General features: G+C 39.6%; 7 protein-coding genes across 11 annotated transcripts; 2 read left to right on the top strand and 5 right to left on the bottom strand.

The window, feature by feature from the left end:
- Positions 1–19,464: 19,464 nt before the first annotated feature.
- On the bottom strand, positions 19,465–25,259 carry LOC131426669 (protein stoned-B). The gene is made up of 6 exons (XM_058589557.1): positions 23,163–25,259; positions 22,873–23,098; positions 22,050–22,811; positions 21,566–21,986; positions 21,114–21,506; positions 19,465–21,055 (listed from the first exon to the last, which is right to left on the bottom strand). Exons 1-6 carry the CDS (start codon positions 25,257–25,259, stop codon positions 20,914–20,916), a joined length of 4,041 nt encoding a protein of 1,346 aa, XP_058445540.1. The 3' UTR covers positions 19,465–20,913.
- Positions 25,260–25,265: 6 nt separating this feature from the next.
- LOC131426670 (protein stoned-A) lies at positions 25,266–28,611 on the bottom strand. Its single transcript, XM_058589558.1, has 3 exons — positions 28,452–28,611; positions 26,660–27,744; positions 25,266–26,602 (listed from the first exon to the last, which is right to left on the bottom strand). The coding sequence occupies exons 2-3, from the start codon at positions 27,714–27,716 to the stop codon at positions 25,266–25,268; spliced, it is 2,394 nt and encodes a 797-aa protein (XP_058445541.1). The 5' UTR covers positions 27,717–27,744; positions 28,452–28,611.
- Positions 28,612–36,069: 7,458 nt separating this feature from the next.
- On the top strand, positions 36,070–43,521 carry LOC131426667 (alpha-(1,3)-fucosyltransferase C). The gene is made up of 2 exons (XM_058589554.1): positions 36,070–37,204; positions 43,047–43,521. Exons 1-2 carry the CDS (start codon positions 36,438–36,440, stop codon positions 43,483–43,485), a joined length of 1,206 nt encoding a protein of 401 aa, XP_058445537.1. The 5' UTR covers positions 36,070–36,437; the 3' UTR covers positions 43,486–43,521.
- On the bottom strand, positions 43,496–44,915 carry LOC131426668 (glyoxalase domain-containing protein 4). Of its 2 annotated transcripts, XM_058589555.1 has the most exons (3): positions 44,671–44,915; positions 44,447–44,496; positions 43,496–44,242 (listed from the first exon to the last, which is right to left on the bottom strand). In XM_058589555.1, exons 1-3 carry the CDS (start codon positions 44,758–44,760, stop codon positions 43,528–43,530), a joined length of 855 nt encoding a protein of 284 aa, XP_058445538.1. In that variant the 5' UTR covers positions 44,761–44,915; the 3' UTR covers positions 43,496–43,527. The 2 variants fall into 2 exon arrangements, with proteins under 2 accessions (XP_058445538.1, XP_058445539.1); XM_058589556.1 differs by lacking the exon at positions 44,671–44,915 and having other exon boundaries at positions 44,319–44,450.
- A 4,749-nt stretch (positions 44,916–49,664) lies between these two features.
- LOC131426664 (uncharacterized) lies at positions 49,665–52,251 on the top strand. Its single transcript, XM_058589548.1, has 3 exons — positions 49,665–49,905; positions 49,975–50,418; positions 50,485–52,251. Exons 1-3 carry the CDS (start codon positions 49,820–49,822, stop codon positions 52,175–52,177), a joined length of 2,223 nt encoding a protein of 740 aa, XP_058445531.1. The 5' UTR covers positions 49,665–49,819; the 3' UTR covers positions 52,178–52,251.
- Positions 52,185–53,426, bottom strand: LOC131426665 (dynein axonemal assembly factor 4-like). The gene is made up of 2 exons (XM_058589549.1): positions 52,554–53,426; positions 52,185–52,485 (listed from the first exon to the last, which is right to left on the bottom strand). Exons 1-2 carry the CDS (start codon positions 53,424–53,426, stop codon positions 52,249–52,251), a joined length of 1,110 nt encoding a protein of 369 aa, XP_058445532.1. The 3' UTR covers positions 52,185–52,248.
- Positions 53,427–53,568: 142 nt separating this feature from the next.
- Positions 53,569–56,203, bottom strand: LOC131426666 (solute carrier family 25 member 35-like). 4 transcript variants are annotated; one of them, XM_058589551.1, is made up of 4 exons: positions 56,044–56,203; positions 55,287–55,651; positions 54,392–55,145; positions 53,569–53,979 (listed from the first exon to the last, which is right to left on the bottom strand). In XM_058589551.1, exons 3-4 carry the CDS (start codon positions 55,101–55,103, stop codon positions 53,789–53,791), a joined length of 903 nt encoding a protein of 300 aa, XP_058445534.1. In that variant the 5' UTR covers positions 55,104–55,145; positions 55,287–55,651; positions 56,044–56,203; the 3' UTR covers positions 53,569–53,788. The 4 variants fall into 4 exon arrangements, with proteins under 4 accessions (XP_058445534.1, XP_058445536.1, XP_058445535.1 ...); XM_058589553.1 differs by having other exon boundaries at positions 55,321–55,651; XM_058589552.1 differs by having other exon boundaries at positions 55,325–55,651.
- Positions 56,204–70,313: the final 14,110 nt, after the last annotated feature.

Here is a 70,313-nt window from a genome sequence, read left to right as displayed (position 1 = left end):
CGAATACTGGATAGGAAATTTGTCAAGATTTGAGACGCCTAGAGCGCACACATGGATTTTTTTTTTTCATAAATACGTTTATTTCATAGGCAATATACATAAGTTTTTCTTCGCCGTGGCATCCACAATACATAGTAGTTTAAACCTAATACATTTCGAATATCATATTAGTATGTTGGTACTCATTAGTTAATCTAAACACTGTTTTTATCAAGCGAGTTGCTATTTTAATTACATTAAATAAAATACATTTATTTTGTACATGATCTTATAACTATTTCAGGATTGTTTGTATCAGTTCACCACTTATATTCAATATCCTATAGTTGGCTATTGGTTGAACTCATGGAAGAGAAAACAGTTTAACATAAAATAAAATTTAAATTGGAACTCCAATGGATTTAATGAAATGATAAAGAAGTTTCATGTATGGAAGGTCACGACAAGCAAGAATGTCGCGAACTGGGACATTGGATAGTCTACCTTGGGTACGCAAGGAATTTATTAGTTGAGATCTGACATCACGAAACTCCACGCATGTCCAAACAACATGGTCAATATCGCGGTAACCTTCGCCGCAAGCACAATGATTAGTCTCGGAAAGTCCAATTCGAAGGAGATGTGCATCTAACGTGTAGTGATTGGACATGAGTCTGGACATCACACGAATGAAATCTCTACTCACATCCAGTCCCCTGAACCATGCCTTTGTCGATATTTTAGGAATAATTGAGTGCATCCACCGACCCAGATCATCTTTATCCCAAGAAGCTTGCCAGCTGGCAAGTGTTCTTTGGCGAGACGCGCTATAGAATTCGTTGAAAGCAATCGGTCTCTCATAAATTTCACCCTCAATAGCACCACGTTTGGCTAAAATATCGGCTCTTTCATTGCCTGGAATGGAGCAATGAGCCGGAACCCAAACTATTGTGATTAGATAATTATTATTCAATATGTCGTTCAGACACTGTTTTATTTTACCCAAGATAAACGGTTCATTTTTGCCAGCAGCGTTTGAGCGAATGGCTTCAATTGCACTCAGACTATCTGTGAAGAGGAAATAATGGTTTGGAGATAATGTGACGATTACATTCAAGCTATAATGAACTGCTGCTAACTCTGCTATATAAACAGATGCAGGTTCTTGAAGCTTGAATGAGGCCGAAACATTATTGTTGAACATACCAAACCCTGTCGCTTCTTCCATTCGCGATCCGTCCGTGTAAAACATTTTCTCAGAGTTAATATGCCTGAACTTACTTGAAAATATTTTTGGGATTTCCATAGAGCGTAGGTGGTCCGGGATTCCACGCACTTCGCGCTGCATGGATGTGTCGAAAAATAAAGTTGAGTCAGGTACATTTAGGAGGCTGACACGGATAGGAATATATCTTGAAGGGTTGATTTCCTGTGACATATGGTTAAAATATACTGTCATGAATTTTGTTTGAGATCGAAGCTCGACTAGTCGTTCGAAATTATTAATTACCATGGGATTCAGCACATCACATCTTATTAGCAGGCGTGATGAAAGCTCCCAAAATCGATCTTTTAATGGAAGAACTCCCGCCAGAACTTCAAGACTCATTGTATGTGTCGAATGCATGCAGCCTAAAGCAATTCGCAAACAACGGTACTGAATTCGCTCAAGTTTGATAATATGAGAATTTGCAGCGGAACGAAAACAAACGCATCCATATTCCATCACTGAAAGTATCGTTGTCTGATACAATTTTATTAGATCTTGCGGATGAGCACCCCACCAAGACCCTGTTATTGTTCGAAGAAAATTTACTCTTTGTTGGCATTTCGTTATCAGATACCTAATGTGTCCTCCCCACGTGCATTTGGAATCAAACCACACCCCGAGGTATTTGAAAGTCAAAACCTGTTCGATTATTCTTCCCATCATATGAAGCTGAAGTTGCGCGGGATCATGCTTTTTTGAAAAGACGACCAGCTCTGTTTTCTCCGCAGAGAATTCGATACCAAGATGAACAGCCCAAACGGACAATTTATCTAAGGTATCTTGCAATGGTTTTTGCAGATCAATAGCTTTGGATCCAGTAACTGAAACCACGCCATCATCTGCCAATTGTCTTAGTGTACATGGGGTTACTAGACAGCTGTCAATGTCATTCACGTAAAAATTATAGAGGAGCGGACTGAGGCATGAGCCTTGCGGGAGACCCATGTAGCTAATTCTGATTGTTGCCAAATCGCCATGTGAAAAATGCATGCGTTTCTCTGACAAAAGGTTGTGCAAATAATTATTTATAACCGCTGGGAGTCCATGTTGGTGAAGCTTGTCTGAAAGAACATCAATGGAAACTGAATCAAATGCTCCTTTAATGTCTAAAAATACAGATGCCATTTGTTGCTTTTGAGCGAAGGCAATTTGGATGTCAGACGAAAGTAATGCAAGGCAATCATTCGTCCCTTTATTTCTACGGAAGCCAAACTGAGTATCTGACAACAAACCGTTCGTCTCGACCCAAGTGTCGAGACGTCGTAGAATAATTTTTTCGAACAATTTTCTGATGCAGGACAACATCGCAATGGGTCTATATGAGTTGTGATTGGAAGCTGGTTTCCCCGGCTTTTGAATGGCGATAACTTTCACTTGTCTCCAGTCAGGTGGAACAATATTTTGCTCAAGAAACTTGTTGAACAATTCCAACAAACGTCTTTTTGCGAGGTCGGGCAGATTCTTCACCAAGTTGAATTTAATTCTGTCCAATCCAGGAGCGTTATTGTTACAAGACATGAGTGCTATGGAAAATTCCATCATTGAAAAGGGGCTATCAATGGAATCATCATTTGAAGAAGACTCCCTAACAATGCTATGCGTAGGAACGGAATCTGGACAAACTTTCCTCGCAAAATCAAATATCCATCGATTCGAGTACTCCTCACTCTCATTTCCTACGTTACGATTCCTCATTCGTCTGGCCGTATTCCAAAGAGTGCTCATTGAGGTTTCTCTTGACAAACCTTCCACAAAATGTCTCCAATAGCTGCATTTCTTAACCCGAAGTATGTTCTTGTACTTGGTTTCTAAAACCAAGAATTTTTCAAAATTCTGAGGAGTTCCTCCTCCTCGTTTTAAAAACGTCTTGAAAGCATTTTGTTTCGCGTGTTTAGCATCTGAGCACTCTTTGTCCCACCAAGGATTTGGAGGTCTTCTGTTAGACGATGGACCAAGAAATCGTTTGGTTTGGGCTTGTTCTGCGGCCTCCAGAATCGAACAAACGAGGAAGTCATATTCTTCAAGTGGGGGAAGCTCTTCCATTGAAGTTAAGACACTTGAAATATTACTTTGGTATTTAATCCAGTCAATATTTTTTGTCAAATCATATGGAATATTAACTGAATTAGCAATGCCTTTGTTACTGCTAATTGAGATGATGATTGGTAAATGATCGCTACCATGTAAATCAGGAAATACTTTCCAGGTGCAATCTAGTCGAATTGAAGTCGAACAAAGAGATAAATCTAATGCACTTGGACGTGCAGGAGGTCTTGGGATCCGTGTCATGCTACCCATATTTAGTACCGTCATGCTAAAATTGTCGCAAATATTATATATTAGAGATGATCTGCTATCATTGTAAACGGAACCCCACATCATTCCGTGCGAATTGAAATCTCCTAAAATCAAACGTGGAGCAGGAAGGGCTTCGACAATTTCATTAAGCTGTCGTTGTCCAACTTGAGCTCTTGGAGGAATATATACCGAAGCAATGCAAATGTCCTTTCCTTTAATGTTTATTTGACAAGCAACAACTTCTATACTAGAAGTCGAAGGAATGTTTAATCTATAAAAGGAATAACATTTCTTAATTCCTAAAAGCACTCCACCATACGGGGAGTCTCTGTCGAGACGTATAATGTTAAAGTCATTAAAATTTAAGGCTATGTTTGATGTAAGCCATGTTTCGCACAAAGCAAATACATCACATTTTTGACTATGCAACAAAACTTTAAATGAATCAAGTTTTGGCATGATGCTTCGACAATTCCACTGCAGGACAGTGATTGAATCATTTGCGGCGGATGATAAATTATCCATCAAATGATACAAAACCTGAAAGAGCTGGCCATTGAGCTGATAACTGTTTCAAAAAAGTTCTAGCTATTGGAAGGAATGCTGTTATGATGGTCTTTAGAGGTTCAGAAATATTGAATGCAGCGAAAATCCATTCTACAATTTCCGAAAATTTCAGTAATCCTGTTGGTGAATGTGAAATGGAGCCCACTGGATTATTGTCTTTTCTTGAGCTAGTTCCTGGATTGGTTTGTGAATTTGACAAACCAGGAGGCACAGTTTTTGGTTTTAAATTTGGCTTTTTAGCTTTAACACGGGGATCTTTTTTTGAAGGTATAATTTTAGGTGTCTTTTTTGGTATTTTGTGGTTTGTTAATCTCCTCTTAACAGACCCTTGAGGAGTGACAAACGAGGTATCTTCACTATTTCCGTCAGAGTCAGATTCCTCTGGCTCCGCAAGATTTGAAAAACCGTTTTCGGTTTCCAAAGGGGAGACATGTATGACCGTTTTGAGCATTTCTGCATATGTGCGCTTAGACCGTGCTTTTAAAGAAAGCTTCATTTTGTCTTTACGCAGCTTAAATGCAGCGCACACTGAAAGATCATCATGAGGGCTTTCCCCACAATAAACACATTTTTCAACATCTTTATCGCAAAGATTATCCTTATGAGGCCCTTGACATTTGATACATTTGGACTTATTACTACAGTAAGTAGCTGTATGTCCGAATTTTTTACAGTTCGTGCAATTCATAACATGCGGTACGAAAAGCCGAACAGGAAGACGAATTTTATCGATATAGACATGGCTAGGCAATGCAGATCCGGCAAATGTTACGCGAAACGAATCTGAGGGACGATAAGACTTTTTTCCATCGACAATAGATGCTGAGTACAATTGTTTGCACTCGAGTATCTTAACTCCCTCAAGCATGGAGTTTTTAAAACGGCCAACTCCATTTTTAAGTAAATCATCTGCTGTCAGACTTGCTTCAGTCACAACACCGTCAATTTCTACCTCCTTCGATGGAATGTAAACTCGATATTCAATAGCAAATAATTTACAGGTTACAATATCGTTTGCCTGTTTCAAGTCGTTAACTACAACTCGAATTTTATCTCTATTAACCTTACAGATTTCTTTAACTTCAGAGAAATGTGATGTCAAATCCTTTGTAATTTGCATCAAGTTTAAAATCTTTTCTTTTTTTCGAAGATAGACTATCCATGGCCCAGTGGTACCCTGTGGATAATGTTTAGCCCTCGGAGTATTTAAACTTTTACTAGTATCCGGAATCGGATTCGGATGATCTTCCATGAGATCATCCATTACATTAAATTTTTTTTGTAAATTAATAATACCAAAATAAAAACTTATGTTTAGTAAAATTTCAGATATAAGAAATAAAAAATAAATTAAATTAAATCTACCTTGTAGCTGATGTCTCTGTTCCTTTATCGTGAAGAACGACGTGAAGCTCTTCCAACGATTTCCAATTGGCAGTCTTTTGCTGTTTCCAATTGGCAGTCTTCTGTCGTTTACTGCTATCTCAGTTGCTCTGCCGTCGTTGTGAACACCACTGCACTTGCTGTACCTGACCCCAGGTACAGTGCTTTTGCTCTTGGTGGCGATCAAATGCGATGCTTGCAGTGTAGCACCTCGCGATATATGCCGTCTCTTTTGATCCTACGCAGCGTACAAATTCTGGTACCTGGTAGATCAGCACTGGGTTGCTTTAGCACCTCTGTGCCTTTGCACCCCTTCGTCTTCGCACCTTTATGCGATGGCACCTCTGTGACTCGTCACTTCTATGCTCTCGCACCTCTGTGTCTCTACACCTCTGTGCGTATGAACGGGATGGCCTTCGTTGCTAGCTTTCCAGTCGGGAAACGCCCCGAATATTGCGTTTGCTATGGGCAGTTTAACTACCTGAAGCTTAGAATTGTCTCGGTAGCAGCCGTTAACTCACGAGCCAGTACAATCGAAACACAACCTCTTCGCTTGAATGGTTTTTACTGAATGAGCACACATGGATTATAACGATTGGAACGCTATTTAAAGCTGGAGAATCCTTATTGATTTTATTTTCTACGCCACGATTTTCTTTACGATTTATAACCAACCATTTGTTTTCAAACAAACATCATCGATCGAAGTAAGCCCAAAGATAAATAATAAAGACATGTACGTGCTTATAAATATTTTTAAAAAATGTGGTTCGTTCCCGGTACCTTCTGAAATGACCGCACTCACCGCTTGGTGGAGCGCGAGATTAATTGCATTGTTATCATTTCAACCAAAGTGTGCCATAAAATCTCAATATATACAAATGAGCTGCCGAATCGAAAGGGTTCTCACGGTTTGACATTTGCATTATGAATGTATGATGGGAACTCATCAGTGCAACCAATTTATCACCATTGGTGCCAGTTTCACGGAGGACCGTAGATGTGTGCCAAAAAAAGATCGTGACTGTCATGTCTGGAAATTCGTTTGTGGTAAGCCTACGAAAGTCATTCAATATTCAAAGCATTTTTCAATGGAGGCACGTTCTTACCGCGGATAGCAGCCTACTACGAACAAACCCGGAACGAAGCAGTGACGTTTCAAGGTTCACATCAAAAGCGAGAGCGGTAAAGTTTCAACCAATTCCACCGCTTGCTGCGATTCAGCCAATTATGCACGTCACATTTTTCCACAGAGATTCAAAGCCGAACTTTTTTTACAGACAATTGCGACGAAAAGCTGCCGAAAGTTTTATCTCCGGTGTTTCATCTTGATTGATTGTAAACTCTTGCTTCATACTCTTCAAACGACACGATGACAGACAGCTCTGTGGAGGCGGGGGATTCTACGTCAGGCGGGTGGAGAAAAATATTGAATGAATAATTGATGCGTCGTGTGGCACCTGATGGAATTTCCAGTATATGAAAAAGTAAATCTTCGAAATTCACTTCTGATCCTAGGTTTGTTGTAGAGCAAAGGATAAATCGGCCCGGCAGGGATTTCGCTTTGAGAGATATGCTAATTTGTTTATGTTTTTTTTGTGAAGAGTGGGATTTGTTTTTTTTTACACTGAACAACCGATGAACTAATTTATGCATGAATTGGAGAATTACCAATTTGCTAAAAATTTGAGTTTACTGGAAAATTAATTGCATTATTACTCATGCAAGCCCGGTTGGAATCTGCCGATTGAAGTGGTTTTGCGGAGCAAAGAGAGTTGGTAATGTCAATAGGCCTGGAGAAGTAATATTTAAGAATTGGAGATTTAAGATATCATCTCGAATATAAAGTCATTTATGAATACGTGACGAAACCAAGCGATAAAATTAATGCATGTTCAGGAACAAATCAACCAAACTGCCGGCCAGCGAGTAAAAGCCACGACGGAATTTTCTCGTTATACTCGCTGTTATCGCACTCCGATGAACCTTCGTCAATGGCGACCACAAAAGCAACAGCAGCCGGAGATAGCTAAGCCCATGATGACACAATCTGTCAAAAGTTTCGGTCGGATCCAACTGCGAAAATGGTATACTTTCCGAATTATAAACTTGCTTTACACACAGAAACCACGAGGAGTTGCCACAGGATGTGACTTGATATTTTCGGGGGGTTTTCCACTGAACTGTTTTTTGGTGGTTGGTCGAGCATTCTGACCATTGCAAATATGCTGCGGAAGAGATAATGAAGTTAGGGTCGGTCGGACAGTGAGCTGCCGCAGTAAACCCGGATGAGGGAATTTCTGTTTCCGACGGGCAGAGCAGCAGCAGCTCGCTGGAGCCGAAAATTGTCCCCACTCTTTCGAATCTCGTGGTGGTTTGCCAAAATAGAAAGTTTCCGGTCGGTGTTGGATTTCAAAGCAAACTTTCAGTGTTTAAAATGCTGGCTTGGATACTTACAGCTAACCAGTCGCCATAATTAGAATGTCATAACACAATCTTTCAAATTCAACAAAGCTTGCAAAATTTAATTAATTGTTTGAAGGGTTCCATCCACCATCAGTTCATTTTTCTCCGCGCGGCTCTTTCTGGTGCAGGAAAATGATAGATGAACGTAGTCTATCATTTGTCCAGGCTGTCTGAACTCCGGACATTTCATTGGTTATGCTGCCGGTCTTTCTAAAAACCTATGAGAAGATTAGGATAGAACGTTGCCGGCAGAAGAAGGAAAAAAATGAACGAGGTTATGGTTCAGCGAAAAGCGGACGGGACAAACTTCTGCCTGCCAGAGCCAGAACGGGAACGTAAAAGCTTTTTCACCATCTCACTACGATGGCGGAGGGGTGAAGGTTCGTCACAGCTGCAACTCTCCCGCGTGACGATGCTCTCAGACCCATGACCTGGCTCTGCGCTGGCTGCTGGAATTCATCATGTCGTTTGATGACATTTTTATGGGTAATCTATGATGGAATGTAGTTGCATTTTCCTTTCTTCGGAAAAGTTAGACCAGAATGACAGCCATTCTCGGTGCAGTATGTCTTGACTTTTTTTTTCTCTCTCTCTTTTGTACCATCATTCGATGTAAGCTCATAGCCGAGCAGCAGTCTCAGCAGGCCAGGACGACATGCTGTCTAATTGATCTAAATGAACAAATACTCGAAGAATCATCGTCGAAGCCAGACGCCTCCTTTGTTTGGCCTTTCTCATATAGAAAAATTATTCGACTCAGTTCATCGAACTGAGCAATGTCTGTGTGTGTATGCGTCAAATAATCTCACTCGGTTTTCTCGAAGATGGCTGAATCGATTACGACAAACTTAGATTCAAATGAAAAGCCTCATGGTCCCATACGGAATTCCTGAATTTCATCCGGATACGACTTCCGGTTCCGGAGTTATAGGGTAAACTGTGTTCAATATTGTACACCGTCACTTAAACCGGCGAAACAAAAACCGTAAAAAATGTTGTAAACTGTACTCAAAACCGTTATTCCCAATCTTAGGGTCCTTGTCTCCTGTCCTTGCCCTTTCATTCTGATAAGAGCTTTGAAGTTACAGGTTGATTTCATGAGTATGTGTTATGAGTGACATTATAAGAAGTTACATTACATCAATGGATCAATGGATTTAATAATCTTTCACTTACCACCAAAACCAAGTTTGTAGGTTGTCTGAGATAAAAGATATTCCTCACTAGTGGAATATAAGCAAGCGTTTTACTAAAAAAATTCAAAATTGAATATCTCCGTAACCAGACGCGTACCCAGAAAAATTTTTCGGAGAGGGTTTCAGAATACAATGATTAATTTCCAATGTATTTAATTAATTGAAGTTGTTTGTTGAAATTTTTTCATTTGATATCTAATTTCAATATAACGAATTTCGCGCTAAATCATATTCTTAGTTCGCCAAATTTTGTTAGATTTGTATGAAACTTTTTGGACATATAGACTTTGTCTTAGAATCCACAAAGTCGTTACATAAATAGTGTAAACTTTGCGTCTGCGTAGCGGTTCAAATTGAACTGTTGGCGGAGATGGTAGTTCAATCTGAACTGCTTCAAGCACTCATGAGCCGAAGGCGAAACGTGAAGAAATCTTAAACAAAATATGTGCTTTTCTGTACAAACCAAAAAAAACCCTATCAGGAATCAGAACAAATTGGCTCAAATGGCACGTTCCCCTTGATATTTGGAGATTTGTGCCTTGCCATCAATTTGTTTTTAGCATCATTTTCCCGATATATAAGAGGGAAGGATTGAAAGGAAATGGTAAGGGTTGAACTAGGAGGATGGGAAAAATTGACGACACAAAAACACATAAAAGCAGAAGTAAATTCTGCACCCCTAAGGGATGCTGAACAATCTACTGAGGATCACATTTAGTGGAAGCAGAAGGAAATTCTGAACCTCTACGAGGTCCCGAACAGTCTGCTGTTAATAAAACCTCCAACCTCCGAGAGGATTTAGAGATCTTACAAAAGCGACACCATTCTGCACTCCCGGAAGAATGCAGAACGACTCGCAGTATGTACGAGCAGAAGTAAATGCGGTACCCCCCAGAGGATGCCAAACAATCTGCCAAACCCTATTTAAGGTGAATACAGAAGGGATTCATTCACTCCAGGAAGAACGATGAACCCTTCTGACTATAGCTCCTTACCACATTGGGTGAGAAACGAGAGAATATCCTTTAATTTTAGCTCCGCATACACAGACTCAACCATGTATGGAGAACCAAAAACCCGGATACGTAGCTGCGTCAATGCGGGACAGTTACATATCAGATGATATGAAGTACCATAATCGCATTCACACAAATCACACGAATAATACTCAGCACGTTGAATAGTAGCCATGTGATAATTGAGTTTGCAATGTCCAGTCAGAGCTCTGACCAGAATACTTCAATGATACTTGGAGAAATGCAGTAGACACTTTGACATTTTCAGATTTAAATCTGGTAGAAATGCTTTTGTCTGAGCGCAAGTTTGCAAGCTGCGCCAGTAGCTGGCATGTTTGGATGCAGCCCAAGAACGTATCTTGTGCTTTATCCAACGAGTTGAAAGTGGTAAAGCTGGTTCAGGACCAACGAAATCATTCATTTCCAGTAATACCAGAATGGCCGGGTACCCATATGAAGTAAACAGCATTTGAAATGCTGAGGTCTTCAATTTGAGTTCGACATGCGATCACTAGATTCGACCGTGAGTCATTCGAACTGAGTGCTTTCAAGGCTGCCTGACTGTCGGAACAAAAATAAATACGTTTACCACAGATCCTCTGCTGAAGTGCCGATTGTACTCCACACAGAATTGCGTAGATTTCTGCTTGGAACACAGTACAGTATCTACCAAGTGAATGAGACTGCTCCAGCCTCATTTCACGATAGTAGACACCAGCACCAGCACGACCATTCAACAGAGAACCGTCCGTAAAACAAACTATGTGTTCATCAAGTTGTCGTTCCAGACAACCAGACAATCATTCCTAACGAAGAGGATAGCTCACTTTGAATGTTTTAAAAGGAAAACTGCATGTGAGAGTTAGGTCACTAGGAGCGAGTAAATACTCATCCCACGGAACCATTTGAGACCACAAGCGAGTGTGACTGGTAGCATATTCTAATGGGTTACTGTTCCAAAGCCCTGTAACCCTAAGACGGTATGCACAAGATAATGCTTCTTGTTTTAGGAACACATACAGTGGTTTAATGCACAGTAGCGCCTCTAGAGCAGCAGTAGGAGTTGTCGTGAATGCTCCTGTCATCGCCATTAGGACCATCCTTTGGAGATGATTTAGCTTTGACTGAACTGTCGCGACTTCTCCTTTCTGCCACCATACAAGACATCCATATGCTAAAATTGGTCTAACGATAGTTGTGTAGATCCAATGAATATATCTGGGTTTGAGTCCCCATGATTTTCCAAAAGCTCGTCTGCATTGGCCGAAAGCCATGCAAGCTCTTTTAATCCTGAAATCAATGTGAGCAGACCAATTCAGTTTTGAGTCAAGAATAACCCCGACGTATTTAACTTGATCGACCACAGTGACCCCTGAACCAAAGAACTGCAACGGACGAGCTCCTGTAATTATCCTACGATGAGTGAAAAGCACCATTGATGTTTTGCCCGGATTTACAGATAATCCAAACCTGACAACACCATTGTTCAACAGATCGCAGGGCTTGCTGCATTAAATCAAAGAGAGTGTTAATGCTTATACCGGTCATCAATATATGATAATCGTCGGCAAAACCATAAGTCGGAAATCCAAGGTTATTAAGTTTCCTTAACAAACTATCAGCGACTAGGTTCCATAAAAGTGGGGATAGTACACCACCTTGAGGACACCCACAGACACTCAGCTTTCTAATCTCTGGCCCGCCGAAGCGATAATCAAAGAAGTTGATTGCTAAGCATTGCGTGTATCCAGTAAGGGAAAAACCCAAGATATTCCGTTCACGACTACAATGTTTAACCTCCTGCAGCCATTCAGCCATCGGCACGGAAATACACCTTGACTTAGGAGTTCCTATTTTTGTGGCCTTTTACGACATGGAATAGGAAACCAGTGGATCAATTCTTGGTAAAAAATAATTCCGCCGGATGCCACACGGCTTACCTGTTTGGTGGACTTATACCACCGGTACAGGTGGACCGTAGCGTTATTCTTAGCAGTTGGGAAACCGCTACCGACACTACACGGCTATCTAGGCTGCTCAGAGAGGGAAGTTAACATTGATGGTCAACTTCCATGGATAAATCATATTCTTAGTTGGCCAAATTTTGTTAGATTTGTATGAAACTTTTTGGACATATAGACTTTGTCTTAGAATCCACAAAGTCGTTACATAAATAGTGTAAACTTTGCGTCTGCGTAGCGGTTCAAATTGAACTGTTGGCGGAGATGGTAGTTCAATCTGAACTGCTTCAAGCACTCATGAGCCGAAGGCGAAACGTGAAGAAATCTTAAACAAAATATGTGCTTTTCTGTACAAACCAAAAAAACCCTAAGTGTTTAGTTCAAGCAGTTATTCCTGGTTTCTTTAGGCGTAGTTTTTACAAGCAGCTTATTCTTCGTATCACTTTTAGAGTAATTTTTTCGAGTAGTAATAAAAAAGGGTTCGAAGAGGTTTTCTCGGCTATTTTGAAAATTTGTATAAAGTTTTTTTTTTTGAATCCTTTTTCTAGAGCAGTCAACTCTATTAGTTTTTCCAAACTAGTTCAAGCAGTTTTTCGAGATGTTTCTTCAGTTAACTTGCAGTTATTCCGAGTAATTTAAGGACTAGTTTTTACGTGCAGCTTAATTTTTTTTTATAACAGCTTATTTTTTTTAGCAGTTTTCGAATAGTTACGAGAAGTTCCTTTTGAGCGATTATTTCAAGCAGTGTTTAGGAGTAGCGGTCTTGAGCAAAATTTTTTTTTTCGAAATGACGAAAACTTAAACGAAAAAAAGATGAAAATATTCACTGGAGCTTGCTTTTCAGCCATTGCAAATATCAGAATATTTCGTTTGACTCCTCCTGTCAAGTTTTGCGCTGTCTCCTTTGTAGCTTTCCTCACCACAGAACGTCAACAACTGTGCTCCGAGTATTCTTGGGGGTCTGCTATTTTATTGGGAAGAACTTTAGCGATCATGTTCTTGAACACGTAAACTCTAAAGTTGAACTTATTTCGATATGTCATGGAATGTTCAATCGATTATTACACGTTTAGATTCAAATTCGATCCGATTTGCAGTTTCGTTATTACAGGGTAATGAGTGAATAGAACTTTGAAATGCCGCTTGAAACGACGGGCATTAAAAAAATGTCATGTGAACTATTCATGCAAAAAACACAAGCGAATGATAAAAAAGGTATCATCTCACTGCTAGGTAGATTAAGCACGTTTTTTTGTGTAAATTAGAAGTGTATTCAGTGCATGTATTATAAATATTTATTTATTTACTAGCTGACCCGCCGAACTTCGTCTCGTTTGAAATTATTTTTTAAATTTATCTTTCCTGACAGCAGAATTGTCAAACGGTAATGCTTCTTTCCATTATTTCACTGATTATTTAGCCCAAAATCAACGAATTACGACGAATTCGTATCCAACACATTAACTTCGACCCGAAAAAGAAATTTCATACAAAATTATTGTGAACATGTTAAAAGATTTTGTTACGGAAAAATTAAGTGAATGCTTCGATCGCCATCTTATCCTTTAAGTCAGTGCATTGAAAGAGATTGTAGTTTTCTCTTATGGGGCAATTTACCTTTTCAGAAAAACAACCATTGTTGCAAAATGCAAAAGTAGTTTTCTTAGCGCTGTCTTCGAGCAGAAATTGAAAACAGAAATATCAATTTGTTTGGCACATTTTTTCTGAATAAACTGATGTTTTCTTCGATTTATCAAGCAATAGTGGAGAAAACTGCCATTAAGTTTTTCAACAATGGCTGTTTCCCGGAAACAATGTCGAAATAGTTTGTAGAACCTTAAACTATTTCGACATATGAAATGAGCGGTGGAGCAGAGATGACCAAGATGAATACCTGAAATTGATTCAGCAAATTTCCAAAAGCGACTTGTTGTTTGTCAATTTGAGGTTTAATTGTAGACTGAAGACGTTAAGAAATTTAATGGTAAATAATACTGGATTATCGGAAGGAATAAACCTGTTTTGAGCGGTTGTCCATTAGCTGCTTCACCGCTAGTCTGATGATAATACTTAATCTTGTTTAATGAATGTTCGTAGCATGACAATCACAGGATCAATTTCCAGATTAATAATTTAGCGATGAAATAAGAAATCTCTTTATTAGACCTCATTATTTCAGCAGCAGAATCCTGTCATTAATTCGTTAAAAAATCGTTCTATATGTTGATATGTTCAACTCACAATAGTCAACATTATTTATCCAACTGATCACATTGTACACAATGCATCAGCTGGTAAACGATGTCAGAACTTTTGATATATTTGATACGATATATCAAGAACAGTCAAATGCGTTCCACCAGTCATTTGGCAAGCAATGATTTTGATACCCTATTAAGCACGTGTTTCCAAATGACGAATCAATCATGCATGTAAAATCTCCACCCAAATTTACTCGTTGCGCGCCAAACGATTTTCCAAAGATCTAGTATTCTTTTCTTAAACGGCGAAATACTGAGCATCTCCTTGCACGCCAAACATCAATTGTAGATCTAGCAATCATTGGCGACTTTTTCAGTGGAAAATTCCATTGTCCATACAAAATAACTTTATTGGTTTTTCCCACTTTTCCGGTAAGTTTTCCTAATTTTTTTGATGTACGAACCTGGTGGGGGTAAAAACTGATCAAGCAAAAAAAAAAGCATCTCAATCCGTCCATCCGTTCTTACGTGATGCGATTACAAAGAATGATCTCTGCATTTTTATATATATATAGATAGATGTATTACGAATATGTAAAATTAACCAAAATTAACCAAACGAAACTGAACGAACAATAGCTCGGTGCAGCTGAAAAAAATAGCTCAAAACTTGTTCTGTACCTTCAAGTTGCCAGAAACTTCTCGTCTACTTTGAAGCAACAAAAAAGTGATTATTTTCATATATTGTGAAACTTTTGATTTGTGAAACTTTTGATTGCTTGGGGAAACTCCGCTATAATTTTAATTTGATCTTTATCTTTCCAATTTGAAAATACTTCACAAAAATAAGCAATTTAAAATCAAATATTTACGCTAATCATCATCTACCGATTGGCATTTTATTGCCATTTATTATGTGCGCCTATCTACATAATTTGTAAGATAAATGCTAGGAACATCTCTTTGTTTGTCCTCATTGTTTAACAGCGGAATCGTATCATTGATTTTTTTATAACTTCATTTGTTTAACTCACGCCCACGATGACCAATATCATTCATCTAACTGATTACATGGCACACATTGCATCTAGTAAACGAAATCAGAACTTTTGCTCCTGCTTACGGTACGGCTTGAATAGTATATTGACATAGCTAGAAAAGTAATATGCATTCCACCAAGTCATTTTGCAAACAATTATTTTGATACTTAATTGGGTATCACGTGGCTCGAAATAACAATTCATATACATCAAGTATGCCTGTGAATTCTCCACACGAAACATCTCGTTGCGCACCAAACAATTTTTTCAACGATCTAGTACTCCTTTCTTCGACGGCCAAACACTCATGCAACTCGTTGCGCGCCAAACATCAATCGTAGATCTAGCAATCATTGGCGACTTTTTCAGTGGAAAATTCCATTTTCAATGAGTACGGTATTAACTACCGTCAATTATAAAAAAGAGAATGGTTGCCAATTTTTTTTTCACATGGAGAGTTGGTGTCAAATTTGATCAAATTTGTCGAATTAGCTTACCGCTTGACCCACAATTCGATCATTATTTCCACTCTATTGCTAAAAATTGAAATCCAAAAATATGTGAGATGTAAATTGTCGATGGAGATACTGTAGGGGAGACCGGGGCGGAAATGACTACTTGCAACAATTGGAGCACTAAATGTCACATCTCCTAAAAAAAACCGCGTAACTTCGAAAGTCCGCGTAAAAAACTCAACACTGAAGAAAAAAATTGTGTATGCCAAATATCTCAGAAATGCATGAAACGTCCAGATCTGGTGTAATCTCGAAAAAAATTTTTTTTTTTGTAAAAAATCGACTTTGGGACTTAATTTGTAACTGCGTAACTTCGGAAATCAACGTAGAAAAAAACTGCAGAATGGAAGTTAATTTTATATGTCGAATGTCTTAGAAATGGATGAAAATTTTAAATAGAAAATTTTCTAAGTGTCAAAGAATTGACTAAAAAAATTTCGGGATAACACCAGATCTAGACGTTTCATACATTTCTAAGACAAAACAAGAAAACGCGTAACTTCGGAAATCCGCGTAAAAAAATCGCGTAAAAAACCCCAGACGTAACCATCATTTCACACAGTATCATGAAAATTGTTCCTGTAATTATTATGTTTTAATTTTGTACAGCAAATTTCTCATCGTAAGGATTATACTATTCAATTGTGCTCGAATCTCTTATACGATCTCTTTTATTGTATTGGTTATAATCAAACTCAATTTTACCATAGCTAAAAGTTATTTCGAATAAACCAAAAGCCTATGCTAATGCGAAGCCAAAAAAATGGGTTTCAAACCGAGAAATCAAAAATTCAAGCCTGTATCTGCTTACTGTAAACTAGTGCTTCATTGTTTAAAATAAATTTTGTGTTATTTCGAGAAAACATTGGTCTTGGAGTTACCCAGAATTTATTGATTTTTCCTACTTATACTAATAGGTTAGGGTAAAGAGTAATTGGACTAAAGCTTGCTTCAGATAGAATTGGAACAAAGACAATTGCCTGTATTTCAGATATTTATTATTGAAGTCAAGATCTTTTTTTATACAAATGTAACGTTTTCGTCATACTTTTAAGAAAAAATACGGATAAAATTATTCGTCACGGTTTCGAAGGAATTCTCGATTTTTTCCTGTAACACGGCTCATTAGGCGACGCACTCCTTCTTCGTCCATCGTTTTAGCTATCCTAATCCACCAGGTCGTCATCTGATTGATGTCTTTGACAACCTTTCCCTTTGCCTTGAGTCTCCTCTTCATGATTGCCCCGTATTTCTCAATAAGGCGGAACTAGGGGCAGTTGGGAGAGTTAAGGTTTTTCGGAACAAACTGGACCCCTTTCTCTGCATACCATTCTAGACAAGGACAGAAGACTCAGGAAGACTAGAATGAAGGAAGACTAGAATGCAGGAAGACTCTAGAAGGCTAGGCAATTAGAAGATTAGAAGATCAGGAGACTAGACTAGACTTAGGAGTCTAGAAGACTAAGGAATAGAAGACTAGAAGACTGAACGACTTTGCTGTAATGACAGCTTGCCAAATCTGGCCAAAACACTACGGGATGGTCTCTTTTTGGTATAGTTCCGATGTCATTGTCTTATTTGTAACGAAAACTTTCGTTTTATTGCCACAGCTGCAAATGTCCTGCCAAATCATAAATTTTCTTGCAAATTTGTCGACAAAAACAAATTTAAATTTGGATGGAACATCCCCCCGAGCGGTTGCCAAGTGAAATTTTTGATTTTTAGGTTTCATCCTCCACCAGAAGACACCCGTCGAACTTGGTCAGCACCTGGTCATATAGTTTCCGAGCACAAATTTTGACCATACTATTCTGTTTTATGGTCCGATTTGGCTGTTTGCTAGCTCGATACGACTTGGTTCCTTCCCGGAGTCGAGTTCTCCTCACAGTACTATGGGCAGCACCGAATTTTCTGGTCAAATCACGGTCCGACAGATTAGGATTCCACTTCTTTCGGCTTCCATGTTGATTGTTTACAATGTACAGTCGATTTGCGGAATGTCATAAATCATACGTGAAGCTGACAAAACTCCCGAATCGTGGGCGCCAAGAACTTCCAAATCCATCCACCAGGAGCGCCACAATATGAGCAAAAGTTTGTTCCAATTCTAAATGAAGCAAGCTTTATATTAGGTTTATGGTTTAAAAAAACTGGGGTGATTTGTTTCATTTTGTTTTAATTACGTAGTAAAGTTTTAATTACGTAGTAAGGGTATAAGTGAAAACTATTTTACCATTTTTCATCAATTATTGGCAGAATTTTAGATACTTTTTGCTCTATAGTTGTAGAAATCCCGAAATCCAAGATTTCGGCTTTCGTTTGTAGATATTCTCGCGAATCGTCATATAATTTGTAATTTCGAGACGGGTTTGACAAGGAAGTTATTGAAATTGATGACGTATTAATTCCTAACTGTCACGTGAATTTAGAAAGTCTTATTTTTCCATTTTAAATGCTTTTATGGAAAACTAGAACATTGCATTTTTAATGTAATCGTAATCGGTTTTGTCCGCTACGCAACCCAGTTATTATTTTTTTTTGCTCTGTTGTATTCCGCCTTTTACTTGCACCGTTACAATTCTGCAAGTAAAACATTGAATATCTGCAAAAAAATCACACATTCAATCAACTAGTACGTGCGATTATCGATAATCGAATGAGTGGAAAAGGTATGTCAGTTTTATTCGTATTCACGTCGTCCAGTTATGTCTCTGACATTACCCACCCGTCTTTTTTAAGCATACTTAGAAATGTGAATGATTGTTAATTATTGGGACTACACACGATCTGCTGGTTACACGTGAATAAATAAATATTTCAAAATAACATAAATCAAGAAGCTGTCCGTATATTTATATTTTGGTTTCCTTGTATTGGTGACAGTGTCACATTTACGCTTCAAGTTGAACTAAGTTGCAAAGGTATTTTAATTTGGACTGTTACGCAGTTAGAAGTCGATGTCGGAATATAAATAAAAATCATCGATTTCGAAGCTTTTTCCAAACTCTCAACTACGCCTTTTCCTGTAAAACGTCGCTCTTGGTTCGGATTTTCCAGAATCTGCAAACGCTCGTCCCAACAACTCTCGTCGTCTGATGTTACGTCATACGTGCTCACACCACCCCCCCCTCCAGTACAGCTTCAAAATGTTGTTTATCATTGAATAAATAAACGACACTGCAGAGCCGATTTATATTCGTTTGACTTTGCCCGAGAAGCACACATATCCGATGGCTCCTCCGAGATCGATGAAGAAAATTAACTGGTTCCTTAATGCTCGGAACGCTCCGTGCAGTCAGTGGCGCTGTGAATGTGCCTTCCATAAATCACCCGAAACGATCCGACGCAAACGACGATGAAGACTGAAATTTATGTCATCCAGTATTCCGATGCTCTTTTTATTAACCTTATTTGCGTTTACTCGCCTTGTTCCGTGAGCGGTAAAACAGTCTGACAGTCGTCTGATGGGTCGTACAGGCCTACTGCGACGATTCAAATCCAAAAGCACGGTTGCCATTTCTACGGACGGACACAGTGATATTCACCAATCGATAGACGAATCGCGTTCGATATTCCATCTTGTGTTTTTTTTTTATTCTCATTTAATATGTATAAGGTATAATAGCATCAGTAATATTTGTCATTTTGTTCATTTTCCTTGGATCATATTTATTTCATCAGTATATTTTCAGAGGGTTTACCGCGTGTATTCGTACTAGTTATCAACATGTCATTTATCATGGCGCTCAGATTCATTCACATACTTTGAATCGAGTGCTAATCGATCATCATCATCATTTGATTATTTTGGGTTTCATTTATTATGTATACATAACGATTAATCTTTCTTCCATATTTTTTACTGTATATTAAATCCGCATAAACAGTGACATATTCTTAATCATTATTATTTCTATAATAATTATTATTAATATTATTATTGTTGTTATTTTATTTAAACTTTTTGTCAATTTATAATGTTTTACACATGATCAGTAAATTTGTCAACAAAATCGGCCTCTTGATACTCTATAGTCCCGCTAAAACTACTGCCACTAGTTAGTAATTATATAGCATTTTTGCAATACACATGTACTACCAATTGTAATGCGTGTGAGTCATTGGTTTTTTCTTCTTCTTCTTCTCTATGCTTGTCCCGTAAGAGTAATAAATGTCATAAGTTATCGTTTAGTTAGTTGATTCCACTATATGCCGAGCAAAATGCCGGTCTGTTGGTAGAACGCCAAATGATTTTTATTTTTTTTTCTTTGTTTATTTTCCAATACAATAAAGCATTTGATGGGCCAGTGGGCTTACGTGTTGGCCTACTGCGATCGGTATGACGAATATTTGAAATTATCAAACGGCTACTATGATATGTGTGATACCAAAAGCAGGATATTATAGTCGAATTTTGGGTTTGCCTTCATACAATGCCGGAAACAGTTTATGTATATTTTTTTTGTTTGTAAGAACTATTGCAACGAGTATTTAATTTTTTTTTCTATAACACCAGCATCATCACAAGATTAACATACAGGTTGTGGTTGGTTTTTTTCATATTTACTGTTGAATTAGTTTACACCACTTCTACGCGATGGGAAAATGGTTGCTTAACGTATCGAATTGAATAGTAACTAAATTTATTATATACAAGCACGTAAAATCTAATAAATTCTAGACTCGCAAATTCGCTAACAAAGAAACGAGCAGACCGAAGATTTGAACCGAAGAAGAAAATGATTTAACTGGTAATACTTTTCGTTACATATCCTTCCTAAGATTTGCGTGATAAATACATAGTTTATTGTCAAACTAACATAATTCAGTAACATCTATTTGCTTAAGTTTTTTTCTGTTCTGTTTTCGATTAAATGTAGTTTGTTGCTTAAACTCGCATTTTGTTGTTTCACTGCTGAGCTTGGTTCCCTTGAACACTCTTTGCCCGTCGTTCGTTCAGATTATTGCTTTGGATTTGAACGTGTTTCGCCCAGCCCAGAAACAGAAAAAGAGAAGTTAGTTTAGTTTGAATCCGAATCCGAGTCACTGGGTGCGATGGGCGTAGTAGCCATCGGTTGTTCCTCCTGAATCGGTTGCTTGGTAACGGCCGTCGCCGCCAGATAAGCATTGACCGATTCTCCCGTCGTGTGCTCGATGCCAACCCTGAAAAGCGATCATTGAACTTCGTGATCAGACACCAATAAAAAAAAACCGCCTTCACCTGTATTCGTGTCGAGCAAGATATCTGACGTATTTTTCCGGTGGTTCATCGCTGTCGGATTCCTGTACACTTATGGATCGGACGGTCGTGTGCGAAACCTGTGTTGCCGGCATCGTAAACTCCACGTAGGCATACGGAGCCAGCTGTTCCGGAATTTGGTCAAAGCTAGTCAACGCCATCCGACACACCAACTGATGGGTTGTGTAGGCGCCCTGACCCTCCTTCGGCAGCCGAGGACATCTCCACACTATCGCCCGATGGTGGTGCTCGTATTTTGCCTGTCCGGAAGTTACCTCGATCAACGATTCCTGCAGTGTCTCGACCGTCCCCAGGAACCGTTCGATTCCTTTGATTTTACCCGTACGACGATGAGCTGATTTCACTGAACCATATCTAGTATAAAAAAAATAAGAATATCATGAATGCCACTTCCGAATCTCAACCCAACAAACCTGAAGTGCTTCTCCACCCGAAACAAATAGATCCAACACTCCGGGATGGGAAACCGAATCGATACATCCTCACACGGAATCTGGCCGAGCTTTCGTGAGGCAAACCCGGGAACCAGTACGTCGGCCCGTAGTTCAACTTTATTCCCCGTGACACACCAGGTCGCTTTGAGCTGTAACGGAAGCTCTCGATTCTTCGGCGGTCGCACCCGGAATCGCATCAACTCTATGTAGCACGCGTCCGGTGGTTTAAACTTGATCGTGCGACATCGCTCGTACACATCCTGCTGTACACAACCATGGAACTCTACACCCTCGAGTCGAATCCATTCTTCCGTAACCACCGGTATGATATCGTGCCGTCCGACTACTTCCTTACCCTGCCGCCACAGGTCGTTAACTCCCAGCTCAATGTCGGGCATTCCTGAAATGAAGGATCCGATCTACGGTCTTGAAACAAAAACACCTCCAACTCGATCACACTTACCGGAAAGAAACGCTAAAAAGAACAACCGTACCCGAGCAATCTGCTTATCCACGTGACCTTCGGCATCCTGCTCGACGTACAGCTCATCGACGGCAGTTACCTGCACTTCTTCCGTTTTGTACGTCAACGCTCGATCACGGTGCACACTCATCTTGAACAGTGCTTCCTCGATGCACACGGAAAACTGCTTCATGTCCTCGTAGTTCATCGAACCGAGCTTGAACAGTTGCGAAATCTGCGGTGCATGTTCGACCGGTAGTCCAAGCTTTTTCAGATCACTTCCCAGCTCTTTCACACCTTGATAATCACCCTGAATGGCGTAGGCAGCGAACTGACTCAGTTTGTTGGTCAATCGTTCTGCTTTCGTAACCTGACCGGGTCGAACACCCGGTCGCTCCTTGTAGAACACGTACTGCAACTTGATGGTGAATATCTTACCGAAATTGTCGTACTGCTGGGCTCCGATCTCGGAAACTGAGTAGCACGCCTGTAGTGGCAGTTCCTGGAATGGATCCTTATCGGTTGCCGCATTCGACAGTTGCATCACCGGATTGTCACCCTGGAAAACCAGCCGTACGTAGATCTTCTTCCAGAACCGCTGACCGGTGATCTTTTTCTTGTTCGGTTGCCGTAGTTGCATTTCCCAACCTTCACCGGAGTACACAATTCGGGGGAAATCCTCCAGGGGTTGCGAGACATCTTCGTCGAACAGTGGCGTTGGAGGTGTCTCTTGCGAATCGGTCCGCTGCAACTGTGGAGTTGCTGTGGATGACAAGGAAAGTGATCAGTGGAAAAAAAATCCCATCATCGCACGAATACTTACAATCCGGCAGTGCGGCCAAGGTAGCATCCGCATCGTCTCCCCTATCGAAGGGATTCACCCGTGGCGAAGAATCACCCGAATAGATGGAAGCAGTTTGAGGACTCCTCGGTGGTGGAGCCAACGCCGGAGCCAAACCCATATCGAGGCCATCCTTCGGTCGAATCACCACATTGAAATGACCTCCTTCGTCGGAATCACGCGAATGTGATCGGCCGAATGGAGTTCCCTATAAGAAAAAAACAAGCGTTAAATTCCTATATGACATTCGAAACAAGAAAAAGATCACTCACCTCCGGTGCTGGTGGTCCTTCCATCGATAGGAAAGGATCACCGAAGCCATCCTCGGTGCCGAAACCATCACCACCGTCAAATCCACCACCACCGGATACATCACTCGTTCCCCAGGCATCGGCCGTTCCGAAGGCATCCGCTGTAGTGCTATTTCCTAGGTCCCCATCGAGGAAAATGTTTCCGGCTTTGTTTTGTGTTCCTTCAAACTTGGCAGCAAATGAATCGAACGCATCCGGTTCCTGGGTGAAACTGGCCGAAACTATGGTATTATTATTATTGGTAGAATTTCCATACATTTCTTGGGCGACGGTTGGTTGCACTGCGTAAGAATCGTCGTCATCAGCCGACAGAGCAAAAGGATTGACCACGGTTTCGGGGACCGCAACCGGTTCGCTGTAGAACAGTTGACTGGTCACGGTCGGAGGTGCGACAACATCGACGTGGTTGTATTCCATTGGTGCCGACACCTCGATGGGGGTAGGAACTGGAGCATGCTCAACGATCATATCGCCGTCCAACGAGTATGGTTCGTCAATTTTTTCCCCACCGGCAATGTTCACAATACTGCCCGAAACGGAACTAGGAATGTTACCGGAAGTCACGTTCGATCCAGTCGGACTGTAATCGGAAGACGCTTCCGATCGCATGATCACTTCTTCTGCTTCCGGTGGAGCTTCCAGTACAATTTCCGGCGATGGTTCCATTGTGGGTTGCTCGATTGTTGGAATCACAGACTGCGGTTCTGGTTCCGGTTCCGGTTCCGGAATCGGTTCATTTACGATTTCCGGTGCTGGCGGTGCTTCGGAAGCTGCCGGCACAACTTCCGGTGGAGGAACTTGAGTTTGAACCAGGTTTTCGGTAAGATTTGGAACGAAGGACTCCGTACCCGTGGGTTCGGGACACGAACCCCCGAAAATGTCATCGAAATCCCCGCTCAGTAGATCCGTTTGCTTAGGTTCCGGAGCGGGAGCGGCGGATGGAGCTGGTGTAGAGAATAGCGACAAAATGTCCTCCTTTGATTTCGGAGCAGGAGGTTTTGGAGGCGCTGCCTTCGTAGCAGTGGTGGAAGTACCAAACAGATCGAAGAGATCCGCTTCCTGTTGAGCTGGCGCTGCTGGCATATGCGGCACACTGGGAACCGGTGCCGTTACCGGCGATGATGCTAGTGAGCTTCGTGGAGGAGCTGGACGCGGTGGAGGTGGTCTTGGACGAGGTGGCTTCTGAACTTCGGGTTTGGTAGCGACACTGGCAACAGCGGCGGCACCCATTTGGACTGCGGGTTCTGCGAATGGATTATCATTGGCATTCTGTGACATTCCAGTGTCGAAGAGCTCTGAATTCTGTGACTGCGGAGGTTGATCTCCGACGGATAACAGATCGCCAAAGTCAGGTGTTGGGCTGGGAGAGTGTAGATCTCTCATGGACACCGGGCTGGGCGTTCTGGTAGCCGGGATCTTACGGAGAAGGTTCGTGCTAGTCTGATCAAGCTGATCGGCAATCGAACTGATCAACTGCTGCGTTGCTTGCGACGGTGGAATCGGTCTCGGAGGAGCCATTTTTCCGTTACCATCTTTGCACGCTTTCATCTCATCTTCACTCGAGTAAGCGTTGATCATTGAATCGTCCATCAGATTGCTGTTGGTGTGAGGACCTAACTGGAGATGCGTCGGTTTCGGAATGATCAGATCATCATCCTCGTTGATTGTGGTGTCGAAAAAGTTAGCCGCACCGTTGTTCATTTGCTGATGTTGCTGCTGCTGCTGTTGGTGGTAGACGTGTCCACTCTGGGTCATGACAGAGTCAGTTACCCCAAAAATTTCGGCACCAGTTGTCACTACCACCGCGTTACTTCCCGCAGTGCCAAACAGGTTATTCATACCGGCCATAGCCGCAGCTGAAGCAGCCGGATCTTCTACCTCACCACCGAAGTCCGCAAATGGATTGCCCGCTGCCTGCGCCAAGAAAGGATTATCGTCGACCCCCACCGCAGCTCCACCATCTTGCGCCTCGTCATCTTCACCGCCAAAGAGGAAAGGATTCGATACCGGTTCACTGCCAGCCATCGGCTCATCTTCCATTAGGAAAGGATTCGCCATTTCGCCTTAGTTGTGGATTAGTTCGTTCTCTAGTAGTTTGATTTCAGTCTTGCCTGGTCCCAAGTCGTTGGCAAACGAAGTGTCAAATGGATCGATGTCAGTCTCGTCAATGGAGTTGCTCGCTTGTGGTGTCAAAACTTTCACAAAGATGGCACCAGTTTCCTGTGAATCGGAGAGAAAATCGGTGTTGGGATTCTCGTTGACCGCCGCAGCCGGAATGAGTTCGTCCTCGAGAAGTTTTAGCTCAGTGCGACCCGGTTGGATGTTCACAGCGATCGAGGTGTCGAATGGATCGATTTCCTCGGGTTTCGATTCGGTTGCCGGCGTCAGTACCTTTTGATTGTAGTGCTCGTGAGTGTCAAGCAGATCCGCCCGGGGTTGTTGAGTCGCTGATGGTTTTTGTATGGGCGTACAAGCTCTCGGATCAAAATCCGGATCGGATAAGCTATGCTTTAGAGTAGCGTTGTTCAACTCCTGCTCGATGAGGTTTATTTCAACCTGGGTCGGTGCAGTGCTTGGCACGAACGAAGTATCAAACGGATCGATATCTTCCGACTCCGGTATAGAAGATTCTCGGTTATAGTAGGGAGTAAGTGGTTTCTTTGTCACGGAATGATCACCTTCGATTTTCAGCAAATCTGAGTCCGGAACCACAAAAAGCACAGTCTTGTTCTTAGTCGATCCGTTGATTTGAAGACACAACGAAGATTTACGTTGAGCAATCGAGGCACTGTCGTCTGCTTCCTTGTCCGGTTCGCTGTCGCCGCCGCGAGGATCAAAATCGGGATCACTGAGAGAATGATGGATACCAACCGGTTCGCCAGCCAGTAGCTCTTCCTCCAAGAATTTGAGCTCGGTTTTTCCGGGAGCAACAATCGAGTTCACGGCCGAGGTGTCGAATGGATCGACGTCGAACGCAGAATTTCCGTCAGTCGCTAGTACTTCCAGGGGAGTTTGCGCGATATTGGTAAGATCGGTATTGCTTCCGGACAGTAGATCTTTGGTTAGTCCACCCGAAACTTGTAGCTGGGAGTTTTCTTCTGCTGAGAAGAGATCAGGAGTTTTCACACAAATCGGTTCAGTCGTTCGATCGTCTCCCGCGCGAGGATCGAAATCAAAGTCGTCCTCTACCTCGGGACCTTCGTCCGCACGAGGATCAAAGTCGTCGTCTTCTTTGGCAGTAGCTGGAAGAACGCGTTCCACGAATCCGGTATCAAATGGATCGTCCGCTGCAAAATCGTCTTTGTCGTCGGCGTCGTCGTTTTCAAGCCCGGCCGGTGCGTTTGGAATTCGTGGGCCAGTGGATGGACGTGGCGGTGGTGGACGTCCTGGTTTCTTAGTACCTACAAAAAAAACTCATTTATTCAAATTATTCCCAGTCTTAGATCGCATCCTTTTACCGTCTAAACTGGCCTCGCCTACAAGTAATGCAAAATTGTCCCCTTCAACCGCTGGTTCACGTTTTTTAAGATCGTCAAATTCGTCAAGATCAAACTCCGGTTCGTTCGGCTCCGGTTCCTGTTCCTTTTTGGCTTCCTGTTCCTTCTGTAGTGCAATATGAAGCGAAACACTTAAATCTATCGGTGCATCGCTCGTAAGCTCGTCGGTATCGTCGAGAAGAGTTAGTACGGTTTCCTGTGGTGCCGAACTTTCGGTAGTTGGTTTGGCTTCTTCTCCGTCTGCTTGTGCGTCGTCGAAACTTTCCAACAGCAAATTTTGTGGTCCTCGTCGTGGTCCAGCCGACGACTTGGCGGTGGAAACCGTTTCAACGCGTCCGGTTAGTACTTCAACGGCAGCACCGATATTAACGATTTTCTTTCCACGCTTCGAAACCTCCGGTCCTTTGATAACCTTCTCGGCGTAGGAAGTATCGAATGGATCTGGTCCCTCGAATGACTCTAGCACTGGAGATTCCGGCACATACGCGATCGGCAGTTCACCCGAGGCTATAGCATCGATGTAGTTGGTGTCGAAGATATCCTCCTCGACTTCGGAGTTGGGCTCGGAATCGGAAAGCTCAACAACGGCGTTGATGAGCTCTTCCGCAGCCCTCTTCTCTTCGGCCTCTTTGGCGGCCTCTCGAGCCTTTTCCTGTTCTTCCTGTTCCCGACGAAGCTGTTCCTCCCGTTCCTGGGCTTCTAGTTGTACCTTGGTGGGAACTTTCTGGAAGAAGGAAACCTCCTTGATACGATCTAGATCCTCCTGGGTTTTCTTGAGTACGGTATCGATGCCAGTGGTGAGCGCTGCAAACTTAGACCATTCCTCGTCGTTTTCACCCGATTTTTCACCCGGTTGATCTTCACTATCGGATGGTGCAGCCGAGTTTAGTGCGGAGGATGCTTGAGCCTGATGCTCCCGGCGATACTGCTCTAGTTCCTCTTCGGTGAAGAGTTCTTGATCTTTTTTGGATTTTTTCCCTTTCTTTTTCTTCTTTAATCCTTTGGGTAGTTTAAGCATTATCTAGACTGCCGAGACATCGAAGCGTCTACGAATAGAAAGACTAAATCAAACACTATAGCAATAATACTATCGCAAGAACCGATATCTAGTTCAAGGTCATCATCCAACTGTTCAAGCATTCTTCGTCGGAAAGTCGGCGGAAGAAAAAAATCAATCATCCATCATCAACCGAGCTACCGAGAAAAATAATTCCATTTCCGCTTGAAGCGCTGCCAACAATTTCTCCCTGCCGTTTTCTGCTCACACACCACTGCACATATTATTTATTCACTTTTGCGAGCCCAATTATCGGATGTCGACAGGATGTCTCTGAAAAGCACTATTTTTAAACTTGATATGTGTATCCCAACTATTCCCGAGGGGCGACCGTCGAGCACAATTATTCAACCAGAATCGGAAAAAAAAAATCGTTGAATGAGTAAGCACTTGGAAGATTATCGATTTTTATCCGCAAAAAAAAAACATTGTTTTTCCTAAACTTTGTTCGGAACAGAAAAGATGTACCATCGCAGTAGGCTGAACTAAAAACGTGCCAAGAATGCTGCTGCAGGAAGAATAGAATCTACTTGCTCGGTTTCGCCTAAAGATATGCAATTACCCTTGCGGGTGCCATCCATAACTGCACGATGATGGATTCGTTGTGAACGGAGTGAAAAATTCGTTCCGTCGCTTGGGAAAACGTCCTGTGCACCGTTAAATTGCAACCAAAATAGTACCTGCCATATTACTTACGTCTCTTTGCAAAGTTTGCCAAGGGATTTGGTGGAAATTGTTGGGAAAATTTCACAATTTTCTTAGAAGAAAGGCTCCTGCGAACCACTTACACCCACCGAAAAATTTTCACTTGGCATTGAATCAACTGCTACTTCCGGTGAAAAAATTCGATTTCTGACTGAAACGTCCGGAACAAATGGACGGCGTGATGATGGAAAACTGTTTCCAATCCGTTCGAGTGAATAAATCTTCGCGGCAGTGACCAAACTTGGCACCGAATTTGCCAAGTATGAACTAATGATAAGGATCCCCTGTTCGGGTATCGATTCACTGCAAAGCGCACGCGCTTCCGCCATCATCGTCATCTCCTCGAAACGGTGTTGCATAACGTTTGCACGCAGTTGTGTTGATGTGAAACAACCCTTATCTGTCAGAGTGCTCCTTTGAGTGTTGAAGTCAGCAGCAAGCATATACATGAGGAGGGATGAGGGAGGGGTGGGTGCTGAATAGAAGAAGACAAACAGGACTCGACTGTTAATGAATGTTGTGTTCCGTAGCAGCTGACCTGACACCGCGCCGATGCCGGGGCAAAGTAGAAGAAGAAGAAGGGTAAGATAAGGTAAAGTAATTTCTGTATACAAGTTGGCGCGTGGGACGTCATTGATTTAGTTTCAGTCCATTGAAGGGATGTTTGACTCTCCACGCAGTAATGCTATGCTCTGTTATTTTATGGAAACTATTCAAATGAGAAATGCTAGTCTTTCATGCTTCTATTCTATCTTCTTTACTGGGGTGCATATCGTAGCAGGCCACGCTTCGGTATGGCTTCTTACCTTCACCAGTGCGTTGGTTTCGCTTCAATAGTTTCGTTCGAGTGTCTGGCATTAGCCGTTTCAAAATGTCAAATAATTTCTCTTCCTCGTGAGGATGCCCAACAAATTATGCTGACGAATACACGTTTTTCTTGCAGTTGCAAAACTTGATACTATCAGCTTAAGATTGACATAACATGTTGTGGAAAGTAACTGAATTTTCTATACTATACAGAAAAACCTGTTCTAATCCACCTAGTGGTGTAATGATGCCTTTCTCATGTACATATAATATTGTGGTATTCTATTAAAAAAATTTCTCTTCGATTTTTGAAAGAAACCAAGAGATTGTTTGTGCATTAATTAGTATAACATACAGAATAAAACAGTGCTTTGATGACCTTAAGAAAACGAAGTGGGTTCACTATTATATGCACTTCCGGCACCGGAACCCGAGAACCGGTATAATCAAAGTCGGTTCGTACGGCCACCAACTAACATGAGACACAAACTCTACTAGTACGCATTCTAAATTACGATTTAAATGTTTGTTGCATCCAAAAATATGCAGTAATTTTTGGTAGGACCATAAGACCTTTCAATTGACCCTGAGATTGGGAATAACGGTTTAGAGTCCAGTTTATAACATTTCTTACGGTTTTTGTTCCACTTTACCCTATAATTCCGGAACTGGGAGTCGGATCCAGATGAAATTCAGGAATTCCGTATGGGACCGGAAGACCTTTCATTTGTTCTAAGTTTGTGGAAATCGGTCAAACCATCGCTGAGAAAAGTGAGTGAGATCCATTTTTGTATATATGACCACTATTTTCGGTACTTCCGAAACCGGATACCGGGAACCAGGATAGCCGGAATCGGTTTGTTTAGTTTCCTACTGATAATGACTATCGATTTGTGTAGTTTTGAGACCAGTTTAGAAAATTTTTCACGTTTTTTGTTTCGCCGGTTTAAGTGACGGTGTACAATATTGAACACACTTTACCCTATAACTCCGGAACCGGACGTGGGATCCAAATGAAATTCAGGAATTCCGTATGGGACCACGAGACTTTTCATTTGAATCTAAGTCGGTTCAGCCATCTTCGAGAAAACCTAGTGAGATTATTTTAAACATACACGCACACAAACAGACATTGCTCAGCTCGATGAACTGAGTCGAATGGTATATGACAATTTTCACTAGTCGGTTTTTCAAGTGATTGCATAAACTTTCTATATGAGAAAGGCAAAAAACATGAAAATACATCATCATAACGCAAATCTAAATAGGATAACGGCTCCCTATTTCATCTCATGATGTTACATATAAAAAACCTAGTTTAACTAAAATCACTGTAATTATTTCATATTTCTGCTTAGTTCGCCTTGCTCAGCCTTGAGAATTGATTCACATTCGCTGGAATTAATTTCAAAGGTTCAACAAATAGATCATATAACTTGACGAGAATCGATACGTTTTGAAGACCACAGGATCATTTTGCATACCTAAGGTATGACTACACGGGGGTGAATGTAGCAAGTGTCTTTAAATAGGGGGGTGTAATGTTTGTAACGCCATAACTCCGAAAGTACCGTATGAATTGCTATCGAACCTGGCACATATGCTTCTTGCTCTTCAGAGGTAGTTATAAGAATATTTTTATAGGGGAGGGAGCGTAGCAAGTGTTATCAACAGGGGGGGTTATGAAAAAATTCATATAACTTGACGAAAATCGATATTTTTTTAAGACCTTAAAAACATTTCGCATACCTTTTATATGATTATATGGGGGATGGATGTAGGGATGTAGGATGAAGGGGGTGTATTGTTTGAAGTGGCATAACTCCGACATTATTTAACGGATTGCTATCAAACTTGGCACATATTCTTCTTGCTCTTTAGAGATGGTTATAATTTTTTTTTGGGAGTAAGGGAGCGTAGCAAGTGTCCTTAACAAAGGGGTTATTTAAAAAACATTATCTAATTTGACGAGAATCGGTACTTTTGAAGACGAATTACTTTATGCGAATCATGAATATCATACCTGAAGGAGAAATCGTTGCATGTAAGAACCATTAGTTGTGAGATCTGCTGTTTTGTACACTGGCTTTAACGATAAGAAGAATACTGGTATAATCACTCCTCATGTTCACTCCACTAGAACAGAATATTGATTCTCAGGACTGAATACTAAGCAAAACGAGGTGGTGGCTCGACGAATGAGAGGCCTTTTGATACAATTCTTGAACGAATCCAGCGTTCATATCAAAGTTAATGGACACAATATTTACTAAAAGGGCAATTTGGACTTTCGAATGTCCAAGTATTTTTCATTTTATCGCTAATTCATTAATCGAAAATTGATCCTGTCATTATCCTGCTACGAACATTCATCAAACACGACTAAGTAATATCACTAGCGGTGAAGCAGGTTATGGACAACCGTTCAAAACCAATTTATTACTTTCGATAATCCCTAAGGATTTGCTATTAAATTTTTAAACGTCTTCAGTACAAGTAAGTCTTTACATGTAATGACAAACAACGATCCCCGAGGGCTGCTTTTGGAAAATTGTGGGATCAATTTAAAGTATTTATCGTGGTCATCTCTTTTCCATCCATCTGTTTATTTGTTTATTTGTTTATTTAGGAGCAAGGGAAAAGCCTGCTGGAGCTGAGATTTTTTATTCTCCTTCTCCAGCAGGCATAAAACCTTCTCATCTTTTGTATCAACAGATAACATTTGTCCAAATGATCTTAGATTACCCTTATTTAAACTACAAAGCTAACTAACAACTATTGATATCGTCTAATTATCTTAATAAAACTAGCGGGAAAAGATTCGAAGAAAACGGGTTTTAATTGAGTTACGAGATAAATTGAAATCAAATTCATCAGAGCAAGTATTAAATACGCGAATAATACTCGAAAACGGTTCATTAAAGCCATAGTTAGTTCTAGCTGTTATAGGAGATCTGAACAATCAATTCGAGATTGGATGAGGTCCGCGACGAAAACAGCTTTCAGTGTACCATCCTACATCGATTTTCGTAGCTTGGGAGATTCAATGGATCTCTCCAGGGCAGACGACGCAAAGCAAAACGAATGAATTTGCGCTGAACAGCTTCAATGCACAGCTTATCAGTTTGATAATATGGTGCCCAAACAACAACAGCATACTCCAGTGTAGAACAATATAACGATTTCAGGCAGTATATGCTATTGAAATTTTTTGAGATGCGAAAGATGAAACATCTTTAATGCCTTAGAGAGGGTATATTCTATGTGATCTTTGAAACTAAGTTTTGAATCCAATAACACTCCTAGATCCTTAATTGATGTCTCCCGTTTTAGTACAGCTTGCGAAATAGTGTAATCATACATGGTCGTGGTTCGTTTACGAAGGAAGGAGATAACAGAGCATTTAGAGGCCATTCTGTTGACGTTGCACCAGTTAGAAAATACATCCAACTGTGACTGCAAGAAATCAGAGTCTTTCAGATCTTTGATGAGATGAAACAGCTTGAAATCGTCGACGAATGATAGCTTCATACATAGCAATGCGAAATTCAGATCATTTAGGTATAGCAGAAATATGAATAGTTCTAGATGGCTTCCCTGAGGAACGCCAGAGCTCACGATGAATGATGGAGTAACGCAGTCGCAAATTTTCACGGTCGTACTACGACCAGTCAGATATGATTCAATCCAATCCATCATCCCATATGTCAAATCTTTAGTTTGAGAGAGATCTACAATCTCTGTACAATACACTGACTCGAAGGATGAGATGGCAAACGGTGCATTTGTTTAGTTTTTGCGTAACAAAAGTAGCTTGAACGATTGAGTTCCAAACAATCTTTTTTAACAATAATTTATTCTCACATGAATGTTAAGCCTGACTTTTCGGATGAAATATCAGCTTTGATCAATGTTTCACAAACGTTTGATTCGTTTGATTACGACAACATTCCATATCTATTGCCTTTCGCGTGTTAAATTAAAGGTTCCTTTTTTTGCGGGTTTACTTATAGAAGATACGTAAATCTTTATATCGCAATAATTTCTGCAAGAGGAAGTCCATGTAGGAATGTGTTTGTTGCTAATCAAATGTGTCAGTGGAAGTAAGCTGAAACTAAAATAATTTTACTCGAGTAGTTTTAAATATTTTTTTTGCACTTCACTAAGTTCATATGAAGTTAGCGAAGCCCCCGTCCCAAAAATGCTTCAAAACAAATCGAAGCCCAGTGGATAATTTGTTGCTAATTAGTTACGCTAATTAATTTTACTATTACATCTTTGGAAAATTCTGTAGAGAAAGGTAAAGACTGTCCCAGAAAGTATGGACGCACTTTGATTTCGCTGTAAATAATTCACAAGTGTTAAAATTTTATTCGATGTACTGATAATATTAGACTACAACAACAGAATATTATTCTCAACATTTGCTACTTAGCCACTGTAGACTGGCTGGCGCACCTTCTTGCGAACGTTCCTCATTAAATTCCGTACAGACTTCTTGGCGACAAGTTTTGACATTTTTTTTCCAATCTTTTTCGAACTGTTGACTGGTTTCGGCTGCCGAGACATGTTTCCTAAGATGTGTCTTCGTTAATGCCTAAAATTCCTCAATTGGTCGAAGTTGTGGGCAATTTGGTGGATTCATGTCTTTTGGGATGAAAGTGACATTTTTGGTAGTACACCATTTTACCGTTGATTTCGAGTAGTGGCAAGAAGCAAGATCTTTCCAGAAGACAACAGGATCCTTGTGGCTTCGAATCATGGGTAGAAGTCGTTTTTGTAAACATTCCTTGATGTATACTTCGCTGTTCATTGAAGCAGTGGTGATGAAGGGTTTCAAAATCTTACCGCAGCTACAAATTGCTTGCCAGACCATAGCTTTCTTACCAAACTTTTCGACTTCAATCGATGTCTCGGATTGGTTTAACACTTGCCCTTCTCGCACCGTATAATATTGTGGTCCCGGCAAGGATTTGTAATCGAGTTTCACGTAGGTTTCGTCGTCAATGATTATGCAGTTCAAATTTCCAGCAAGTATCGTATTGTACAGCTTTCGAACCCTCGGCCTGATCGATGCTTCTTGTTTCGGACTATGTTTTGGTTGTTTCTGCTTCTTATAGGTTCGAAGCATCAAACGTTCTTCAGCATGAAGAACATTTGACTTCGAAGAGCCCACTTTTTTGCCACATCCCGAACTGAAACCTCCTTTTTTTGCTCGATCGCCTTCAGTATACGTTTATCCAACTGAGGGTTAGCAGGACCTTTTTTCGACCCGTTTTCGGTTTATCCTCAAAGGTGTTATCCTCACCGGACTTCCTGATTGCATTTCGCACGGCTTTTTCACTTACTCCTTCCATTTTTGCTATCTTTCTCAGTGACAGTCCGCGTTCTGTGCACCATTTGTACACAATTTTTCGCCGTTGTTCTGCTGAAAGTCCACGCATTTCGAAACAAACTAATGAAAACAAATAAACAACTGCACAAGTGGTTAGAGAAGAGTGCAAACAACAGGACACAGCCATAAAAATTGACAGATTCTGAACCATTGCGAAATGGCAGCGGTTTTTGGTTGCGTCCATACTTTCTGGGACAGTCTTTACAATCACTATTTGGCATGTGGAAAAAATATTGTTGTTCATATTGATATTCAAGAATGCAAGACTTGAAATTGTCAATTGAATAATAACTTAAAAACGAAAAGTTTCAAACTCTTTTATATATTATGTATTAAAAACTGAAGCTTTTAGTAAAAGATATAAAAAATTATAGTTCTCTTTGTCTATAAACTGTATCATTCGCGCAGGAAAAAATATTGTTGTTGATATAGTGACAATAACAAATCTGCGAATTCCACAGTAAAATTTATGATGTTATGAGTAATATGCGAAAGGCATCATTACACCACTAAATGACGATTTTCAAAATTAAAACACACTTCTATCCGTAGTTCCGGAACCGGAAGTCGGGTCCGGATTAAATTCAATAGTAACATATGAAATCATACAACCTATCATTTGAACCTAATTTTATGAAAATTGGTTCTGAAAATGAACAGAAATGAAAGAAACTTGCGTTACACACTTTAAACGTCATTCTCTAAGGTTAAATGAACAACTCTAACCTACCTGTAATAGTACTAGTCTTTACACACTTAGAAAAAAAAATTGAAAATTTACGTCTTTAAAGATGAACATAAAAGGAGTGTCGTAATTCACTTGAATTTACAACACAAAGCAAAGTAAAAATGAGTCAATTCACAGCTAATTTATCTGAAGTCTACATCGAAATAGACATAATATTTATTTTTACATGTTAAAAGATGCATGCTTGAATTTACCTCGAGTGTAAGTTTTCCTTTTTTTTGTAAGAGTGTATGGTTCGACTAAGGTCATCGATTGATTTTATCATTCAAATCGATTGAATTGGATCTAATTTTGAATACCACTATAGCAGAATTAGTAAAGTAAACCAATGTTTCGTTTCCAACAGAAAATCGGTAAATTAGCAGCTTATCAAATGGGTTAAGCGAAAATAAAACCACTTCCATTGTTGGTGTAGTTGAAAACCCGATAAGAAAAGCAGCTCGCCTCGCACCCTTGCAGCTCCAACAGCCCACCCCAGCTGTCACCGTTTCGAGAATGACACGTTTTTTGTTTTGTTTGTACTTTCGTCAATTTAACTACCTACCGAAGCATGGTGGGGCGGTTTATCAGTCAGTCGATATGCGTGCGCTTTTTTTTTTGTATTCTTCTTCAAACGGAACGGATTGATGGATGTGAAATCGGTGAGGTTTCTCTATGCCGGGATAGCATATTCAGTTAGTTACGATAGACACAATGTGCTATCAGTGCGATGTTTAGATAAGGTGCGGTCACGGCGTGCACTTCGAAAAGCCGGTCTCCCAACCGCCGTTCGGCAATCAGTTCGATTAGTCGAGTTAACCGAATGACTCGCACGGAATTCTGTTCTGTACTTAGACTAGACTAATAGTGCGATTGCTATTCTGGCAGAACTCGTACCTAGTGAATGAGTCATAATTGTCGCGTCGTAGTTAGTGACGTTGACGAACGTCGATCGCAATTACGAAAAGAATAATGTGATTCAATCAAATTCAGTTTGTTACGGAAAATCGTTGACAGCAGCGCCATTTCTTGCCAGGCACAGCACACTATGATTAGAAGAACAAAACGCGCTCGACTCATTCTCTGTGTATCGATTGGAAGTCTCTCTCTGCTGCTGCTGTTGGTTGTCCTGTTCGTACACACGCAGTGCCTTCGACCGTCCATCAGCTATTACCGGATTCTAGAGGACAGCATACGGAATCACCACCCGGATGATCGCTCCAAGTATATTCTGTTGTACACAAATTTCTTCGGCAATCGGAACTGGAACCTGCAAGCGGAAACCGTCGGTCCCGACTTCTTCAGATCGATCCAATGCCCGGTGACGGACTGTGTCCTAACCAACAACCGCGAACTGTTGGCCAGTATCAGCGACTATGACGCACTGCTGTTTCACATCGCGGAAGCATGGACTTACTCACTGTTCGAGAAGGTACCGAAGATTCGTTCCCCCCGCCAGATTTACATAGCGGCCAACATGGAATCGCCGGCCCACACCAAACACCTACTGGAGGGTGATCATGACTTCTTCAACTGGACCATGACGTACCGGTTGGATTCGGACATCATCTGGAATTACAACAACTTTGTCGATATCGAATCCGGTGACATAGTAGGCCCTGCCGAGAGACCCCAGTGGCGTACCGGTTGGGAGGATTACTACAACGAAACACTGTACGAGCTGGCACTGGGAAAAACGAAAATGGCCGTTCAATTTGTGTCCCACTGTGGAGCCCACTCCCGGCGGGACGAGTTGGTGCAGGAAATTCAACGGCTGATGGAGGTGGACGTGTACGGAAAGTGCGGCACGTTGGAGTAAGTTGACTCATTCTGTTCGATTACGATTACGACAGTATAATGCGATAATCATCAGTGGCAGTAGGCGGGGCGTGGCACGATGCTAAGATACGTTTATCTTTCTCATAAAGAAAAACTGTGCAATCACGGCGAAATCCGTCTTTTTCCTACTGAGACTCGGAGATCCGTAAATGTCTGTGTGTTTGACTTGTCTGTGATTTTGACGTAAATGTCTGTGTGTCTAACTTTAGCATGGGATGCCTTCAACGCAGCAACATAATTTTTTTCTCCAAAGTACGGTGATTTCCGATAATCGATATGCACTGGGGAATTTATTCCGTGCAAGCACAATATTCTCTAATTCTCATTTTTGAAAATCCACGTTGGGATAGTTTTTATGCCTTCATTCTTTCTAGACAAATAACCAGAATATTTCCGTTCATCGTGCCAAAACTAGTCTTCGAATTGAAAACGAAATAATAACCCTCTATTTGAAATCAACAGTTGTTTAGCCTTGGTTGCCAGTTTAAATCTTTTTTCCAAAGATTTCAATTTGACATTACAAGTTACAATTCACGATACAGTTTTGATCAGCCCCCTGCTATGACGTCATGAAACTGTGGCCAGCATCATTCTGCAAAAACCAAAACAATGAAGAAGAATGGCTAACAAAAATCTGGATATTACAAACTACTTGTTTATTCAGTACACTTTAAAGCACTTCCCCGCAAATTATCGATCAGAATATCATCACTACGATAAGGAAATTAAGATTTTACTCGAATTGAAATGCTCGAATGTTTGTTTACCGTACTTTGAGCGCTCTGATTGCCCACCAAATGCCCAAGATGTTGGCCACGCTAGCACTTGCTGCAGCGCCCTATCCTTGCCACCGGGCTGGTTTTGATAGACTAGGTCGTTTCGTTGGCCTTTCTCTTGCCATTTAAATAGTCTCATTGGAACATTTGTAACTTTCTATCCACGACCATTTATATTGTGAGCTCATCAAATAATCTAATATTAAACTTAAAACGAGTTTAAAGCTTCCAAAATCGATTTGGGTATCTGCGAAAAATTTTGACGCATTAAAAAACACTGAGATTTGTCGGTTCTCGTCACATATGAAATTGCATCAGCCGAACCGGAAACGATCACAAAAAACCCTTCAAAAATTAAATGACATTGTTAGTTTTCAAATAGGCCTAAGTCTATCGAAATTCGTAGGGACATCATCGAGAAAATTTAACCGGTTAGGCGGTTACGTCACTTATTCCATTATGTCTTCGGAACCAGAAGCGACAGCCATTCAATCTTTGAATTTGATAATGAATGACTCATCGCACAAACAAGCCTAAGCATGTAGAGTTCAGTTTAGAGAGTAACTCCGAGAAATTTATAGAAGAAAAAAGTGCGTTTTTTCAGTTATGTCACTTGACAACCAATTGATCTTCTCAAACTTGATGAATGACCCAATAGTAGCTTTCAATCGAGCCTTGGCTTATTAGAATCGAAAAAGCTCTGAAAAAATTGAGCGGTGAAAAACAACGCGTTATGTCGGTTACGTCACATATATCATTATATCTTCGGAACCAGAACTGGCAGCCTTTTTACTTTCCTTTTTTTTTCTCTCGTCTTTCTGTTTCCCTTCTTTTGTTCTTACACTCGTCATCTTTGTTCATTACTTTTTCTCATTTACTACTTTTTTCTATCTGTTTTCTTACTTACTTCGATCCTACTTTCTTCTTTCCCATTTTCTTTTATCTTACTCTCTTCTTCCTTCTTTTGTTTCTACTTTTGTTTTGTTTTCTCTTTCCTGCTATTTTCTTTCTTATTTCAAACTTATTTAATTCTTTCATCCTACCTTCTTTAGTTAAGAAAGAAAACTTTTTCCTTTCTTTCTTATATTTTATTATTTTTTTTGTTTTCATTATTCTTCCTCAATATTTTTAATTCCTGTTTTCTTGTCTTCTCTGTATAACTTTATTTTTTCTGCTTATTTCATCTATTCGCCTTCTTTCTTCCTTTTGCTTCCCTACATTCTTTTTTACTTTACTCCTTTATTCTTCTTTCATACTTTGGTCTTTTTTCTCCTAATTTCCGATTTTTTCTCCCACTTTCTTTTTGATTTTTCCCAACGTTTTTCTATCTGTTTTCCTACATTTTTCTTTCTTCTTTCTTACATTCTTCAATCTTATTCCTTACTTTCTTTTTCATTATTTGATATTTTCTTCTTTACTTTTCTACTTACTTTTTTCCTATTTTCTCCCTCTTTTTCCGTCTGGAATTTTTTTCTTTCCTTTCTTCTAATATTTTCTTCTTCCTTTTCTTTCTCTATTTTCTTTTGTCTTTCTGTTTTCCTTTTTGTACAGATGTCATCTTTATTCCTTTCTTTTTCCTTATTTACTACTTTGTCCTCTCTTTTTGCTTACTTAGGTCTTATTTTCTTCCCTCTCATTTTCTTCTTTCTTACTCTCTTCTTCCGCTTTACTATTTTTTCTGAAAAAAATTCTTTCCTTCCTTCTTTTGTTACTCTGTATTTCATACTTCATCCATTTTTACTTTCACATTTCGTTTTTTCTCCTATTTTCTGTTTTAGTTTTCCTTCTTTCTTATTTTGCTATTCTTATTTTTTTGTTTTATTTTTCTTTCCCACTCTTGTTTTTACTTTCATTAATTTTTACTGTTATTCGTCCTTCCTACATTCTTTTTTCTTATTTCCTACTAGTTTTAATTCTTTCATCGTATTTTTTTTCCTGACATTTTTTTTCTCCTGCTTTTAAGAAATTAAGAAAGAAAACTTCTTTTCGACTTTCTGCTTTCCTACATTCTTAATTCTTCTTCTTTCATTCTTATTTTCTACGTTCTTCTGTTATGGTTTCATTCTTCCTCTAATATGTTCTTATTCCCTGCTTTCTTGTCTTTTATATTTTACCTTCTTTTTTCTGCTTATTCCTTCTTCTCGCCTTCCTTCTTCATTTTTTCTCTCCTAATTATTTTGTTCTATTCCTGCATTCTTCTTTCATACTTTGGTATTTCTGCTTCTACGTTTTTCATCCTCTCGACTACGATTTCTTTCTTCTCTTTTACATTCTTTTTGATTTTTCCCTACTTCTTTCTTTCTGCTTTCCTATCTTTTTTTCTTTTTTCTTTCTTAAATTTTTCATCCTTAATTTCCTTTTCATTATTTGATACTATGTTCTTTTTTCCTACTTACTTCTTTTCTATTTTCTACAATATTGTAGCCTATTTTTTACGCCTGGAATTTTTTTTTCTTGTCTTCTTTCTTCTCTATTCCCTTCCCTTTCTTTCCTTCTTTGTTCTTTTGTCTCTCTGTTTTCATTCCAATTTTCTTACATTCTTTATCCTTGCATCCTTGTTTTTTTCTTATTTAGTTCTTTGTTCTTTATTTTTCCTTACGTACTTCTTTCCTACTATCTTCTTTCCCATTTTTTCTTCTCTAATTCTTCTTCTGATTTGCTTTGTTCCTGGAAAAAAATCTTTCCTTCTTCCTTCTTTTGTTCCTCTTATATTCATATTCAAATTTCATATTGATACTCTATTATTTTTACTCTCTCATTTTGTTTTTTTTTCTTTCTTATTTTCTGCTTTGGTTTTTCTTCTTCCTTACTTTCATCTTTGTTACCTAAAATTTTTCCTACCAAATACTTTCTCACACTACTTTTTTATTTTTTCTTTCTTAATTCTATTTTGATCTATTTTCCTTTTTTTCGTATTTCTTACTTTTGTCTTTCCACTTAGTTTTTCTCTACTACATTCGTTTTGATTTTTTCCTACTTTGTAGTTTTCAAACAAGCCGAAATAGTAGTTAAAAATACTGCATCGAAACTAACTTCAATATCTCAGTTACCATAGGACATGGACATCATAGTTTCAGAATTCGGTTTTAGAGTTTAACTCCGGAATATTCAAAGTTTCGATTTCCTCACGTTTCGCCTTCGGTTTATCAGGGCTTAAAGCGGTTGAAATTCAACTAATTCTAAGGCGAAACGTGAAGAATTCGAAATAAAATATGTTTTTTTCACAAACCGCCAAAAAAAACCCAAATGCCCAGGTTGAAAAGTTAAAACTAAGTCTCTGGAACTTAGTCCTGATTATAGAACCTGGAACTAGTTTTTTGACTAGATTTTTAGAACTGAATTTAGAGCCTTAATTTAAGTTCAGAATTAATATTCAGAACTCTGAGTCGGGAATTCAATTTCAGAATACTGTAGGTATGAATTCATGGAACAAAATTTCAGATCTGAATCAGAATCAGAACTAATTGGCGCAAGTGGCACGTTCTCCTAGTTATTTGGAGAACTCCGAAACAGAATTTTAGGAGTGTATTCAGAACCATATTTTAATTCCTGAACTCAGTTATAGAACTTACTTTTTGAATTCAGTCACAGAATTTAATTGCTAGTTTAATTTTCAGAATTTATTTCAAGAATTCAATAGAATTCGGAACCTACATGCTGGAATTCAATTCATAACTTTTCAAACTGAATTCGGAGCCTGTCCCAGTTTTTGAATTTAGTTCTTCTAGTCAGTTCTAGTTCCTGACTGGCAAGCACAGACTAGCAGACATGACAGTATGAGTAAATTCTTATAAAAATAATTTTTCGTGATGCACTAGTTCCACCTATATTGTACTGCGCGAACTATTTACTATCGGTACAGCCCTTGTGTTATGTAAAAGTTTTTTTTACTAGTTGGTACCCCCTCGTTTGTCATCACCGATCAGCTGCTTGCAGGGATGCCTGATTTCATCATAATATTTGAAAATGAAAAATTAAGTAGCGGCTGACCAGAAGTAAGTAAATATTGTAACAAAACGGGTTCAATATTGTATTGCGTTGAAGGATGAGAAGTAGGCACAATTCTGTATATAGTTTTTGCAATATGTATTAAATCTGTATTCTGCATGAACTTCGCATGGACGTATACAAATCAATACATTACAGGTAATTTTGTATGAATGGCAACTCTGTTGGTAAATGAAAAAAATAAACACATTCTAGATGACGGACAGGATGTTTTTTATAGGGTAACGTGGCGCCATCATGCCATATGCGAGTACTGTCCAAACTAAAGGAATATTCGAAATGACCGTTAAAATGATTGAAGAATCTAATTTGAGTGTCCTGTCTGTTAGTCTGTGTGGCAAGTTTCAGGTTCTCAGACCTGTTCGCTTCAAAATTACATAAAGCACATGCTATGTTGCTCAGCCGGTAAAACATAACTAGAATAACTGAAATGGGAAGTCTTATTACACCCGCCGTTTAGCCCAGACATTACTCCTTCCGATTACTACTTTTTCCGGTCAATGCCAATTATGATAAAGCCAAAAAATGGTTCGATTCGTGGATTGCGGCCAAAAGGATCGAATTTTCCTTGAAATTTCCAAAAAGATGGGAAAAAGCAGTGGCTAGCAATGGACAATAGTTTAAATATTGAATTTGTAGCCAGGTTTTGTCGATGAAGTATCAAATTTAGAAAAAAATAGGTTGAGTAGATTTTCCTGGGACATTTCTGTTCCAGTTTGAATTTCCGAAATCTAGTAATGGTGTAGTAACAATCAAATTCTACCAATCTTGGCACAGGCTAAATCTTGACAATGGCACTCCATACTAAAGTAACGAATATCCACATCAAAGGTAAATTGCATCGAGAAACATACGGGAATTGTTTCTATAGCAACCGGATATCAACCATTAATTTTTTAAAATTCTTATTACGTTCACGATTCACCACAGCCTACTTGGGTTTGAGGTTAAATCATCTATAATCCAAAATGAAAACAAATCCCTTTCCTATTTGATTAATAACTGATCGGTGAATATCTTGGTTCTTCTTTCAGATGCCCTCGGGGTTCGCCACGCTGTGCTCAGATGCTAACCGGTGAGTACCGTTTCTATTTCGCATTCGAAAACAGTCTCTGCCGGGACTACATCACCGAGAAGATGTACAACTCGATGGAAAGCTACATTATTCCGGTGGTGTTCGGCGGGGCGGACTATGCCAAGTTTGCTCCGCCTCGGTCCTACGTCGATGTCCAGCAGTTCGGAACAGTGCGCAAACTGGTCGACTATCTGGACTACCTGGCGACCAACCCCCGCGAGTATATCAAGTATTTTTGGTGGAAGGAACATTACCGGATCAGTGGCGATCAACCGTTCTGTCAGCTTTGTCGGAAGCTGCACGAGATCGGTGCGCGGGAACGAACGCAGTATTACCGGAACATCAAACAGTGGTGGTTCGATGGGTCATGTCAGAAAGATGCCAAAATAAAATTCTAACACAGTACACTTTCAACAGGTATTAACAAAAAAAAACTTTTATTATTCTTGGAATGGGTCTTTTTTGATGTACTTGTCCAGCTGTTCGTCGCTGGCCGGATCCACTTCGGACAGCTGGGAAAAACCTTCCTCATCGACAAAGCAAATTTCATGTCCATCCGGATCGGCCAAAATCGTGACACGAACCGTTGCTTTTCCGGGTGTATCCAAAGAAATGAGCGGTGTTAAAATTACGTTTTTCGATTGCTTGATCACTTCTTCTATCTTCGGTTGTAAATCCAGTGGCACTGCGAAAGCAATGCGTCCATAGGCCTTAGCGCGATCCAACGGAGCTTGAATTTTTCTCAGCTCCAAGACGAATCCATTTTCCTGATAGGTCAACTCCACCGAACGATCGTCTTTAGCAAGTTGTTTCATCTGCAGCGTGTCTTGCCAGTATCGAACGGACCGTTCCAGATCGGTACAGTTCAAAGTCACTTTTTTCACCGGATCCTGATCCGCCCCCTTGCTTTCATTGAATACGAAAAATTTGTACCCGTCCGGAGACACCAGCAAAAAGTGATCATCTTCCCGTACCATCGGATAGTTCTGTTTCGTGGCTCGCTCGATTACCTCCGCCGACCGGATGGTGACACCCCCGAAGTCGTTGCCCAAAGTATACTCCTTGACACCGTAGTTGTAGGTCAACTCGATCACAAAATGATCCGACTCCGGTCCGTAACCGATCATGGTTTTACTCCAGCGATTATCGTAGGGGCTGTAAAAAAATAATTGCTGTTTAGTCAGGAGAATAACTTGGGAAAAGTGCCACATGATGACGAGTCTAGACCTACTCCCTTTAATAGCGATTTTTTTCTCACGATTACTACAGGTATAGAATTGTCTATTGACTATGATGCTTAACAATCGATGTAACCTCGGAACATTAGTTTAACTTAATTATAGCAGGCACTTGGCTTACCCGTTACAAGCGGCGTCACATCCTTGAGTAAATTCTTCATGTCGCAAAACCTAATGAAAATACAAACAGTAAGTAAGTCGACAGTGATTAGACTTATAGAATAAAACATCTCCGGCAGCGCCGCCGGTTGGCCTTCAAAATTGCAATCATTCGCTTCAATAGGTGGGTATCGGGATCGGAAAGCGATTAGTCATTCTGAATAATTAGTAGCAACATTCTTTTACCTTCATGCCGAGAATTTCCCGAAAAAAATGCGCATTTTTCGCTCGATTTCCGATTTTAAACACATAGTGTAGGGCTCGAGCTGAAATCATCGTGCGACAAAAATTCGGAAAATATTATTTCAAAACAAGAATCTACGTCGTTTTGAACGATAGGCAGCAGCAAATTACACAACAACCGTTCCAATAGGAATACTGAATGACACTACCACGCATCGCTTTGAACGTCTTATTGGAATCGCATTCTGTTATCTTTCACAGCTGATCGTCTTGATTTTGTTTATGTGTACCGAGTGCACGGTTATCGAAGAAAAGTCAATTCACGATTGTTTGCACTAACTCTCCAAATATCACAGACAATTGGCACATTGACGTTGAAATGAAATGCAAAGGGGCTGCTCGTTTAGAAATGATACTTTTAGCTAGAGCTGTCAAATTTTAATTTAGTTCTTGTTTTTAACGATTTATGATAAAAACGGGAAATTCAATTGAACAATCATACACGCAGAAAATTTTATTTTATAGTTTACTATATTACACTTTGAATTCAAATATATTTTATTTTGAGTCAGCGCTTATTTTCATTTGATTCAAATACATATGATATTTACCTCAAAGCAAATATTTCCCACGCGCACAGAAATAAATAAAATGAGCATTACATTCAAATATATTGTGCTTTGAATTCAAATGTACTTCATTTCCACCTGAATTTCATTTCACTTAGAATCAAATGCAATTGTCATTTGATTCAAAGCAAATTTGTTTTGTTTCTACAATCAGGCTTTCGTGCGGCTGTGTGTACACACAGACTAACAGACAGGACACTCAAATTAGATTCTTCAATCATTTTAACGGTCATTTCGAATATTCCTTTATTTGGGACAGTACTCGCATGTGTCATGATGGCGCCACGTTACCCTATCAAAAACATCCTGTCTGTCATCTAGACTGTGTTTATTTTTTTTCATTTACCAACAGAGTGGCCATTCATACAGAATTACCTGTAATGTATTGATTTGTATACGTCTATGCGAATTTCATGCAGGATGCAGATTTAATACATATTGCCAAAACTATTTACATAATTGTGCCTACTTCTCCTCCTCCAACGCAAGACAAAATAGAACCCATTTTGTTACATTATTTACTTGCTTCTGGTCTGCCGCCACTTAATTTCGGGTGAAAACTACCAACACAATAAAAAATAGTCTAGATGAACAACGTTGAGTCAAATAAATGGTTACCTTCAAACATCGCGAAAAAGTTTAATATATTATCAACGTAATCCAATAATTTATTGTGACGATTCATTTTCAAATATTTTGATGGAATCAGGCATCCCTGCAAGCAGCTGATCGGTGTTGACAAACGAGGGGAAACCAACTAGTAAAAAAACTTTTACATAACACAAGGGGTGTACAGATAGTAAATAGTTCGCGCAGTACAATATAGGTAGAGCTAGTGCATCACGAAAAATTATTTTTTATAAGAATTTACTCATACTGTCATGTCTGTTAGTCTGTGGTGTACATTCAATGATGGATATTTTTTAAATTCAATAAATTGTTATTTAAAAAGAATTTTTCACTAAATATTGCATATTATTTCGTTCAATAATTTCTAAAAGCTCTGCTGTGAAACCGTTCTCTGGAATAAATACAAATGTAAGTTCCCTGTACATACATCATTTATAACCTACCACTCCGATGAAAGCACTCACTATAGCAACGCACAATTATAACGATTTCAATAGTGCTGATAATTTCAATTCGTCAATTGCTTCGAAATGTATTACTTCATCGAACGACGTTATCCGTTTGAATGATGTAACAAAATGAACAACAACAACAGACCATGTTCGATGTACGTTCTACTGTGTCTGACTGGCGTTTTAGAGTGACTACAACAAGATTCAGAGTGGCGAAATGGTAGCGCGTATGCACGGAATGCAATAAGAACGCAGGTTCGAGTTCTGTCTCTGAGCGTATCTTTTTCCAATAAATCATCTTTTCTGTTAGTTTTTAGTTCATTCGGCTTCTCCAATATATGTTTCCGCTCAGTCATTGCAGGTGTCCTATTAGTTTTGTGTCCAACTTAGAAAATTTACAACGTTTTTTTTTGCGAAAACGAATATTAAATGACAGTTTGAAGTCGGATTCGGATATAGTTTACAATGAAATTGTAAATGTCGTCGTAACATGCTCTGAAAAAAATTAGGTGTGATTCATTTAATAGTTTTGGGCCACAGTTTTCAATACTTCCAGAACCAGAAACTTATTTTGTAATCTGATAGCAAGATAAACAAACTAGAGTGATTTGAAAACGGTTTTCAAGGAAATTTTGGTTTCATTTTTTTTATGAAAAAACTTCCATGAAATCAACCGAAAGTATGATCGAAACAACATTCAGAAATTTTGTATTGCGTCTTAAAAAATTTCATTTAAATCTAAGTTTGTGAAAATCAGTTCTGCGATCGCCGAGGAAAGTTAGTGCATAAATATTTTACAGTGATCGCATAAATTTTCTTTACGAGAAAGGCAAAAAGAACGGTTTCAGTGAAATTTTCCATCAATCGGATTATGATCAATAATCTGTCCATCGGAATTTATAATTAGAGCAATTCAAGAAATTAACAGCAGAGAAAGTGGCAAATGCAGGATCGACTTTCTTCAATTTAAATGAAACTTTGCACATGTTGGTGGCAAATGGCATTTGTTTTTGCGTGTTGCGAGACCAATTCGATCCAAGGCTGATTTTTAAATGTATGTATTCTTACATTTACTTTCTAAAAATTGTGGTGTGGCTTCCTCAAATGCGGATAAATATATTATGCCATTTGGTAGCCATCAGTCATGAAACTGTCTTACTTACACATACAATTCGAAACGAAGTCGAAAGGCGTTTTGCCTTTCTCATATAGAAAAGTTATGCAATTATTGTGAAAACCGACTTTTGATCCGAGGCCCGGAGGGCCGAGTGTCATATACCATTCGACTCAGTTCGTCGAGTACGCAATATGTCTGTGTGTGTATGTGTGTATGTAACGTTTTTTTGCACTAACTTTTCTCAGAGATGGCTGAACCGATTTTCACAAACTTAGATTCAAATGAAAGGTCTTGTGGTCCCATACAAAATTCCTGAATATTATTTTAATCCGACTTCCGGTTCCGGAATTATAGGATAAAATGTGCAAAAAATTGTGAAAATAAGTGCACTAACTTTTCTCAGAGATGGCTGAACCGATTTTCACAAACTTAGATTCAAATGAAAGGTCTTGAGGTCCCATAAAAAATTCCTGAATATTATTTGGATACGACTTCCGATTCGGGAGTTATGGGGTAAAATGTGCAAAATATAGAAAATATGTGTTCTAACTTTTCTCATAGATGGCGCGACCGATTTTCACAAACTTAGATTCAAATGAAAGGTCCTGTGGTCCCATGTATAATTCCTGAATTCCATTCGGATCCGACTTCCGGATCCGGAAATATAGGGTAAAGTGTGTTAAAAATTGTATGCCATCACTTAAAATGAGGAAAAACCTTAAAAACAATTCTAAATCGACCTCAAATCTTTTCCAATTGATAGTTTTTATCAGTAGACGGTCAAACAAACCGATTTCGGTTATTCTATTAAGAATCGAAAAAAATCATTTTAAAGAATACCACAGTATTATATATGATAGTATGATTGATTTGAGAAAGGCATCATTACACCACTAGGTGGATTAAAACAGGTTTTTTTAATTAGAAATTTCGGTTAAAATCGGGGTTAAACAAACGTTATATAATAGTTCTGTAAAGGATTTTTGATGAGTTCCATATAATTGCTTACTTTGGCCACCAAATCGACAGGCTCGACAGTCGATCGGAATTAAGTAAGAAAACAGTACTGAATAAGGTTTTGTTAGTTTAACTTCCTGCGCACATTCTATACGTATCATGCGACTTTGACCATGATATTGAATGCTTTTTTTCGATAAAAACTTCTAAAACAAATTCATCAATCTGAAAATCAAAATAGTTGGGATGTAGAAAACAAGACGTTGCCCGTAAAAATAATCCATTTATTTTGCACTTGAAACTATTAAACTATAGGCTCAATATAATTTAGGCGAGGTTTTCTATAGAAATACCATATCTGCTTTCACAATATCTAACAGTGCGCTATAGTTAAACATGAAACGGTACGGAAAAACTTAAGATTTTTTATTGTTAGGATACTTTATTGTGGAAAATTTGTTTGCAATTCATTGAAAAGCTCGCAATAATATTTTGAAATATGTCTCCAAGATCACCGTTAAGTTTTGAATGGTTCGGTAACAATAAAATCTCGGTTAATTTCTCAGAAAACCGTAAGAGCAAGATACACTCTCTCTTTCGATTATTGTGATGTGATTAAAAAGATTTTCTTGGATTTCACAGTTCAGTTTGAAAGTCGAAAATGATAGAAGTGTAAACCGCTTGATAATTAATAGAAGAGAAAGTAAACAAAGAGAAACTGTCACTTGCTCGTACGGCCTTCTGAAAAATCAACCGAGAAATGTTTCTTTTATAGTGCAATCAGTTGAAACTGACCTTTAATTTATATTATTCCAATTTGAAAAAATTCGTCTAATCTTGGTTGATTTATATAATTGAAAGCTAAAGAAATGACATACGTTGCCTCATTTTCACTAGTCTTTTGAAAAAGAGGGGATTTCGTTCACTTCACTTTTACACTGGCACATCTATAATAAGAGCGATAAATGCAATAATATCAGTGTCAATCGGGTTACGTGCCTTTAAAACGTCGTGTATCGTAAGCTAATTTTCTATACCTTTTATGTTCTTTTTAATTTTGTTACGCTTAAATGCCATTATCACAGTCGCAAACTGGTAAAAATTTTAAATTCCATCTTCTAGTGTTAATCGAAATAACTTAAGTTAGTGCTTTTCAATTTGAGTGTGTAGCGCAAGCCGGTTGACATTTCGAGCACCCCTACGGCAGCTGTCAGTTTTCTCCGCCCGCACTCAAAACGTCATCGATCGCCGCATCGTCGTAGTGAAAAATTACGAAAACAATCGGCAAAAAGTGCGTAAGTCACGCGAGTAATACGCAAAATTGTGCAAATTCGGTTGGGAAGTATGCGATTTTAATAAACCACACGATGGCAACTTCGTTCTGTGGAAAACGTCTACTTTTGACGCGCTTCAATCTGTTGGCAAACCAGAAGCGCCACGGTTATATTGTGCTGTAAGTATAATCGTAATTCCCAGTCCGGCGTCATTGAAGGTCATTCCTGTCTCCTTTTGTTTTGTGCAGTGTCCCGGAAATCGGTGAAGACTTACCGGAACGGAATCCTCTGACCAAAACAGAAAATGGTTTACCGGAGTTCAACAGTGTAACGATCGAGCGATGCGTCGGAACGATTGGCCAGCAGACGGCGGGCGTGGAGCGTTCGGTAAAGGCCATAGAGGAGAAGATTACTGCTGCTGCCGCTGCCGATGGTGCACCGGGATTGGATCCGATAAAGGATATATTTGTTCCGATCGAGACGGTGTCAGTGCCACTGGAAACCACTTGGGGTGTAGCAAAAACGCTTTATCTGGGGAACAGTTCCAAGATGCCGACCAAAAGTTACATGACCATCCACGAACGGGCCAGAAGTGCCAGAAGCCGCAAATTTAACAGTTTACCAATTTATCGTGCTTTGAAAGCGGTCGAGAGTGCCGCTGACAAACGAAAATATTCATCCGAAGAGAAACGGTGAGTTGCGTGTGTTTTTTTTTCTAGTCGAGAAATGAAAATGTTTTTGTTTTTCATCGATTTTAGATTGATTAATAAATATTTGCTGGAATCGAAACTGAATGGAATTGAAGTGACGGATTCGGGTCAAGATGAATTGAAGGAAATTTTGATAAACTTAGGAAAAGAACGGTCCAAATTTCACGGCAAACGAGAAGTTGCAGTAAAAAAATTCACTCACATTGTCAAGGATGCTGAGATAATGCAAGAATTCCCTCCTTCCCTACTTCAGGCGTTGGCCATTGATCAAGCGCAAGTCGTTAAAGGACCCTGGAAGATCACACTGCAACCGTTTGTGGTTCAAAATTTCCTAGAATACTGCCCGGATCGGACCCAAAGGTGGAACCTTTGGCAGGCTGATACTCGAAAATGCTCAAACTTTTCCGGCAAAGGACTGGAAAACAGTACCCACCTGGAAACGATCCGGTCACTGAGAAAGCGTCAAGCCAAACTACTGGGATTCGAAAGCTTTGCGCATATGTCGATGCAAACGAAAATGGTCGGTTCGGTAGAGCAGCTTCAGGGCACTTTAGACGAACTGCTGCGCTATGCACGGCCAGCTTTGGACGATGAAATGGCTGCCCTGGAACAGTTTGCCGGGGAGAATGGCTACAAAGGGGTTCTGGATGTTTACGACGTGCCGTACTGGAAGCGAAGACAGCTGAGCGAATTGCATCAATACGACAAAGAAGCACTGAGAGAATATTTCCCGATGCCGAAAGTTTTGAGTGGATTGTTTCTGCTATCGGAAGCACTGTTCGGTATTAGAATTGTCGAACGGTCCGGCGTAGATACGTGGCATGAGGATGTTAGATTTTACGATATTTTCGATTCGGAGAAGGGCGCCGAACCGATTGCGGGATTCTACACGGATCTGTACTCTCGGGAAGACGAGAAAATATCGGTCGCCGGCAACAACGGATGGATGGTGGGAATCGTAAACAGAAGTGTGGTTGCAGGAGAGAAACCGCTGGCGGCACTAATCTGCAATTTTCCTGCCCCATTGTATGGCAAACCATCGCTGCTGACGTTGGACGATGTGCAGATACTGTTCCATAAGTTTGGTCACGCCCTCCAGCACATGCTCACCGAAACACACTACAGCGAAGTGGCCGGACTGTCCAACGTCGAATGGGATGCCGTTGAAATATCTGGTTTCGTGTTGACTAGTCTGCTACGTGATTCCGATGTGATTCGTTCGATCAGCAGCCATTATGGATCGGGGGAAACTCTTCCGGATGCGTTGATTCAGTCTATTCAGAAACGTTGCACGCATCTCGCTGGATATGACCTTTGCCGGGAACTTTACTTTGCCAATCTTGATTTGGAACTGCACCTACGAACCGATTACTGGTTGGACATAGTGAAGAAACTTTATCCACTGTATCACACTTTCCCACTGGACAAGAAAGACTCTCATCCCTGTTCGATGACCACCATTTTTTCCGGTGATTGGGGTGCGGCTTACTACAGTCGCCTCTGGTCCCGGATGGTGGCAGCCGATGTTTACAAAGCATTTGCCGATGCTAAAAATAAGAACCAGGAAGCAGAGGTCGGTCGTAGATTCCGGGATACATTTTTGGCACGGGGTGGTGGCTGTCATCCGTCGGAAGTTTTCCGACAATTCCGTGGAAGAGACCCGGCACCGAAAGCATTACTGCAGGAACTTGGTATCTACCAACCGGCGCACGCACCCGTACCGAAACCGAAGGAAGAATAATAGTCTATTGTGTTGATTGATTGAATGTTATTGAAAAAAAAAAACAGGTTAATAAATATTCAACCGTGCTGTTACTCCGATTCAGTATCACATTCGTCCAGTTTTCGTTGAAGCATTTGCGTTTCCCGGCGAAGTTCGTCGTTTTGTGGATCCAACTTGGCGGCAGCAACCAGTTCTTCGAAACCCTGCCGCAGGAATCCTAACTTGGCAAGTGCAGCTCCCCGACGTGCCAGGCAAGCAACGCGAGCTTTTCGATTAGCTTCGATTGGCGGGATCAGCAGTTCCAGTGCCGTGGAACAATCTTCCGCCTAGAAACAAACGTTATTTCGATTGTCCAGTTTTGTTTTTTTTTTTCGATGATTCCCAGTTTACTTACACATCGTTGATAGTTTTCCAGTGCAAAATGTGCTGCCGACCGGTTCAAAAACAACGAATAGTACTCCTTATTCAACCGAATGCCTGTTGTGTAAGCGGAAATTGCGGCCAGATAATTCCGTTGCTGGAAAAAGCTGTCCCCTTTCTGTTTCAACCATTCCGGATTACGTTCCTCGGGTCGCAGATCGTCATCGATGAAACCGACCGCTTTCTTGGCGGCAGCTTGTTTCATTATCCACTGCTGTTCGTCATGTTCCATCGATTCCCGCTTGGGCGTCACGAAATTTCGCTTACTAAAACTTACGGTCACGGTTCCACACTGTCGAATCGATGGCAGCTCCTGGCTGGGTTCCGATTTCGGCCGGGGCTTTTTGAATTCCTTCGGTCGAGGAGTGTCCATCCGTTTCATCTCCCGTTGTTTACTGTCTTCCAGCAACTTTTCGATCTCCGTCCGGGTGTTGCCATCTCTTTCAATCTGCCTCGAAACTTCCTCCCGCTTATTTTGATCTCGTGCAATCGACCGTTGTTTTACCTTCTCCTCCAAACGTTTCCGATGCCCGGCGAGTAGTTCTTCCTTCCGGAGGATTCTTTCGCTATTCGTACATTCAAGTTCCAACTGGTCCCACTGGAGGCCGATTTCAGTTTTGCGCAAAGAAAAAATAACCTCATTTTCCAACAACAAACAACGGCTTTCTTCTTCGACGACGGGATGCAGCAGCAACGCTTCCCAGTAGTAGGGAGCTTTGTTAATTTTCAGTAACTGCACACTGGTGAAGACCTCCTCCCGTCGCAGATGGTTCTCCGGGAATGACACTCGAATGGTTACCTGTTCCGAGTCTTGACTCCAGCTGAAGTTTTTCAATATTACAGGCATGTTGACTTTTCCTTTCCAATTGACTAAACAATTTCGCACGTTGCCTTGGTAACCCCGCCATGCGTGTTAACGATTGAAATTTTCACACGTGTTTGAGTGTGTGTGTGAATGAATGAATGAAACCTTTATTGACAAAGTGCGATTTGAAATCGAATTATAACTTTATTACATCGTTTAACGTTGTGCTTAATTCCCGTGTCTAAGCATTTTCGAAGCTTAAACCGATTGTAGAATATCACTAACATTAGGCTAGAAAATTATTCGAACGAAACAGAAAGAAAAGAAACAACTCAAAGCAATTAGCACCAAGCAAACTAAGCTAATCCGGTTGAACGGGTGAAATCCGCTCCCAGGGTCAAGGGTCAATAGTACAGGTCCTTCCAACTTTTGAACTGATCCCAAAAGGTCAAATTCAAAATCGTGTGCGGAGCGATTCGCCAATAGTTCGGAACGAATCCTTTGTACAGGCCGTGCAGACCTTCGGCGTTCAGCGTTTTCCGGAAACAGTCCCAGACGCTGCGATACAGTAAACCCTTGCCACGGCTGTCCACTCCTGGATGTTTGGTTGTGCGAGAAGAAAAAGGAATAGACGTCAAATGTTTTGTAGGATTGATATTTTTCTGTGGATTTTTAGACCAAATCCAAGTCCAAGTTCTAGGCCAAGTCGAAGTCCTAGTAAAAGTTCTAGTCCAAGTCGAAGTCCTAGTCCAAGTCCTAGTCCAAGTCCTAGTCCAAGTCCAAGTCCTAGTCCAAGTCCAAGTCCAAGGCCAAGTCCAAGTCCTAGTTCAAGTCTTAGTCCAAGTCCTAGTCCTAGTCCAAGTCCAAGTCCGAGTCCAAGTCCAAGTCCAAGTCCAAGTCCAAGTCCAAATACAAGTTCAAGTGCAAATTGGAAAATTGTCAAGTTGTAGTATTCTAGGATGCTTCGATGAGATCCTAGAAATAATTCTTCAAACAAACATCCATACCTTGATTGAACAGCCGGGTCGCGATCACATCGAACGGTGACATAAACACGCAGCAGAAGAACCCACTGAACATGCTGGCGGCGGACGCCGTCAGAATGACCGACTGCTGGAATATTTCGAACTGCAAGAAAAACTCTTTGAACGTTGAAAAGGTCGCCAGTTGAGCCGATGATCCGATGGCGGTCCGGGTCACAATACCCGGATATCCTCGCCACAGTCCTTTCAGCCCCTGCGTCCGATAGATCCCGCTGAGTGCGTCGAGCGTTCCGGTGTGGTTATGCTGATAGCCGACGGCGTATCTTCCGTGGGACGTAGCTTGAATCTGGGTCTTAACCATATACAACGGACAGGAGAAGGTCACACCGATCACTCCACTGATGCCACCCCAGTAAATCGAGTACAGCAGCGTACCGAATTTACTGTCGCCACGGGTCCATCCGTAGTTCTCCGCCGTCTGGTAGATCCCGAGTCGGATGCTGTTCATCGTGAACTGGAATGCCAGAGCTGAAACGAGCCCCTTCTGGAGACCGGCTACCCCTTCTGCTTTGAGAATCGACTCGATCGATTTGGTGATCGATCGGTAGGGATTCCGCTGCAGTTCGGCCGCATCCACTAGCTCTCCCTGCAGTTGCTGGCGCGTTTTGATCACATCGAACGGATTGCTGAACACTCCGGCACAGGTCGCTGCACAGCCACCCAGCAGGAAGTCCATTCCTGACCACTGCTGCAGATGATCGCTTTGACCGTCCTGTTCCTGTCGCAATATAAGAAAGGTACAGTAAATTTCAAGTCACCACTACTGTCAAAAATTATGTAATTTTTCATTTTTCGATTGCAATATGCAGTTTTCCGTTGTGAACCGGCAGTTTTTTTTTCGTTTTCTTCTCTCACATACACTTGATTCTAAAGCGTCAGATTTGCGGTTTCACCTGCCTCTGTCTGGTTCTGAAGCTAGAAGATAGTCAACCAGAGACACTAGAAACTAAGCCTCATTCGTTTCGTACTGCTACTGCTACCAGAAATCAACACTACTCTGAACTACAACAGCCAGAGAGATGCACAGTCTATTTTTGCTACCATCACCATCGCCACCCTTCCTCCTCCATCACATAAGCGAAAAGTGCAGTCACGTTTGCCAAATCGTTCAAATCGCGATTTTCTTCCTTCCACCATGATTCTACACAATACCAACGATCGCAACGAAACTCTCCCTCTGCTTGCGATCATGCAATTTGCTCTCTCTCTCGCCCTCTCGTCGAACTGCGGGAGCAAAACAAGTAGGCCACGATTAAACATGTTTGCTATGGTTAAGCAGCCCTTACACGAGACAATATTATTGTCAATACAAGGAGTATTGACAATACTTTTGATCGTGTAATGGAAACTTCATTGGATTGACGAAAATATTGTCAAAAAATCAAAACTGCTCATCAATCCGACAATACTTTCTCTCCAGAGAAGAAACTATCAAATATGTGCAATGAACTCTCCTCTCAATGTTTCAATGTTCCGTTGCAATATTTGAAGCTTCAAACGCTTGATTTGTTCGAAAAATGCGGACTCAAGTTACCAAATCAATTGGATTGACGGTATTGACAATACTTTGGATTGACAATAATATTGTCACGTGTAAGGGCTGCTTTATGGCTTACCATTTCCCGGTCTTGTATCGAACAATATGAACTATGCCATAGCTTGAAACTCCAGGCTCACTAGATCATTTCAAATCAATTGTCTATCAATTCACGAATGGCGAGATTTCATTTAAGAAAGATATCTTTTCTTATGTTGTCTCTGTTGACAGTTGAGAAAAACTATCAGCTGACTTTGCAAAAAAAAAACATTAGCAGCGAACATGCGCAGTTCAGCGATTGTCAGTTTGTCGTTAGGATAGGTAATTTTCAAACAAGTTACAGTAAATCACCATGCGTTTCCTTTGGCCCTACGGAACGAGGGGAGCTATCGTTCTACGTTTAGTACTTAGTTTCGTCGGAGAGCAAATTCGTCCCCAGGGATAAGGAAAACAAACCGTTGTTTACGATCGCAACTGTGGCCGGATGAACCGTAAAACGCCCCCGTCCAGCTTCGAATGATGCACATTTTACTCAAACGAAATCGTCGTCACCGCCTTCTTGCCTCCGGCGGCGGCATCGAAGCAGGCGAGTTTGCCTGCCATAAACATTCGAGGGGTTCGTTAGAGGCTTGAGTTACTGTTTTTTTTCTCTCTCGGTTCTTCTTCGCTTTTTCTTTGTCGCTTGATCCCCAAGTCACATCTGGTCGCAGCGGGTTTTCTGCGTTTACTCATATGGGAATGATTTAAAACTGCCTTAGTAAAATTTTTCGGATCTCTCGCAGGGTGGAGTCAGTCCGAACAACACCTTATCCCGTTTGGTTGTTATATTAATAGAATCAAAAGTGAAAATGACTCTGCAAATGGGGTTTTTTATTGCTTCAAAATCGATGCTTAATGTCAGTGGAACTCGCCCGAAAGTGTAACGGCTTGTTCGAACCGATTTTGATTCTAGGAATGAAAATTTCCCCATTTAAAAACGCTATCGAATACTGGTTGACACTTTCTATATGAATCCAGAGAAAATTTTTGTTCTAGATTAAAAAATAAGAGTCGAAGTTGGGAAACAAAAAGATATTTCATAATTATCTATCCTTGGGATTGCAATAGCAGTTCGGTTGGAAGTGTATGTAGAAGAATTAAGAATTCAGTATAAAAGTATAAACAAGTGGGTGGCTAACGTCAGAGACTGAACCGGATTGATAAGAATACGAATAACATTGGCTTGCTGAAAATGAAACAGTGCGATTTCAATTCTGACGCACGACAAATACAAATAAATTGGGGCTCAATGAATGATATATAATACTAATTAGTCCAATATCAAATATGATAACACACAACGAAAGTTTAGGAAATAATAAATAATATTAATAAACATCTAAACTAGAGTTGTTATAAAAACCAGTGGAAATATTCTGATACCTTTTATCTAGAACTTAGAATCATAACCTCTACTATAAATATAATACAGTTTTGTGCTTGTTGTTAATTGTACAGTAGCTCATTAGTTTATGAAACTGGAGCTTGGAGATGCAGATTACTTTAAGCAATTTACTTAAGAAAGGATACGAAATTATTTTCTGCCTATAAGTAAACAAAAACCTCTAAGTAGTTTTATTATTTCAAAAACTTGTGCACCTGTACCTCAATCCATTCGACGAGCTTCTCAAGGTTTTTGTTTCGTTTGGCTAATAAAAAGACACTTACTGAAACTTTCAATAACTGTTTGACAGTTAGTCTTCACGACAGAAGACTACAGAAGTTCGGTTATTAGAAGATACTTGAAAACTGGCATAAAACTGATTGTAAAATAAATTTCATGTAACGAAGTATCGGTGATTTCCATTGATTTTCATTGATGATTCAATTAATATTGTGCCGAACAGTGGAGTGTTTTTTTTTCATGCATAACCGAAGCAGAACTGCTACTGAATGAAATGCAATGCGTGAAGCAATGATCAAAACTGATTCAAACCTGATTTTCTCAGAAACGGTGACGAATATCAAAAAACCCAACTGACAATCTCTTAGAAAATTAGTTTAGATTATTCTGTGAAAATTTCAGAATGATTCATTGACTTTAGCGGTCGAGAAAGTCTTTTTTCTAAAGGAAGAATTGCATAGCTGAAAACGGCAACTTTCAACTTGTTCATTGAATATCTCGCCTTCAAAAGCATGGATCAAAAATCTATCCTGACAATGTCTAGATAATTTAGTTTAGATGCGATTAGTGCATAAAAACATACACGTTGTCGCGATGAAAATGAAGGGAAAGTTATTTTTGTAAAGGTAAGTCGATTTCTATGGCTGCTTTCTTGGATTTTATGTGATGTAGTCAAATTTGTAACCGGAAATATCAAAACTTTCTTGGCCACCCGGCCACATCGAGAGTCATTTTGCACATTTGCGAGAGAGCATGAAGAGAAATGTAATACGCACAGCGAGCCACGTGGTTTTACGCGACCTACTGGTCTCAGCCCTTAAGTTGAATGTTTCTGAATGTATTGGTAGTAAAATTAGAAGACTGAATTACGTGTTTTGTTTTGAATTTTTTGACGCCCGGCCCGGTATAATTAAAATTGAGGCATTTTTAAGTTCAATACTCATGGTTTATAATCAGGAATAGTTAGTGCCTGTTTTACTAACGAACGAAACGTGGCCGCAAACCCACTGCAAATATTCCGTGTTTCTATTTGTCGGTTTTACACGATACGCTTCATGCGACTCAATTTTTACGTGCCTTCTTTTGGCACTGAATTTCACCCTAACACTCGTTCATGCCAAACATTTTAGAATAGTTTTTTCAATTTTGAGTTATTTGTGGTTTTCTCATATTACTGAACATTTTATCATAAATTGCTGAACATTCACTTTATTGAGTTCTACCCATTCTGGTACAGAGTGCAGTCTAAAAAGGCGCATAGTAAAGTAAAGGCGTGTTCACGACAAAAACTTAGTACTGATAGCTCAAAGAAGTCATCCTGGACCTCTTCTGTTTCTGTTTTACGCGTAACGAAATTAGTATTCGCTTTGAAATTCACCAAAACCCTCGCACGACGATGATTTGAAGTTGTTTCATGAAAAATTGAAGCTAAAATGATGCTCAATCTCTTCAACAACAACAACTGAATACTTTCGGGAATCGATGTCAGGTCTAGAGAATAATTCCAAAACTTTTATTTTTTAGTCGCAAGCGGAAGCAACAGTGAAATGAAAATGGTATTGCAAAATCGATTCTACGCTCTCATGCTCATTTTAACCCTCCTGAATGGATAGAATGTTTCAAATTAAAAAAAAACATACACTGAGGTCTCTTTTTAACCGCGTAACTTCGGAAATCCGCGTAAAAAAACCTCCAAACTAAAGAAAAAAAATTGTTTTATGCCAAATATATTAGAAATGCATGAAACATCCAGATCTGGTGTAATCTAAAAAATTTTTTTTTGTAAAAATCGACTTTGGGACATTTCTATTCTATTATTCTAATCCACCTAGTGGTGTAACGATGCCATTCTCTTATTACTTATACTTTCATAAACTACTACTATGAACGTACGAGACACCGTCAGCACGATGGCACCGAAAACCGGTAGAAAGGCAGCCAAAAAGTCCAGCAAGGCCCGTTCAAAGCACTTTTCAGTGCTAAAGATAATCATAAAGAACTAGTTGAATTTTGTCGCTTTCCTACCATTTTCTGAGCAACTGTTGCCGAAACAAGACACACACGAGAACCATCTTAGATCTTGTTGATTGTGACAAATTAAGGCACTTTTAGTGCCACAGATAATCATTAAGAGTTAATTAAACTTTCAATATTTCCTATCAAAAGATTCATCAATATATAATCTATATAATTATATTAATACATTTCAGACCAGGCCATTGCAATTGTCTCGTACTGAAATTTCGAAAAGAATCAGATATCTTCGAACTTCATAGCTTCAATAAAAATAAACTACAAATTTGTCGTACCTAGCCTCCTATATTGGCAAATAAAAAAGGAATTGTTTCAAGTTTGGAATATATAGTTGTAGAATAGTAGCTGTTTAATGTAACTAAACTGTACTTTAATGTAGGTGCATCGCTTCAAACTCTATTAGTGAAAAAGGGAAAAGCATACAATTCATACAATCAGTCAACTAACTGATATTCGAAAAAGTGATGGGAGCGTGCCAGTTTTTTCGTATTCACGACATCCAGTTATGTCTCTGACATTACCCACCCGCCTTTTTCACCCTTTTAATTGCGTTTCCGGCTTAGGATCCAATGATTGTTGATTCTGGCGACTCTGAACCTTAAGTTTCCGTACATTCCTCGGCGATTTAAATGTCGTTCGCAAGATCGTATTTGTATAAAATACAAGTGCATATTTTCTTAAATATTTATTGCTCTTGAATTTGCAATGCATAAAAAACTGTTCGTAAAGTTATTGTGCTTCGAATATGCTCTTTTCAATTCGATTTCGTACATTATTTATGGGGCACGTTCCAAAAAAATGAATGGATTTTATTGTACAAAGGCCAAATCGACGGTGATCTCCCCGATGAGCACCTTCTCTTTTCTGTACAGGAGAAATCATGATCTTTTCTGAATTTTTTTACGCAGGTTTTATTTCTTATATTTTGAGGTGAGATTGTGAATTTTCACTTTAATTTTTACGATTCCTACAAATAAAACCCTGTTTTGCTAAGTTCATTTCATTTCAGTTCATTCCAGGCGGTTATGTTTAGGGATATCGGGTTTTTCTAATTACTCGATTATTCAATAATCGAGTATAATCTTCAAACTATTCGATTAAATTTTACTCGATTATATGGGTTATTAATCGATTACTTGATTACTTGATCGATATTACGACATCCCTAGTTTTGGTTGACAGCTATTTTTTAATGTGACACTTGGTTTTTAATCTCGATTGTCACTCCGTTCATTTGTAATTCTCGTCTTTTTACTGACTTGAAGTACGGTTTCTGGTCCTTGATTTTTGCCTTTGGGTTTTCGATCTTGAATGACAGTTACATACATTTTTGTCGTGAATACGACTTACTTTACTATGGGGCGCCTTTTCAAAATTTACCCTCTGAGAGAGTGATAAGTTTTTGATCGTGAATATCTCATGTTATATCTAATGAATCAACATAATTCTTGCTACATGCCATCGGAAATATGATCACAATTTTATGATAAAACTTTCAGTTGTGTGACATATTCTTAAATAGTTCACAATTAAACTTTTCTGAAATGTTTGGTATAAACGAGTATCAAAGAGGATAATTCATATGGCGCGTTTGCCTTTCTCGTATTTTGAAAGCTCATAGCTCAGTGATCTGTAGAAGGATTTATATAATCTAACTACCAATAGAATCGAAAATATTCAACTTGAACGTGTATTACAACAATATTGAAGTTTTTCAATAGTACACTATTGAAAAACCTGTTTGATTTAACCCATGACAGCACCAGCCAATCAGAACGCGAGATGTCTGTATCTATACAAGAGCATCCATATAAAAGTTGAATGGTTCACTTTTCCTATCATTTGCTGAGCAACTCTTCCCGAAACAAGACACACGACAGCAACATCGAGGACCTGTCGTCTCATTGTTTCCCGATATGAATGCACGAGACACCGTCAGCACAATGCCACCGAAAAAGGCAGCCAAAAAGTCCAGCAAGGCCCATTACCGAAACAAGACACACACGAGAACCATCTCAGATCTCAATATTTCCTACCAAAAGATTCATCAAGATGGGAGTTAAAATAATTTGCACCGTCACTAACACATTCAATTACGAACGGCAATGCGAAAGCGAAAGTGATGATTTTGAGCACATCTTTATACTAGTTTACAAATATGCCGTGCGAAACAGATTTGCCACAGATCAATATGTATTTTTGTCGCGATTACTTTAGTATGCGGCCGAAAACAAAAATTGTTAGAACAAATGTTTCCACTTGATTTGCACATTCTACTTTCCAGGCGTATCAGAACTGGCTAAACTTAAAACAATTCTAAATATTTCTTTATCACAGTGATGTGGTCATCCTGAAAAGGACGGGGTTTTCAACGGATGGCCAGCTGCAGATGGCGAGGGATGATTTTCGTTTTCGTTGTCATGGGCAGCGTTACCGGTCAACTCCAACACTTCGGCAACCAAGTACTCCATCACTGCCGCCAGATAGACCGGTGCACCGGCACCGACACGCTCGGCGTAGTTCCCCTTCCGAGGCAAACGATGGATTCTGCCGCCAACTGGGCACTTCAGACCAGCACGGTTTGAGCGGGACTTTGCCTTGCCCTTAATTGTTCCTCCACAGCTCGACGACCCATTCAGTATTACTGGCTGCCGCTCTGCTAACTCTCTCTTTTATATCGTTTCACTGTTTCCCGTTCTGCGTATAGGAAAGGAATTCTAACAAATGGGACGTCTTACCGTGCTACCACTAGCACGTATAAAAGGAAATGTGATGTGAGAAATAGCGTCATTTAAGTTAAAGCAGCTACTCTGTACGTACGAGACACCGTCAGAACGATGGCTCCGAAGACAGGTAGAAAAGCAGATTTGTACCGTCACTAACACATTCAATTACGAACGGCAATGCGAAAGCGAAAATGATGATGTTGAACACATCTTTATACTAGTATGGGGTCGTGTGAAAATATGCCTTGCGAAACAGGGTTGCCATATATACAGATCAATCTGTATTATCATTATTATTATTATTATTATTATCATTATTATTATTATCATTATTATTATTATTATTAGAATCACTCTTGCATACCGAAGATCGTAGATACATTTCAGACCAGGCCATTGCAATTGTCTCGTACTGAAATTTCGAGAAGAATCAGATATCTTCGAACTTCATAGCTTCAATAAAAATAAACTACAAATTTGTCGTACCTAGCTTCCTATATTAGCAAATTAAAAAGGAATTGTTTCAAGTTTGGAATATATAGTTGTAGAATAGTAGCTGTTTAATGTAACTAAACTGTACTTTAATGTAGGTGCATCGCTTCAAACTCTATTAGTGAAAAAAAGGAAAGCTTGCACAATTCATACAATCAATCAACTAACTGATATTCGGAAAAGTGATGGGAGCGTGTCAGTTTTTTCGTATTCACGACATCCAGTTATGTCTCTGACATTACTCACCCGCCTTTTTCTCCCGTTTTTCAGAACATTTGATTAAAGTGTTTTGCTTGACATTTGGTGCTTTGGAAGTTTGAACTGTCGATCAGGTTCGCAAAACTTATTCAAGCTTACGATTGGTTTCTTCCATGTGATTGCTCGTTATACGTTCGGTGCGATTATTTTGGATAGAGCATTTCTATTCAAGTCGTCTTCTTCGGATTTGACAATCGTTTAAGCTACTCCTAACATAGTGAACTGACTGTGTCAATTAGGTACTCCTCAAAATAATCGTTTGAAATGAGTTCCCTTTCATCTGACTTTTTTTTTGTTTTCGCTGTGTTTACCACCACAATCTTCCGGTGACAGGTGAAATAAACAATTTCATGACATGACTACACTTCGGTTCGGTTCCATTCTTTCGGAAAACATCTCACACCGGCAACACCCCCCGTCACTGCAGCACAGCAGAATACACGGTGATTGGAAAGGACACCCGGCCGTCTACTCGTCGCGGAGACATGCAACATGTGCACCTCACCTTGGAACGTCTGCACAAAAACGCACGACTCGGCGGTCGTTTCTGCCGGGGGAGCATCGTTCCCATACGGGGACTGAGTATCGGTCAAAGAAAAACCATTCGGGGCACACTCACCGGCATCCAGTTTCGGGCTGAGACCGGCACTCTCACCAATTCTCTCACTCGGTGTGCTCGCAATCAGTCGAAAACGCTCAATAACTGCAGAACGCGAGAGAAGCGCCGTTTTCTGGTTGTCCTGGCAACACAGGAAGGCACTCGAAATAGTCAAACATCGGCTCTCGATAAGCTGCCCTTACACGTGACAATATTATTGTCAATACAAGGAGTATTGACAATACTTTTGATCGTGTAATGGAAACTTCATTGGATTGACGAAAATATTGTCAAAAAAATCAAAACTGCTCATCAATCCAACAATACTTTCTTTCCAGAGAGAAACTGTTAAATATGTGCAATAATCTCTTATCTCTATATTTTAATATTCATTTGCAATATTTTAAGCTCCAAACGCTTGATTTTCTCGAAAAATGCGGACTCCAGTTACCAAGTCAATTGGATTGACGGTATTGACAATACTTTGGATTGACAATAACATTGTCACGTGTAAGGGCTGCTATAGACAGGCTTTTTTTTGTGGCTCTAATTGTCGCGGGGTGAGAACAGTTGTTGCGTTTCCCGTGTATATTCCGTCGTCGTCGACTGGTCAAGCAAAAGGCAACAAGTTTGAACCTCTTCTTCGGTTGAACCGACTCCATACATCATCATCATCCATGGTAACCATGGCACTGAGTTTTTTTTTGTTTCCTGCTGAGGCATGCTTTGATGTGGTCACTTTGATCACCTGCCGTTGGTGAAGCCGATGTTTCGGTTGGTCTCAAGGACTGCGGTTTCATTACACAAATTGGTCAGCAGCATACAGAGTTTTTCAAATATACAATTTTATTATTGATTGAAATGCGGAACGTTCTTGAGTTTCAACATGTAAAGTGATAAATCAAGCCGGAACAAGCCAAATTCGAGACGCCGCCGCCGGTGTACGCTCCCGTTAAGTTATAAATAAAACTAGCTTATTAATAATATTTCAATTTTTCGCTTTCCCACTCTTGAATATTGACGTCGAGGAGCTACATATGTGATGCTGTGTGAGAAAGTAGAACGGTGATCTATCGTGTCGCACTATTAATGAGCAGTCAAACATAAAACCTGAGGAGACCCCGTTTCTTTTGAACATCAAAACCGATGATAGATGCTTGGTACAATTCATCCACATGACACATTTGGCTTTCGTCAACCTCAAAACAACATTTCTGCTCCAAACGTTCAGAGTTAGCATCAATGTTGCTTGAGACAGAAGTATCATGGATCGTGTGAACCAGCTTAAAACAATTTCACGACCAATCGGTATTCGATCGCAGTTGGCGTTGATGAGTGACGCATCGTTCCGCTTGTAATAGAGTCGTGTTTAACTGCGAACTTTAATGGAATGCACAACGTGATACGGGATGAAATGACTTGAAAAATTAAAAAGAATAATTTTTCTAGTTCTGATTGGCTTTGCCAAACGCGCGATGGTTGCGAATTACTTTCAACCATTTAATTTGGCGAGGATAAATCGATGACGTCAAAACCGAAAATGATTAAATCATACATAGTAAAAATTACAACATTTTCAGGTGCTGCAAGTGCACAACAAATGTTAAACAAAGCTCTTAATAATATGCCAAAATGCAATAAATATCTGTATAGAATCTTCAGTACGACCTAAGAGCTAATGTCGAGTTCTCCATGTCTACTTTCTTTTTCAATAATTACGAAATTTTCCTGTAGTTTCTTGGTAGTTCCTTCAGTGCAGATTAAAAGATGATATAGGGTAACAGAGGTATTTTGGCCACTTCATATATTTTGGCCCACCTAACAATCTTTATGGATTTAATCGATGTTAGATAACCATGTTGCATCCATTTGAAGTAAATTACATTAGATAACCTATTGCGGAAGGATTTTTCAAAGATATTACAACATTTGGTGTATATTTTTACAAAGTGGGCCAAAATAAAATCAATCCTAAAGTGGGCCAAAATACCTCTGTTACCCTAGTTTTAGTTATTTTTATCTGCAAATAGTTAGAGAAAAGAGCTCGAAGACGTCTTCGAAGCCGTGAGTTGGCACGATTTTTTCGTGCCTGTGGTGTTTGGCTTATAGATGATTTTTTTTCCGCAAAAATTGCTTTTCGTCGGTTACGTCACTTATACCATTATATCTATAAAACTGTAAGAGACAGCCAATTGATCATCGAATTGAATTCACAACCAAAAAATAATTTTCAAACAAATCTAAGCTCGGTGCAGCCGTCACCAATCAAATGGAAAAAATAAGTTTGTTTTGTCGGTTACGTTTCTAATACCATTATATCTATGAAACCGGAAGTGACAGCCAAATGATCATCGAGTTTGATCCACTACCCAATAGTAGCTTTCAAAAGTTAGTTAAAGTTGGTTCAGCTATTCCCGAGAAAATTGAGCGGAGAGAAAAGTCTTGTACACAAACCCAGAGACGTTTTCCGACCTTGTCGAGGTGAGTCGATTAGTGTATAACTGTTGGGGTCTCCGAAGCATCAATCAAATTAAGGGGTTTCTATAGAGAAAGCACAAAATTATTAATTTTTGGGAAATGAAACATGAAAAATTGATATTTGATAAGTTGGAGAATAGAAATACGAGAAATCTAAGAATCTGAAATGAAAAAGAAATAGTTTGATTGAAAACTGGAAAATGATTTTCAATTTGTTGTAATAGTTAAAAACAAATTAACAATTGGAAAGAAGGAGCATCGAAGGCATTGAAAATTTTACAAATTATAGTACCAAATATATGAGATAAGAAAGTTGGAAGCATCCTAAAAAAGACTGTTAGAAATAGAGGAATTGAAAAATTGAAAACAATAATATTCCTAATTGAAAAAGTCCAGAATTATTAATTGTAAGATTCAATAAGCGAAAAATTGGAAAAAATGGTGAAATGTAAAATTAAAATTGTAATTGTATATTATACAAAAAAAAAAGAAAATAAGAAGATTGAGAATTGAGAAATTGGAGAGTAGGAAATGAAAATCTTAAAAATAAATAAACGAAAATTAGAAAATCGCACACTGTAACATTAAAAACATTAATAATATTGAAAAAGTTAATAAATGAGCCCAACAAAAACAAATTTAACAACAACAACAAAAAAAAACAATAAAATCAGAATATTGGAAAATTGCAGTTTTAATAATTGTAAAATTCAATAAACGGGAAATTGGAAATTTACCGAAATAAAAAATGGGTGAAATTTCAAATTAAAACAAAAAAAAAAGCTCGGGAAATGGGAAATGTTTAAAAAGAAATTGGATAAATTGGAGGGTAAAAAAAGTAGAAAACTTTTAAATCTAAAAACAGGAAAATATAACATTGCAAACTGTAACAGTAAAAATATGATTGTCAAATAAAAATTTTAAATGATAGAAAAATACAAAAATTAGAAAGTGTAAAATCGAAAAATTTTAAAAATTTAAAAAAGAAAATTGATAAATTAGGAGTTGAAAAAATCAACAGAAAATTGCAACTCTGATTAATCGTAAAATGGGATGGTTTTAAAAAAAATTGAAAAAAGCAAAATTGAGAAATTGGAGAGCAGGGAGTTTTAAAATCTAAATAAAAAAAAATGGAAAATCGAAAACTGTAAAATTAAAAACATTAGGAATATTAATAAAGTAACAAAAATGAGCCCAACAAAACAAAATTTAACAAAAAACAGTAAAAGGAGAATATTGGAAAATTGCAGATTTGATAACTGTAGAGTGAATGAACGAAATGAAATTGGAAATTTACCGAAATAGAAAGTGGGTGGATTTTCCAATTAAAATTCTACAAATAACTTAAAGTAAGCAAATCGCAAGATTGGAAAGCAAAAATAAGGAAATTTAAAATTTAAAGAATAGAAATATCGGAGAATTGGAAAATTTATAGGACGAAGATCACTTTAGAATTGATTATTACATAATGAAAATCCTGGAGAATTGTAAATTTAAAATGTGTGAAAGGTAGAAAATCGAAAAATTGATAAAAATAATGAATGAAAGAAAAAAAACATCAACAGAACATGGCAACTCTGATTGATCTGAAAATGAGAAAGTTTAAAAAAGAAAATTGAAAAATACGACAAGATAGAGAATTGGGACATTTGTGAGTTGGAACACTAGAATGCTTTAAAATCTAAAAATAGAAAATCGCAAAATGTAAAACTAAAAACATTAGGAATGTTGATAAAGAGAATAAATGAATCTAACAAAAACAAATTTAACAGAAAAAAAAGGCGGGTGAGTAATGTCAGAGACATAACTGGATGTCGTGAATACGAAAAAACTGACACGCTCCCATCACTTTTCCGAATATCAGTTAGTTGATTGATTGTATGAATTGTGCAAGCTTTCCTTTTTTTCACTAATAGAGTTTGAAGCGATGCACCTACATTAAAGTACAGTTTAGTTACATTAAACAGCTACTATTCTACAACTATATATTCCAAACTTGAAACAATTCCTTTTTAATTTGCTAATATAGGAAGCTAGGTACGACAAATTTGTAGTTTATTTTTATTGAAGCTATGAAGTTCGAAGATATCTGATTCTTCTCGAAATTTCAGTACGAGACAATTGCAATGGCCTGGTCTGAAATGTATCTACGATCTTCGGTATGCAAGAGTGATTCTAATAATAATAATAATAATAATGATAATACAGATTGATCTGTATATATGGCAACCCTGTTTCGCAAGGCATATTTTCACACGACCCCATACTAGTATAAAGATGTGTTCAACATCATCATTTTCGCTTTCGCATTGCCGTTCGTAATTGAATGTGTTAGTGACGGTACAAATCTGCTTTTCTACCTGTCTTCGGAGCCATCGTTCTGACGGTGTCTCGTACGTACAGAGTAGCTGCTTTAACTTAAATGACGCTATTTCTCACATCACATTTCCTTTTATACGTGCTAGTGGTAGCACGGTAAGACGTCCCATTTGTTAGAATTCCTTTCCTATACGCAGAACGGGAAACAGTGAAACGATATAAAAGAGAGAGTTAGCAGAGCGGCAGCCAGGATTCTAAGTCTTGCTTTTGAGCAGTTCGGACGTGTTTATTTCGGTAGAGTTAAAATTCGATTCTATAGACGAGCGCTTTGAAGAAAATGTCGCTTAAAGCGACCAATCGTGACAGAGTGAATAGGAGGGAGCGTTCCGGTCATCCCGACCGAAAACGGAAGAAATCTACGGATTCCAGCAAATCGCTTGCCAGCCATGTGTCGGTGGCTACGATGAACTCGTTTGCGTCGCTAGACGCTGACTACAATCCAGATGCTGATCCGGATAATATGGATGATCCCAATTGGAAAACAGTGACCAAGAAGATAAAAGTTAAACTTCCGCCTTTGATGGTTGTCAATGCGGAGTATCACTCGTTGAGAAAGGCATTGCACTCGTTAAAAGTCAATCCAACGTTCAAACTTTGCAGTTTTGGGACCAAGCTGCTTTGTCACTCGCAAGAAGAATACGATACAATCACGAAATTTCTCCAGGAAACAAAGGCTGAGTATTTTACTCATGACAAACCGAGTGAAAAACCGTACAAAGTGGTGCTAAGAGGACTCCCGTTAGTCAGCGAAGAGTCACTGATGGACACCTTAACGAAGCTTAAAAAACCGGCTCTGGCAATTAATCGAATGAAACGCCGAGAGGAAGATAAACACACATACAGAGATGCTTTATACTTGATTCACTTCAAGAAAGGCACTACCACATTGAAACAGCTAAAAGAGTTGAAGGCCATCGATCACGTTATCGTGAAGTGGGAACCGTACCGTAACAAGCGCAGGGATTTAACACACTGCACGAAATGCTTACACTTCGGGCATGGTGCTCGAAATTGCCACATGGTTAGCCGCTGTAATCGATGTGGATCAAATCATGCAACCGACGAGTGCGCTGTAGAAGAGGAATCTACCCCCCGCTGTGCAAACTGTGCTGGGCCTCACGAAGCAACCGAACGAATTTGCCCGAAACGTGCCGAGTTTCTTAAAATAAGAAAACAAGCTGTTTCAAAACAACAACCGGTGAAGAAGAAGGTTCTTCCTGTACCACCATTGGACCCAGTAAATTTCCCCAATCTACCGGATCCACTTCCCCCGCCACCTGGTTTCAAATCCGATAATGGCCCTCGTGTAAACTGCGCTCCACTATTCACTTCGGTGGAGCTGATGAAAATTTTCGTCGACATGAGCTCTGCGCTCCGTGGTTGCAAGACGAAAAGTGAGCAAATTCAAGTGCTCGGTACCTTCATCATCCAGTACGGTGTGTGAGAGGCTAAAAATAGTGAACTGGAATGCCTGCTCAGTGCATTCAAAACGTCTGGAACTTCTGGATTTCCTGAAAACACAGAGTGCTGACTTATGTCTTATCACGGAAACTCATTTGACACCCAACATTTCATTCTGTTTACCGAACTACGTTGTTATTCGTTTGGATCGAACCCACTCTAGGGGAGGTGGTGTTGCGGTAGCTGTCAGACGAGGACTGAAGTTTGCTGTTCTGCCTAGTTTTGGTACAAAACTCATCGAGTCACTAGGCGTGGAATTG

Source organism: Malaya genurostris, chromosome 1 (assembly GCF_030247185.1).
Source record: "Malaya genurostris strain Urasoe2022 chromosome 1, Malgen_1.1, whole genome shotgun sequence".
NCBI classification, from domain to species: Eukaryota; Metazoa; Arthropoda; class Insecta; order Diptera; family Culicidae; genus Malaya; species Malaya genurostris.
This window is presented reverse-complemented; position numbering and strand designations above follow the sequence as displayed.

Excerpts from the sequence above, each read along its gene's own strand:
- LOC131426669 (XM_058589557.1), bottom strand. The coding sequence starts at position 25,259 with ATGGCGAATCCTTTCCTAATGGAAGATGAGCCGATGGCTGGCAGTGAA. Across the intron at positions 23,099-23,162 it reads AAGGACCACCAGCACCGGAG|GGAACTCCATTCGGCCGATC; the intron begins GTGAGTGATCTT and ends TTTTTCTTATAG. Across the intron at positions 21,056-21,113 it reads CTTGCTCGACACGAATACAG|GGTTGGCATCGAGCACACGA; the intron begins GTGAAGGCGGTT and ends ATCGCTTTTCAG.
- LOC131426670 (XM_058589558.1), bottom strand. The coding sequence starts at position 27,716 with ATGCTTAAACTACCCAAAGGATTAAAGAAGAAAAAGAAAGGGAAAAAA. Across the intron at positions 26,603-26,659 it reads AGGCGAGGCCAGTTTAGACG|GTACTAAGAAACCAGGACGT; the intron begins GTAAAAGGATGC and ends TTTTTTTTGTAG.
- LOC131426667 (XM_058589554.1), top strand. The coding sequence starts at position 36,438 with ATGATTAGAAGAACAAAACGCGCTCGACTCATTCTCTGTGTATCGATT. Across the intron at positions 37,205-43,046 it reads GGAAAGTGCGGCACGTTGGA|ATGCCCTCGGGGTTCGCCAC; the intron begins GTAAGTTGACTC and ends TTCTTCTTTCAG.
- LOC131426668 (XM_058589555.1), bottom strand. The coding sequence starts at position 44,760 with ATGATTTCAGCTCGAGCCCTACACTATGTGTTTAAAATCGGAAATCGA. Across the intron at positions 44,497-44,670 it reads GGGAAATTCTCGGCATGAAG|GTTTTGCGACATGAAGAATT; the intron begins GTAAAAGAATGT and ends TATTTTCATTAG. Across the intron at positions 44,243-44,446 it reads TGTGACGCCGCTTGTAACGG|CCCCTACGATAATCGCTGGA; the intron begins GTAAGCCAAGTG and ends ATTTTTTTACAG.
- LOC131426664 (XM_058589548.1), top strand. The coding sequence starts at position 49,820 with ATGGCAACTTCGTTCTGTGGAAAACGTCTACTTTTGACGCGCTTCAAT. Across the intron at positions 49,906-49,974 it reads CGCCACGGTTATATTGTGCT|TGTCCCGGAAATCGGTGAAG; the intron begins GTAAGTATAATC and ends TGTTTTGTGCAG. Across the intron at positions 50,419-50,484 it reads TATTCATCCGAAGAGAAACG|ATTGATTAATAAATATTTGC; the intron begins GTGAGTTGCGTG and ends CATCGATTTTAG.
- LOC131426665 (XM_058589549.1), bottom strand. The coding sequence starts at position 53,426 with ATGCCTGTAATATTGAAAAACTTCAGCTGGAGTCAAGACTCGGAACAG. Across the intron at positions 52,486-52,553 it reads TGGAAAACTATCAACGATGT|GCGGAAGATTGTTCCACGGC; the intron begins GTAAGTAAACTG and ends GTTTGTTTCTAG.
- LOC131426666 (XM_058589550.1), bottom strand. Across the intron at positions 53,980-54,391 it reads GACCCGGCTGTTCAATCAAG|GAGTGGACAGCCGTGGCAAG; the intron begins GTATGGATGTTT and ends CCAAACATCCAG.